The 72089-nt window shown below is 44.0% G+C and overlaps 1 protein-coding gene across 3 annotated transcripts; it reads left to right on the forward strand.

The window, feature by feature from the left end:
* Nucleotides 1-17007: 17007 nt before the first annotated feature.
* Nucleotides 17008-56245, forward strand: KCNK4 (potassium two pore domain channel subfamily K member 4). 3 transcript variants are annotated; one of them, XM_088480088.1, is made up of 7 exons: nucleotides 17008-17049; nucleotides 21489-21808; nucleotides 24361-24478; nucleotides 26479-26639; nucleotides 33600-33786; nucleotides 50028-50167; nucleotides 55073-56245. In XM_088480088.1, coding segments are annotated over exons 1-7 (1419 nt in total). In that variant the 5' UTR covers nucleotides 17008-17048; the 3' UTR covers nucleotides 55565-56245. The 3 variants fall into 3 exon arrangements, with proteins under 3 accessions (XP_088336214.1, XP_088336215.1, XP_088336216.1); XM_088480089.1 differs by lacking the exon at nucleotides 17008-17049 and adding an exon at nucleotides 19071-19246; XM_088480090.1 differs by lacking the exon at nucleotides 17008-17049 and adding an exon at nucleotides 19570-19653.
* The last annotated feature ends 15844 nt before the right edge of the window (nucleotides 56246-72089 follow it).

Consider the following 72089-nt stretch of genomic DNA (forward strand, 5'->3'; position numbering starts at 1 on the left):
CTGTCTTTGTGAATTGTGTGGGCTGTAGCCGCACTTGCATCCTCAAAGCAGCAGCGACAAGCGTGCGTTTGTCCGTTAAAGGGTGGTGTAACCCTCAAAGTGTGCTCCACAAACAATAAAAATATTCTTCTTTTTTTTTCTGTCTTTGTGAATTGTGTGGGCTGTAGCCGCACTTGCATCCTCAAAGCAGCAGCGACAAGCGTGCGTCTGTCTGTTAAAGGATTACATCGGTGACAGCATCCAAGTAGGCATGTCAGACAGTCTGTACCTGTACTGGCAGGAAAAAGAAGCAATTTGGAGGTCCCTGTACAAACTGGCTCTATTTTACCTGAGTTGCCCCCCCTCCAGTGTGTACTCCGAAAGAGTGTTTAGTGCAGCCGGGAACCTTGTCAGCGAAAGGCGTAGGAGGTTGCTTCCACAAAATGTGGAGAAGATGATGTTCATAAAATGAATTATCAACTCTTCCAGGGAGACCAGCCTCCAGAACGTACAGAGGGACCTGTGGTTGTGGATTCCAGCGGGGACGAATTAATACTCTGTGAGGATGAGGATGTACACAACACTGAAGAGGGTGAGGAATCGGTGGATGAGGAGGATGAGGACGACATCTTGCCTCCGTAGAGCCAGTTTGTGCAGGGACAGATTAATTGCCAGCTTGTTTTGTGGGGGCCCAAACGAACCAATCATTTCAGCCACAGTCGTGTGGCAGACCCTGGCGCTGAAATGTTTGGTTTGTTAAAGTGTGCATGTCCTGTTTATACAACATAAGGGTGGGTGGGAGGACCCAAGGATAATTCCATCTTGCACCTCTTTTTTTTCTTTGAATTATGTATAGTTTGGGGACTAGTTTTTCAAACTGCCATCCTGTCTGCCACTGCAGTGCCACTCCTAGATGGACCACGTGTTTGTGCCGCCCACTCGTATCTCTTAGCATAGTCATCCAGCTACCTCGGTGCAACCTTTTGGACATAAAAACACTATTGTGAGGTGTTCAGAATAGACTGGAAATTAGTGGAAATTAAGGTTATTGAGGTTAATAATAGCATAGGAGCAGAAAAACCAACAAATTCTGTGATTTTAGCTGTTTTTATGCTTTTTTTCAAAAAAATACAGATCCAAAACACAAAACCCAGAACCCAAAACACGGAAGGGTGGTTTTGGCAAAACCAATCCAGATCCAAAACACGAAGAAAGATCCAGATCCAAAACCAAAACACAAAACACGAAAAGTGGCCGGTGCACACCCCTAATATATATATATGTGTGTGTGTGTATCTGTATATGGATGAGTGTCTATGTATGTTACCTATGTGTATTTGTATATGTATATGAGTGTGTGTATGTAATGTATATGTGTATCTGTGTATTGGTGAGTGTCTGTATGTATGTTACCTATGTGTATATGTATATGAGTGTCTGTATGTAATGTAATGCATACTTGCCGACAATCTGGCTGCTCCTTCCGGGTGGGAGCAGCCAGATCGGCAGAACAGGGGGCGTGGCCGGCAAAAGGGGGCGGCCCAAACGAGCAGAGGTCGATTTGCGGGCGTGAAAGGGGCGGGGCCATGCGATCGCGTCATTTTAGCCCCGCCCCCGCTACACAATTGCGAAGCAGGGGCGGGGCCAAAATGACGCGAATCGCGTCAGCGCCCCTCCCCGCTGCGGGGGTTTATCAGGTAATGGGGAGGGGGGGTCGGGGGATCGGCGGCAGGCGGGAGGCTTGTCTGCCTTTCCGGGGGGGCGGGAGCTGCACCCGTTTATCGGGAGGGTAGGCAACCCTGATGTAATGTATATCTGTATATGGATGATTGTCTGTATGTATGTTACCTATGTGTATATGTATATGAGTGTCTGTATGTAATGTATATCTGTATATGGATGAGTGTCTGTATGTATGTTACCTATGTGTATATGTATATGAGTGTCTGTATGTAATGTATATGTGTATCTGTGTATTGGTGAGTGTCTGTATGTATGTTACCTATGTGTATATGTATATTCCTATAGATTGTAAGCTTGCAAGCAGGGCCCTCTTACCTCTATGTCTGTCTGTTATTACCCTGTTTTGTTCTATCAATGTTTCCAATTGTAAAGCGCAACGGAATATGCTGCGCTATATAAGAAACTGTTAATAAATAATAAATAATAAATGAGTGTCTGTATGTAATGTGTATCTGTATATTGGTGAGTGTCTGTACGTATGTTACCTATGTGTATATGTAAATGAGTGTCTGTATGTAATGTATATCTGTATATTGGTGAGTGAGTGTCTGTATGTGTGTTACCTATGTGTATATGTATATGAGTGTCTGTATGTAAGGTATATGTGTATCTGTATACTGGTGAGTGTCTGTATGTATGTTATCTATATGTATTTGTATATGAGTGTCTGTATGTAAAGTATATGTGTATCTGGTAACTGTATATGGGGGATGTAGTTATGATAGACTGTGAAATCCCGGCATAGGACTAATGATAGGTGTCTAAATACCAACACCTGTCATCAGCCCCATGCCAAAACCCATCGCCCGGCATACCGCATACCAATTGTAGGTAAGCCCAGCGTCGGGAGCGCTTAGCCGTGGGGGGGGGGAGAGTTAGGATTAGGCACTCCCGGGGGGACTTATGGTTAGGCACCCTCCCCGTGAGAGTTAGGGTTAGGCTAGGGGAAGAGCGGGTTATGATCAGGCACCCCCGGGGGAAGGTTAGGGTTAGGCAGCCCCCCTGGAAGCATTAGGTTTAGGCTAGCGAAAAGGGGGGATAAGGTCAGGTACCCCCAGGGGGAAGTTAGGGTCAGGCAGTAGGGGGTGAGGTTAGGGTTAGACAACCCTAATGGAGGGTTAGGGGGGGAGGAGGGGTAGCAATAGCCTACTTACCTTCCCTGTTGGGATCTTCAGCTGCCGGCCTTCGGCATCAGTATTTCATGCGTCTGGCTTAGGTCCGGCGGTAATTCATACCAATTCCGTATATGGATATGAGTGTCTATATGTGCATGTTTGTACCAATGTATATGTGTATATGGTATAGTGTCTACTGTATGTGCGCATGTATGTACCCGTAGTGCTAGAACTCCACTTCTTAAATGTTTTTATTAAAGCTACCCAGCACACACATATTTCTCCAGAGGGGCTATAAACATTAGCTGCATTACAATCCACTGCTCTCTGTAAAATCTTCCCCTCTTCCTTACACCTTCTTTAGTCTCTCCCCCCTTCTCCATTTATCCTCCCTCTCCTCCTGTCTGTCTGTTTCATTCCTCTAGCACAGTCCTACCACTCCTTCCCTTCCCTCTCGCCTTCACCTGCTGTATACCCCTACTATGGTTATATTGCAAAATGCGATCATACCGGCTGAATGTATGATCCGGCACATGCAGGGAGATGGGCTGCGATGTGGCCGGAGTGCATGCGATGTGGCCGGAGTGCATGCGGGACTGCTGCGCATGCGCAGTCCCGCGGACAGCACATGAGCGGCGCCCATTGCCAGCGGAGGGATCTGGGAGATCCCTCCGCCGGCTGAACTGCGGTAAGTCCCCATAGACTACAGCGGCTAACGCTATCTTCAGATAGCGTTAGCTGCTGGGGCCAATATCAGGAATGCTTAGCATTCCCGATATTGATACATTTAGCAGCATCGCATTCCCCATAGAAACCTATGGGGGAGGCGGCTGCGGGCGGCAATGGAGGGATCGCAGCAGGTATCGGAGATACTTGCTGCGGTCCCTAATTTATACAACCGGGGGATACTTAATATTTGAGGTAAACCCCCGAAAACAGGTGTTTTCGGGGAATTTACCTCAAATTAACTTTTGATAAATATCTCCTTATGTGTCTGATATCTCTATCTATTTATATTACATAGTGGGTGAGCATGAAAGGCTGACGCTGTAGTCTGTTGGGTCTAACATTATTCTGGCATGGGATGGATTTCACTCTGCATTAAGGGGCTGATTCAGAGATATAGCACAGCCGCTGCGTCTTTGTGAAATTATGTTAAACCCGCAGGAGGCATCTTTAACAAAAAGAGACACCCACTGGAGGCTTCTCTTATCCGCTGCTGCATAAGAAAAATAGCGTGATCATCGGACATCTGAGTAACCCTCAAGTTACGCACAATGTCCAGAAAAAAGTGAAGCAATCATTTGGCTTTGGCACGCCCAGAAACCGGTGCTGACACACCCCCAGTAGCATTTCAATCATGATATGGCTGTTGAGACACAGTGAGCAATCTTGCAGAAGGAGGACCTGCACATGCCTAGATCTCTAATCCCGCCTACTTTGCTATTGGCTCCACCTACAGTTGATTTGGTGCCGCCTAATTGAGGTCACTTCCAGAGATTTTTCCAGGGCCACTTTTAATCCCCAATCCGCCCCTGTTGCAGAGTGACGTTTTACTACTTCCGGCCTTCTATGTCGGTCGTAGCAGTAAATTTATGTACGCCCCTGAAACACCCTGAAAACGGTGAGGAACACCTGCGTTTTTAGACCACCACCTCCGTCAACACCCACAAACGGCCTTTCATGTCAATCAACTCTCGGAAGCCATTTCCTGATCAACAGCATTTTGGATCGCAAGGTCTCGTACGCACATGCGCACAACTAACCGTACGCATGCGTGGTTTGGAAACATCGGATGCGTACGACCGAGTGGCCGCTTACGACCGATTCTGAATGAGGTCCAATATTCTTAATATCTGCTGCTCACTCTACCTAAAGCCCACTATTGGGGATTCAGTTATTATCACCCATGATTTAGTTAGCAGAAGAACACATTAACTCTACCGTGGAGGGGAACATTAAACAATTTAGATAAGGCAAGCCTAATTAGGGAGTCTGGAGGTGAAGGCAAACCACTTCCTAAATGGTATCTTATTAATCAGCTGAAGAGGATAAGTAATGCTTATGAGAATACAAAATGATTCATCTTTTGCAGAAATTAAACTCTGCACTTATTGGAAAAGATGCAGGGCACAGACCCGGGAAAGTCTGATAGGGAGACATTTCTTAATCTTGTTAAGTGTAATCCTAACCTTAATGAGAGAGTGGATGAAAATAAAAATATCTGTAAGACCTAACATAAGTAACCTTCCTCTAAAACAACATAAACATAAAACAGTGAAGTCTTCTCTTCACAATGAAAGATTGAAAAAAAAAATGTAATAGCTTTTTCATAGAGTTTTTCGTTTTTCTGGTGGTACTTAGCAGCGTGCAGTGCCGACACTTTTTGGGGGAGATGTATTTAAGCTTGGAGAGAGATAAAGTGGAGAGAGATAAAGAACTAACCAATCAGCTTCTAACTTTCACTTACAGGCTGTGCTAGAGAAATGACAGAAGACAATTGCTTGGTACATTACCTCTCTCCTTCTTTATCTCTTTCGAAGATTTGATACATCTCCCCCAAGTATTTGGTGCCATTTTTACTTCTTAGAACCAGTGCCGGACACAGGAAGATGTCAGTGAAATACTTCTAAAAAATGAATAAAATAAGCGTCTGAATACTTATCCAGAGTGTGGCAGCTACTATAATTCTGTGTAGCGATAAGCTCCTAAGTCTACGGCGAAGTACAACTCCTGGCAGCATGCGGATAACCGTCCACCTCCTCTCCCAATGCTGGCTGGATAAATTGTCTCTACAGGAACGCACTTTTGGCTGCATGTGTTTTTAGAGCTGCGTGGTAGTGCTGTGTTAGTATTGTATCTGTGAGTGGGGAGACTGGAAGAGAACAGTGGTATACGCATACAGAGGCCAACTCAGCCAAAGCAAAGACCCTCAGGCTTACTGATCTCTGTCATCAAGTAGGTGGTGCGAGGGTTACTCCAGCTGCCCCGAGGGGTCATACATTCACCAATTTAGGGGTGCTTAAATTATACCTGTTCTCCCCAACCTTGGGGCCAAGTATGTAGACAGGTGATTGGAAGGTGGAAAATGCATTGAATTAAAATGATAATCTTCAAGTCAGAGCTGGAGCAAAACTGAAGTGTTTTGCAGCTTCTCCCCACAAGCACAAATGCCACCATCTTCTTGCTGTGATGGAAATCTAAGCTCGTGTGCCCACAGTGAGATGCATGGCAGGACCAAAACTGGTTTTGCACTGCACAGTTTGCGCTTTGAACCTTTTAAGTGAACTTTATTTTATAGAATCTTGTACAATATTCATCTGTCTGAAAATGTGTACAGTATATTACTAGACAGATGGAAAATATTTGCAAATTTGTAAGGAATTTGTATATTTCTTGATGTTAAACATTTTAAAATAGTTAAAATAAGTTTCTAAACAACTGCATAACCACTGTATGTTTTATTAACCTTTCTCATGCAGGGGATAAATGGGGCATGTCCTTATGTTAGAACTGTGTTCCATGCATGACAGATTGCAGGACAGGGGATTGTAGAAAAATAAACTGATTAATATTTTTATGTTGCAGCACCATCTTCTGGCAGCTTCTGCTCAGTAGTGTTTTATACAATTGTTATCTGCTATAAAAAGCAAACGTTTGCTAAATTTAAATATAAAGTGTATGGAGGCATTTACAAGGCAGACCTAATGCACACTGCACAAAGCTGTGGTTATGTACACTGTATAGTGCACCAAGCACATATACTGTATAACCATGGTGGTACCAAAGCTGCTTTGCACTGCACAACAGATGAGGATGCAGTAGAATATACTAATACCAAACTGCTTCAGTAACACTTGTTTCTATGGGGCATATTTATCACATTCCGCATTTTTTATATTTTTTTTGCCCAAATTTGCAAAGTGAAGAATATATTCACACAAATTTACTAAAATCCCCTCGGCAGGAGCTGAGGTTCAATAAGAGCCCGTCCTTGCTAAGAGCTGGAAGTAGCGTAACGCTATCACACTTCTTCCTGGTTTGTCTGGCACATGCATCATCAGGGGGCGATGGAAAAAAGGTCGAAGGCTGCCTCTCCAAAAATTGTGCCAGTTAGTAGCTCATAGGCTACTATAGGGTAAAGGGATCTGGAGATGGCGTTATCCTATCAGTGCCAAGCTTTCCTTCGTAATCTGACAGCTTTGCAGCCCATATAGAAACCTACGGGGGCTGCGCTACTATTAGAAATTGAGCGATATCTGCTGCGGTTCCTCCTTCATACATTCAGGAGATCCTTAATATTTGTGAGTATTCCCCTAAAATGACTGTTTTGGGAACATATCCTGCAATATTATTGGATAAATAGGGCCCTATGTCTCAATCATGTCATGAAAATTCAAAATACACAATGCTGTGAAACCATGGAGGAACTCATCACAGCGAGCCTACATGCACAATGTTAGTTTGTCTACCATTATAATGATCTTCCTCCACCCAGCTATTTTGTCTGTCTGCTGGCCATTGCCCAATAGCAAATTACATAATTAAATTAAGGGCCTTTGTGGCAGAAATTGGATAAGATCCTGTGTCCACTCTGCAGCCTTCTAGAGATCCTTCCAGATTTAGAAGAGTTAATCACTTTCTGCAGTTGTAGGATGACTTACTCCAGAGACAAGATGAGAAGCATTAAAAAAAATCTTTCCAGCGTTTACTATTTCTTCTTGTACAGTGAATAAAAATCCTTTTATCAATAATTCACATTTACCTTCAGGCTTCCATTCCCAGCTATATCCCATTCCTTTAGGTTCCCATTCCCAGCTATATCCCATTCCTTTAGGTTCCCATTTCCAGCTATATCCCATTCCTTTAGGTTCCCATTTCCAGCTATATCCCATTCCTTTAGGTTCCCATTCCCAGATACACCCAATTCTTTTAGGTTCCCATTCCCAGCTATACCCATTCCTTTAAGTTCCCATTCCCAGCTATATCCCATTCCTTTAGGTTCCCATTCCCATCTATATCCCATTCATTTAGGTTCCCATTCCCAGCTGTAGGCCATTCATTTAGGTTCTCATTCCCAGCTATATGCCATTCCTTTGGATGAAGAGGAATAATTTATTATCGTTCCTGCGCTCTGTCCATCTAACACCGTCTTTGTGGTCAGTCCCTGGGATTGGGTCTCTGCCGTGGTCTATCAGAAATCTTCACGGTGAACTATTTCTAATAAATATGTACACTTGGATTACAGTAAACCTTTACTTAATTAGCATCTTTGAAGTTTCCAGATTGCAGTTTTTGTCTCTGGGATATTATCTCTTCGTCCTCAAGACATCTTTCTGTCAGAATAGCATTCAAGAGGAGACTTCCACTGTCTGCTGGTCATGATCATGTGACAGAACATATACTGGGTATCTGATATCCAGTATATTTGTTCAGACATCTGATCTCTCCTCCAATCTGTGTTTAACAAGTTGAGATTCAGTGATGAATATATATACAGAAAACAAACTGCAAAAGGAACTGCAGCAGCAGATCAGACATTAGCTTTTGTTATCTAATTTGCACATCAAACAAAAGGTAATTACTGCTTGGTTGTTATGATTAAAAGAAAATAACAAGACAGAATACCTTCAAAAGAAACAACTTGTACCAAGAAATATGTAAAACTAATAAGCAAAACCTATTGAACATACTTAATGAGGATCTGTGTGTAAGTTCTGGGCTACCTAGGCACAGCACCCTCCGCTTATTACTTAGCAGCGTTCATACCCTCCAACATAACCTGACCTCTGCCAACAAGTACACATGCTGTACTCCTGAACGTCCCACTAACTTTATGATTGCAGTCACCTGTGCTGAACACAGATGACTGCAGTGCAATTGTAGTCTAATGCGGCATATACATTAGATGATGTGCTCCATGAGCGAAATCATAAAGCTGACCACACATCTAAAGATTATCTGTCCAACCTACCAACTAGTTGATTGGTTGGAATGAAAATCTGGTAAGGTATGAAAGCAAATGACAATCAGCAATTTGCTACCAAACGCCGGAAAATGGACAAAAACTGTTGTTTGAACAAATTGTTTAGATCAAACATTTAACAAACTTGTCTGACGACCATTTTCATCTGTTTTCTGGCATTTAGGAGCAAATTGCTGACCATTTACTCCCATACGTTACCAGATTTTCATTCCAACCAATCAACTAGTTGGCTGGTTGGATGTAAGTTGGTCTAGTGTGTGGCCAGCTTTAGTGTTTGGCCTTGATCTCCCGGGCTCTCCTGGGCAAACGACATTGAGCATACACACTGAACGATATTGTTAACGATTTCGTTCCGTGACGTCACCCTGCACTTTCCCGAACATGCAGCTCCTGACGATATTGTCAGATTGACCTGCTTGTTCGGACGACAACAGACATCGTGGACGACGCATCGTCCATTGTTTTGAGCATACACACTGGACGATATGAACATTATCGTCCATATAGTTCACTTTTATTGTTTAGTGTGTATGCCCTTTAAGTGAGAAGTCCAGTAGCAGAGCATTGTGTACATAGTGGAAGGCATCATGTTCTAGGATTTCATCTTCTAATTCTTGGAAATGTGGTGCTGAGTTCTGACCTCATAGCCCAGAGCCACATCCTAGCACATTCAAAACAAAGTGGAGATGACAGCTAAGAAACTGTCAGCTGCTGCTTCCCCTCCATGTAAGTGGCTGGGACTCTATGTTAGTGGCTTGCACTCCGTGTTAGTGGCTGGCCCTCCATGTTAGTGGCTAACACTCCATGTTAGTGTCTGACGCTCCATGTCAATGCTCAGAGGTGACATTCGACACTGGGTGAGTGATATTGTCACCACTAAGAGGGAGATGTATCATACTTTTTAATGAGGACAAATGGAAGTGTTTCCCAGAGCAACCAATCATACTCTATCATTTTATACAATGGACTAGATGAATGATAGCGAGAATCCATTGATTATGGATGCAGAGTGTGCGGTGCACATGGGCCAATGGGTCCAGGGGGGCCCACACGACACACCCTGCATCCATATAATTATACTTACCTCTCAGGAGTCCCACGTTGGCCAGCACTGCAGAGCATCAGAGATCACTGGGAAAATGGCATGGCAGACTGGCACAAAGCCGGAATCTGCTGCTCTGCCAGAGAGGAGGGGAACTGCACAGGGCCTACCAGAGCAGTAACTAGACTTTTTGGTGCCCTGTGCCAGAGAGAGCATGGGTGCCCCCCCTCCCCATTTTTAAATAGGGACATAAGTTAGTGCACCTGAGAAAGGGCCATAGCCTCATGGGGAAGGCCAGTGTAGAGATAGGGGGAGGCGAGAAGAAGCTGGGGATAAAAGAAGAGGAAGCTACAAGTGAGAATGATATTAAACAGGAAAAGTGACAGGCCCAAACAGCTCGCCCTGCCCTGCGCTGCCGTTTATACATCAAATATTGTTATTTACCATGCCTGGCCTTTCTGTCTTTTTCCCAATATAATTAAAATTGTTACTTATATACAAGTAATATCACAGGAGATTCTTTGGGCTCCATTTAATATTGATCCTACTTGCCGATATTTATTATCACTACTAACCTGTCTGGTGATGTCCTGCAGTGTTCCCCTCCTTGGTTGCTGACACTTGCGCTTTGTGCTTCAACGCGGTGGGGACTAAGCAAAGTCTCTAAAGCATTACAAAAGCTGGAAGGGAGTTTGCTGAGTCTGCAAAAATGAACCTTATTTGAGGCTCGGATACCCACTGTTCATATTCTTGGAAAGTTTGATTGACTTTATATATACATATGAATTAGCATCTGTAAAACGCACAGTTATAGATAGATGTTGAAGGTGGGTAATTGTATTATGACAGGCAGAGTTCTCAAGTCATTTATAGCCTGTTTTTGATTCAGATTAATTATCATATGCATATATACATGTGTATATTTCTGCATGCATTGTAGGGTTCCTAAAATTTTATAAGGTGAGTGTATAATTATAAGTACTTAATGTAATTTCTCTTTTTACTGATCCAGTTTCACTGGTTACTGAGGTTACAACATATCAGGATAGGCAAAAGCCACTGATGATAGTATAAGGTTGTGTCCAAACCAAAATGAATTCTGTTTTTGTTAGGACTTTTTTTATTTAGATACACGAGGACGAGATTGTTTCCTGATTTTTTTATTTATTTCTATACAGTTTCATGGCACAAGAATCTCTCAAATACATATTGTACAACCACCACAAGACCAATAACTACAACAGCCAGGCTATAATATCTGAAATATATATTTAGCAGGATTGTCCATTTGTTAGAGATTTCCCAGACCCACCAGAAGGGGTCCCTGTAGAGCAGGGTTGGGGAACCTTTTTCTGCCGAGGGACATTTTGATATATATAACATTATTCGGGCCTGGTGCAGGTGCATACTGAGGATGCTCCGGGGAGCTGTAAGGGCAGCGGTTTGACCATCTGAAGTGTCCTAAGAATGCTCCAGGCGGCACTGCTGCTTAGATTCTGGCTGAAGAGTACCATTCTAGGCACCCTGCTAGCCAGATGAGACTAGCAGAAAAAAGCTCAGAGGGCCAGACCAAATGATTCAGCGGGCCTTATACAGCCCCCGGGCCTGAGGTTCCCCATCCTTGCTGTAGAGTATGTTGGAGATGGAGGTAAAGTAGTAAGCTCTTTGTCAAAAGTTTATTCTAAAGCAGTTGGTTAGATGTCTGGCAGTATGTAATGCTGATGCTGCTTTTTGCCTTAAGCCAGTTTTCATAGGAAAATACAGGAACTGGTTCTGTGCCAGAAAATAGGCAGCATGCATATGGACATGGTTTGCACTAATGATGTGTGCCTGGCAGATATGATACTGGTGCAAACCTGCCAACAATTGACTTAGGAGTAAAGCTGAGAATGGAGTCGTAAAAATTATTTGCTCCTGGACAAACCATGGGGTCTTTATACTAGGCCTTAGATCGAGATAAAGTGAACGGAGATTAAGTACCAACCAACCAGCTCCTGTCATTTTTCAAACACAGCCTGCGAAATGGCAGTTAGGAGCTGATTGGCTGGTACTTTATCTCCATTCATTTTATCTCCATCCAAGGCTTAGTAAATAGACCCCTATGTCACAATGTAAGGGGTATAAAATATAAACTGCTTTTGCATGTAGCGCCTGAATCCTGGGGAGCTTTGGCCCTCATTCAGAGCCGTACGCTCTGAGCAGAGCGCACGCTCTGAATGAGGGCCGCCCTCCATAATTATGGAGTGTCCTCCTGGACGCTCGTATAGCTGTGGGTCACCACCCACAGCCTATACGAGCGTGCATTTTGATGGCCGCGATGGTCTTGACCATCGCGGCCATCGCCACTGCGAGCCGGAGCCTGCGGTTGAGTTTTTCAGTGGGCCGGCTTCTGACGGTAGGCATTCCCTTGGGAACGCCCCCGTCAGGGAGGCACGCCCCCGGCACGCCCACCAAAGGGGGCGTGCTGTCAATCAACATCGACAGCACGCCCCCTTTGATCAGACACAACGAGCGAAGGAAAGTCCTTCGCTCGTCGCGTCTGGCGCATGCGCACGACGGAGCTCCCTCCGTCGTGCGCATGCGCAGTGCACAACATCGACCCACTTGCGAGCGGACAGCCGCTTGCGAGTGGGTCTGAATCAGGCCCATTATTTTTACACTGAAATTTAGAATTGAGCTGCCACGCCCCTAATAACACAAAGCACACCACCCCTCCCCCATCAAGACCTTCGTCTGAAAGTAAGTGTGTGATATATGTATGTATAGATAGATCGATCGTTAGAGAGCACATGTATGGAAACCCCCCCTTGCAAATCCTTTGTTTGCCCGTGAAGACCACTGAACATCTGTAGAAGCAGTCCCAAAGGCACTATCCACCGTACATGACTTAATAATAAATACAGTAAAAATGAGTTTAGTAACATATTTTATTGTTGCTTTAGAATAAAAGTAAATAACTGATTGTGGTCTCTGCATTTGTTTACTGTTATCTTTACGGTTTCTCCACCTGACTTCCTTTCCGCTCTCTCTTTTCCTATATGCACAAGACGCTGACGTTGGTTTTATTTAATGACCCAGAGATGTATCCAGCAAGATGTATTCAGAGAGACAGATCACATGGGCACTACACCAGCAGACCAATAGCAACACTGTAAGTAGCTGTCTGGCAAAACAGAGAATTCATTCGAACACTATGGCACCATATCTAATTACATCTACAATTGTCTGTTAATTTTTCTTAATTACATTACCTGTAGAAAACAACCAGCAATCCTATATGATAGTAACATTATGTATGTATGCAGTATGAAAGGCTTCCCTGGAGAAATCTACATTATGACCATTGCATAAAGACTTCACGTGCAAATGCATTTACAGCAGCTTCAATCGTAATAGTAATGTAATATGTCAGTTCCCAAGTGAAGATATTCAACATTATGGGGCCCATTTATCAAAGTGTATTTGAGGTATAATCCCCAAAAACACCCGTTTTCGGGGGTTTACCTCAAATATTAAGTATCCCCCGGATGTAATAAGGAGGGACCGCAGCAGGTATCTGAGATTACCGCATGCAGCCGCATTCCCCATAGGTTTCTATGGGGAATGCGATGCTGCCAAATTTACCAATTTCCAGAATGCGTTGCATTCCAGATATTGGCCCACGCAGCTAACGCCATCTGAACCCTCCCCGGCTATGATGGCTGTGCAATGCGCAGCACCCCCTGCACTGGCCGGCAGCTCTTCAGAGAAATCGCAGGGACGGGCTCCTTTTGGAGCCTGTGTCCCTGCATGTCACGGATGATACATCCGGCCGGTATGATCGCATTTTGCAATGCGATCATGGGTGTTACTGGCATTGCGTTGCAAAAGCGATCATTGATAAATGGGGGCCTGTGTGTGATCTGTTAGCTGAGCGTCAGCTATTGTCCTCTATTAATAGAATAGTTATTTCTAAACATGCAAAATGAATCATCCAACCGAGCATATTTAATTTCCACCCATTTTGCATGACTGTAACCAATTGATCTTCTGATGAGAGCACCAGCGTTCCTATCTGAGTAACAGCTGGGCGTATAAACGTGCTTAGTTATGTACCCTTATACAAAGGATTAAACAATATGAATCGTACAGTCCAGAAAGCCTATTTAGGGAAAACTGTGGCATGGGCGTGTTATGGGAGTGTCCCGGGCGTGCCAGTGAAAGGGGCTGCGTTCTCAGACACCACAGAGGTCATGTTTAGAAGGAGTTCAGACTGAGACACTACATCTGCGATAGGGCAGGTGCAAGTGACGATGGTGCACGCCATGGTGCGCTGACGGTGGACTGGCTTGAATCACCGGCGGTGTTGCGCTGTGCAGCACTGCTGAAAGTGGGCATTTCAGTGCTTGCACATCCAGGTGCATGCTAGTACACAAGGGAAAGGCAGAAGCTAGCATTTGTGACCTTACAGCTGAAGGTACATTTAGACTCATTTTCTGTTAGAACCATGAATCAACAAATGGTTGAAAATACCACTTTTCTGCAGGTAGTTTAAAAAAAAATCCTCTTTTTAATTGGGCAGCATGGTTGGTGTAATGGTTTGCATTACTACCTCACAGCCCTGAGGTCTTGGGTTCGATTCTCTGCTGCTATTATGTCCAACTGTGCATTTTTATATGGTGCCGCCTGTTCTTTTGTACATTGTTATGCTTTATTCATATCTCTGTAATATGCTCTACTCCCTATTGTATAGGGCTGAATACTTTTTTAGCACCTTATAAATAAGCAATAATAATAATCATGTCCTTGGTTGTGTGATTCAAATTATTATTTGTGATCATTTTAAAAAAGGTGTTAAAAACATGCAAAAAGACACAATGTTGCCATAAAATAACCCCAGTAGGGCTCATTTTAGAACAGTACATTTAGGAACCTCAACCAACCAATCAGCAATTAGCTTGCAGTGCAAGTCATTGAAAACAAGTGTCTGATTGGTTGTTATTGTATAATGCAAATCTTGCACTAAAAGGCAGTTAATAAAAGACCTGCAATGTAGAGCAATGAAACGGGATTCATCAGCTTCATGAAGAAAATACAGGAGAAATGGTGTCTCTCTGCTGTCTGCTTTATACCAGTTGCCAACCAGCATGTTCTTCAATGTCCTTCTAGAATATACCACGTTATGTATAATAGCATTTTTTGTTATATGCATATCATCCCTTCTAAAAGGGATTCCAAATCCTTCTTTGACTGAGCAAATCAGAGACAGTTCTGACCACTCTCCATTTGTCTCCAAAGCTGAAAGTCTTCTACAGCACAGAGATTGGTGCATCTTGAATTACATCAGGGACTTTCAACTCCAATCCCCATGTACTCCCAATAGGTCATGTTCCTGGATTTCTTTAATCAAACACAGTTAATATATATTGTTGGGTCATAAATTATACCACCTGTTCCATCAGGCAGAATTGCTAAAAACATGACGTGTTTTGAGTACTTGATAATTGTATTGAAAACCACTGGATTAGAAGGATCTGTGATCCCTGAAGAGCTGCCCACCCACCCCTCTCCTATACCTTCAGCTGGTAACTTACCATTGCTTACCTGTTTGCACTGAGAGCATTGTCCTGGAAACTGTTACCTGGGGTGAGTGCCTGAGAGCGGCGGCCATGTGAGGTGGTGATGGTAAGACGTCCCACAGAGAAACTGTCTCTATATTTCACTCTGTTGGTTGGTAGAAATGGGAGGAAGTCACTGGAATCCCAACACCAGTCAGAATCCCGGAGCCGGCATCCCGACTGATGTCAAACTGATGATAAGTAGTGGGGTTAGGGGGGAGAGTTAGGGGCAGAGCCGTAACTAGACCTTTTGGTGCCCTATGCCAGAAAGAGCAATGGAGCCCCCCATTATTAAAATAGGGACATAAGGCACCCAAAATAGGAGAATGGACTCATGGGGAAGGGCCAGGGAAGAGATAGGGGAGGCCAGGAGATGCTGGGGATAAAATAAGAGGAAAAATTGACAGGCCTGAACAGCGCCCCCTGCCCTGCAGTGCCCTGTGCCAAGGCACAGGCCGCACTACCCTAGTTACGGCCCTGGTTAGGGGTTAGGGTTAGGCACTAAGGGGAGGGTTAGGGTTAGGTTCTAGGGGGAAGGGTTAGGCACTAGGGGGGAGGGTTAAGGTTAGGCACTAGGGGGGAGGGTTAGGTTTAGACACTGGGAGGGAGATTAGGTTTCGGGTGCGGGGAGGGAGAATTAATTTAGGGGCAGGGTTAGGATACTTACAGTAGCGACAGGTGTAGGTATCCTAACCCTGTCGGGATGCTGGCTTTGGGATTCTGACTGCCGGATACAGAGTGTTTACATCCCGTACCCAACCCAGTAGAAACAGTTACCAAATTCACATTTATCTAATCTATCTATCTATTTATCTATCTATCTATCTATCTATCTATCTATCTATCTATCTATCTATCTATCTATCTATCTATCTATCTGTCTGTCTGTCTGTCTGTCTGTCTGTCTGTCTGTCTATCGCATATCTACCTGTCTATATATCTTTCTGTTTATCTACAATTACATGTGTAAATATCTGTATATATGTAAGTACCACATTTCCTGCACCCAGACACAATCTGCTGATAATATGGCTATTGATCGCTATTGATGGTTATCATTTATCTGGAAATGCTGATGGAGCAGGGAAGTGGTTTAACTCTCTAATATCCAGGTAACAGCTGGGGAGGGCAGTAGGTGTAGCTGTCCTTGTCTGGGTAGCATGGCTATAAATTGGGCAAGGAGAGCTGACTTGAGGTTGTAGTATGAATAGTGTCAGGCAGTACACTTACTGTATATCATTGCATTGTAAATGGCACAGAGATAGAAGAGTCATGCTATTGGGAGGCTGGCAGAAGAGGCATGACAATCTGCAGGACATGCTTCAGCACAAGACAGGTTAATGTGCTCTGCAGAGCGCTGACCGCCCAGGGACTAAGTGGAAGTTTATAAGTACTCAGAAGACCTTTCAGAAGAAAAGTGAAGCAATGTTCTGCAGAGGAAGGATACGGGTTAAAGCTGGTCTCAGCACTCTGATATTATATAATTTGCTTTGGGTCAATCTATCTATGCAGAACCTGTGACAGAGAGACAGAGACCATCGCAGAGAGTGCTGAACCTGAGGGAGACAGCAGAGCATTACAGAACAAGTGAGAATGAGGCACAATGTGTGTCACTCCTCACACCCTCCGATTACTTTTACTACCTCTCTCTAATTGATTACCTTTCTCGCTGACTTCTTTTCCCAACATCTATTTCTTCTTACCAAAGCGCTTTACCCTGTTCTCCACTCTCTATCTATCTCTGCCAGTATGTGATTGCCCCTGTCTAATCAGTCTTTCTCTTTTCATTTTTTATCATCTATATGTCATGTTCATATGTGTCCTCTCATGTCATTTATTATAAATATGATCATATATATCTCTAATACTATAGTTCTGTTGTTGCATATGTAACCGGCTCATTTAGGGGCTGATTCTGATTTGGGAGCAAAACTAAAAAAAAAAAAAAAAAAAACAAGTAACTTTGTACCTGAACTAACCATGCAGCAATGTAAGGGGTGCTGCTAATACATTGTTTTGCATGCAGGGTAAATACTGGCTGATTTCGCAAGTAGCCCACTGATGCTGGACAGCTTTATGTTTACACTGCAATTTTTTTACCTTGGTATTATTTTCCTTGCAATTTAGATTTAAGTTTGGACACACCCCTACAAAACTTAAATCTTTTTGAACATTGTACATCTGCCCCACCTGCAGTGCAAAGTTACTTGCTCTTTTTTTGTGCTCTTCTCCCAACTCGGATTAGCCTTCATAGACTAATCATCTCCAGTTAGTAGGCAATGTATGGGGTACACTAATTGTCCATTCCGACCAAAAAGTGATCGTAATCGGTAAATCATGTTGTCCAACATGTTGGATTTCTTTGACCAGTCTGGGCTGTAGATTGCTAGTGTATGGAGACAATCAGACAATTTGCAGACCGTTACTAGTAAAATGATGAACCTTTCATATTGACAAATCTGACTTTACTGAAAATGATCTGCAAATCACTGAAAAATATCTGTAATGTATGGGTGCAGATTGGTGGATTGGGGAAATAAATAACATAATATGTGAATCGTTCTTTTGTGATTGCTGATGTATTGGTCCCTTAAGGAAGGGAGACAAATCCCTTTTACTCCTGATACCTACTCATGTAAATATATTTATCACTGTCACCCTCAAGATATTGATTGGAATAGGTCATATAACGCACAGTAACTTTCTTGTATATATTTGTGAGTGTGTATGTATATATGTATATGTGCGTGTGTGTATATATGTGCGTGTATGTATATATGTGCGTGTGTGTGTGCTGTACAGAATGTGTTTAACCCCAAATGCCTTTGGATAATGATCATTACGTGCAGCAGAAGCTATTGCAGCATAGACAAAAATGGAAACTATATTCTGCTAGATTGTCAGAAAATGCAGCTCATGATAACTGATAATGGTGTGGTGCAAATATAATACCACATGCTATTATAAATGCATAACAACAGTTTCTACTGACACTTGTAAAAAATTACCTACTGTCACACTGTTTTTGGATATCCCAGTCCTGAGAAGGGGTTAAGTATTGAGGTTAAGTGGCAGGTAATACTGTTAGTGATCTGTATTGATTGTCATCATCCTTTATACTATGTGCTGACAGAGAGCAGGGTGGAAAGTTAACCCTCTGACAGCCAGGGAAGAGCTGATAATATAGTGGGAGGGGTTAAGTGACACTGCAGGTCTCTAACAGCAGTCAGCTTTAGGGATGCTCCCCTGCATTTTGGCAAGAAGGTGGGTGGGGTTATTATGCATTGCTATATGGCTGTAGCAGGCAATGGGCAATGCTTGGCACTGGCAGTGGGTACCCATTGAATGAGTGATGCTATGTGACTCAGAAAGGAATGGGCTAGGTCCAGGGGTTCTTTAGAGGAACCAAGCTTTTTGTGCATGTTGTGTTGTTGGAGTGGCCCATTACTGCATGCCTGACAGGGAATGGGAGAAGCAGAAGCACGGGTTATCTCTGGCCACTGCACACAGCATATCTTGTGAGGTTTGGAGGCATGAGTTAAAAACTATTGCATTAGATATGCCCCACAAGGAAAGGGTTAGTCTCTGCATGCTCAATCAGTGGAAGAGTAAAAATGGATTTCTAGTATGCTGACAGCACAGGTATTAAGGTGACCTTACATCCGACAGTGAGTGAAATGATGTTTATACCTAGCAGTGGAAGGGTTAAACAAGTCTCTTCCGTGCTCTTACAAAATAAGCATTAAATGAAGATCTGCAGGATTGTGTGGAGGACCAGTTACTGGTAAGTTTACAGTGACTCAGTGCGCATCGGTAAAATAATGGTTAACAAATGGTCTTAGCATGAATCTTGTATTCCCCACAGCATTACACGCTCTCTCTCTCTCTCTCTCTCTCTCTCTCTCTCTCTCTCTCTCTCTCTCTCTCTCTCTCTCTCTTCTCTCTTCTCTCTCGCTGTCTCTCTCTCTCTCTCTCTCCATCTTCTCCCTAAATCAATGCTGTGCTCTCTATTTCTCAAACCCCCAGTATCATATGTTTCGATGTTGAGATCTGTCTTTCACTCCATCCTGCTCTTATTCACTCCCTCCATCCTGCTCTTATTCACTCCCTCTTTCCACGCCCATGCAGTGTGTGGCTAGGAGGGAGTATTCACTCTGGGTATCACTCTTCTTTGGGCATCAGGAGCACAGGGTGAGCAGCAGGCCCAGCTTGTGAGGGGTTATACTTGTCTGAATGTTTGAGTGTGTAGTATGTATGTCTATTACAGTATACTGTATATATTTTTATATACCTGTTTTAACAACACCACAAACCATCCTGGTAAGTGAGAAGACTCAAGTCCACTCACCGAAGAAGCTTACACTCTCTCTACTTATAGAACTGATATAGCAATATATGTACAGTATGTGTGGGTATAATTATCTATATATATTGTGATATATGTGTGTTTGTATATATATATATATATATATATATACATATATATATATATATATATATATACACACACATGTATTTATATATATATATTTTTGTGTGTGTATATATAAATATATATATATATATGTGTATATATATATATATATATATGTGTGCATATATTCCTTTATATATAATCTTTTAACATTATGTTACTTGATTTGCAAAGAAGAATTTTATCATTTTAACATTGATGCATCATTGGGACTGAATTTCTTGCAATAGACATCTGTTTAGAAAATGTTAATACTTAATAGAAAATAGGCAATGTTTGTTCAAATGAAGCTCTTGCATAAACATGCTTGCACACTTGTATGTTAGGTTGCATTTTAAGTTAATTAAGCAATACTTATAATTGCTTCCATTTTTTATTGTCCCTGTAAATATCCAAAAATCAATACTAGTAAAACTGGTGAAACTTGGAGCATTTATTTCCCAAGCTTTATTAAATAGCTGATTTATAACTAAACTAATAAACATGTCATGCTTCATTTAATCACGTCATTGCATTATGGACTGCTAGCGATATTTGTTTCTATTACCTATAGAGAAGAATAGGTTTATTTCTATTCATCAGTTGAAAGAAACAGTAATATTTTAGCATACAGTAGTTAATAAATTAATTTTATTAACTATTGTTACTGTTCGTGTGTAGGATATATAACCCGTAGAAGTTTTTACTCAAAATGGCAACACCAACCCTGCTTTATGTACATCATAACCGACTGTTTTTGGTTTGTTTTCTTCCTTCTGTAATAATAAACCTTTTGTGCTTTGTTTCTGATGTTGTAAAGCGACTTTGAGTCTTGATGGTGAAAAGTGCTATATAAATAAAATTATTATTATTTACTTGTATGTATAATTTACTAACAACACACAAAGTTTGGATACAAACATGTTATTTACTAATATAGGTTAAAAGTGCAGCAACTAAGCAGTACTTAGCTGTGATTAATATAGTCCTAATTATTAAGTCTTTGATTGGTAGCTAAAAGTTCTTGCAGTTATGCGTTTTTGCACTTACTTTAGTAAATAAGGCAGTAACTGTTTATCATAGTCGCAGACAAGCTTTATTTTGCACAATGAATTGATACACATTGCAGGGTAAATTTACTTAGGGGTGGATTGCGCAAGCAGCCGCTTCTCATGGGTTTGACCCTGAAATTTCGGGGTCAAATCCAAAGAGAAATAGAAGCTTGCAAAATCTACTGCCTAGTAAATGTATCCTCTTTCCTTCTGTCTCATATCCGCACCTTCTTGTCTTCCTTATTGTAACTGTTCAATGTCTTGTTTTGTTTTAGATTTAAGTTGAACTTGTATAATTTTAGTGTAATCTTTTATACTTGCTCTGTTTTATGATAATGTTTTATTATGTCTGCTTTTTAGTGTTGTCTGTCTGGGGCTGCAAAACTTGTGACGCCTTACAAATAAACAATAATGATGATTATGCTTAGATGCTGAGCATCAACATCCTGCTGTCTTACACTGACACTTTTATATTAATGTTTATAAAATACTAAGAACCTTATTGTTGTTTTCTTCTGCAGTGTCTTGTCATTCTCCAGTAGGACACCTTCCAGGAGGCTTCCTATATCCACTCTCCTATTCATCCCAAGATTCTGTATTATTGGGAGACCAAGTTGAGGCTGAGGAGCAAGTAGTCGCCATTAAAAACGTCATGAAGAAGAAGACTGTGCTGGCTTTGTTTGGCATAGTTCTTGGGTACCTGGTGACAGGCGCAGTGGTCTTTCAGATGCTCGAACAACCCTACGAGACTATACAGCAGGGTCTTCTCATGAAACATCGTGCTGAATTCCTTCAGGAGAACATCTGCGTGCAAGAGGATGTCCTGGACAAGTTTGTGTTTGTGAGAGAAAGTGCTTATGTGGCTTGAAAGTTGAGGAATTCAAACAATAATATGATTTGGCTTCATATGAATATGCATATAGAGGCTAGTGTGTATGCTGAGCAGGACGTACCTGAAAATGAGTCCGGCTCTGCAACATTCACATATGCACCACGTTTACATCAGCAAATAGCAGTAGCATAGGCACCAAGTTTATGCCAGGAGATAGCAGTAGCATATGCGTCAAGTTTTCACCAGTAGATAGCAGTAGCATATGCACCAAGTTTATGCCAGGAGATAGCAGTAGCATATGCGCCAAGTTTACACCAGTAGATAGCAGTAGCATATGCACCAAGTTTACACCAGCAGATAGCAGTAGCGTATGCGCTAAGTTTACATCAGCAGATAGCAGTAGCATATGTCCTAAGTTTACACCAGCAGATAGCAGTAGCATAGGCACCAAGTCTACACCAGCAGATAGCAGTAGCATAGGCACCAAGTCTACACCAGCAGATAGCAGTAGCATAGGCACCAAGGGCCTGATTCAGACCGCTCGCGAGCGTATAGCGCTTGCAAGCGGGTCAATGGTGGCCCAGTGCGCACGTGCGGCGCTTGCTATGCTCGTGCACAAGCCCCGTAGCGAGTGAGAACTTCACTCGCTCTGGGGCTCGCTACAAGACGGGGCGGCTGTCGATGTTGATCGACAGCTCGCCCCATTTTGTAGGCAGGTAGGGCGGTGGCTGGACAAATGGAGGCGTTCCCGAAGGAATGCCTGCCATTTGTGGGCGGACCTACTGACATCACTCGTGATGTCAGTAGTGGACTTCCTGCTCTATTAGAGCAGGAAGTCCACTTGGGCTTGCAAGACCTGAGACCCTACCACAGGGTCTCCTCGCAAGCCCGTTGGTCGCGATAATCGCGACCATTGCCAGGCCGCCTGCTAAAGCTGTGGGTGGTCACCCACAGCTTAGCGAGTGGCCTGGAGGCCGGGTTAAAAAAATAAAAAAGCCCTGATTCAGAGCATGCGCTCACAAATAGCGAGCACCTCTGAATCAGGGCCCAAGTCTACACCAGCAGATAGCAGTAGCATATGCGCTAAGTTTACACCAGCAGATAGCAGTAGCATATGCGCCAGGTTTACACCAGGAGGTAGCAGTAGCATATGCGCCAGGTTCACACCAGCAGATAGCAGTAGCATATGTTCCAGGTTTACATCAGCAGAGGATGCATATGCACCAGGTTCACACCAGGAGATAGCAGTAGCATATACGCCAGGTTTACACCAGGAGAGAGCAGTAGCATATGCGCTAAGTTTATGCCAGGAGAAAGCTGTAGCATATGCGCCAGGTTTACTCCAGGAGATAGCAGTAGCATATACACCAGGTTTACACCAGGAGAGAGCAGTAGCATATGCGCTAAGTTTATGCCAGGAGAAAGCTCTAGCATATGCGCCAAGTTTACACCAGCGGATAGCAGTAACATAGGCACCAAGTCTACACCAGCAGATAGCAGTAGCATATGCGCCAAGTTTATGCCAGGAGAAAGCAGAAGCATATGCACCAGGTTTACACCAGGAGATAGCGGTAGCATATGCGCCAGGTTTACACAAGGAGATAGCAGTAGCATTTGCACCAGGTTTATACCAGGAGATAGTAGTAGCATATGTGCCAGGTATATACCAGGAGATAGTAGTAGCATATTTGCCAGGTTTACGCCAGGAGATAGCAGTAGCATATGTGCCAGGTTTACGCCAGGAAAAAGCAGTATCTTACACACTTGGTTTATGCCAAAAATGTAGAGACTATTTATATCAGGATAAGTACAGCATGTTCTGGAACAAGCCAACTAGAGATTAGCCTCAACGCGTTTCATCCATTCACACAATAAAGGACTTCATCAGGATGATTGAAGTACAGTACAGGTTGAGTCTCCCATATCCAAAATGCTTGGGACCAGGGGTATTTTGGATAAAGGAATATTCCGTAGTTTGGAATATTTGCATATCATAATTAAATATCTTGTGAATGGGACCCCAATATACACACAGAATGCATTTATGTGTAATATACACCTTATACACACAGCCTGCAGGTAATTTTATACAATATTTGAATAATTTTGTGGCTCAAGCAAAGTTTGTGTACAGAAATGAAATTAATTTATGTTTCATATACACCTTATACACACAGCCTTAAGGTAATTTTATACAATATTTTTAGTAATTTGTGCCTTAAACAAAGTTTGTGTACATTGAACCATCAAAAATCAATTTCTTTAGATCACGCTAAAAGTTTAATTGATTTATTGCACTAGGAGGTGCTTGTTGTCTCTAATATATATATATATATATATATATATATATCATAGTTTTAAGCTACTTATTATTATGTGGGTCATGAATATATGCATGAAGGAAGTGAGAGGAATTGTCAGAGGTACTAAATGTTATATCCCTGTGCCCTTTCAATGGCAAAGCAGCACTTACAGTTGATTGTTATGCTGTAGCAGGACACCTGTAATGTCCATGTCACACACTGAGAATAGGTAAATGAGGTGACTGTTTGGCTCCACAGCAGGTGAAAGAGGCTTTGGGTTCTGGAGCTGATGTTGCAGCGAATGGCACCAATGTTACAACACACTGGGACATCGGAAGTTGCTTCTTCTTTGCAGGAACTGTCATCACCACAATCGGTAATGGTCATGTGGACAATACACCATACATTCAGTAGTAGAATCATATTTACAGATCTAACCACAAGCAATATCAGATTTATTTTTGTAATATATTAATATACAGGATGGCCATCAAATTTTTTTTTACAGCTTGAAGATGTCAGTCTGATTACACTGATTACTTATTGTGGGGTTTGCTGAAGGTGCAGATTTAGGGGTATATTTACTAAAGTGAGGGTTTTTAGAAGTGGAGATGTTGCCCATAGCAACCAATCAGATTCTACTTAACATTTATCTAGCCCCTTCTAGAAGATAATAGCTAGAATCTGATTGGTTGCTATGGGCAACATCTCCACTTCTAAAAACCTGCACTTCAGTAAATATACCCCTTACTCTGGAATATCAAAGACACAAAACATCTGAGGCCGCACATCACAGATGCATATCCAGGGATTGGTGGAAATGCTGCGTTACAGCACCACGTTTATTCAGCACATAGAACTGTACATTGCTAATGAATGGAAAACACATTGAACATATAATGTAATATCATGGAACATATCAGGTATTGTAATGTTAAATTAATAAACCTTTTCTAATGTACATTTGCCTATGTCTATGGCCGTCCTGTATATGGGATAAATTACTGAACTGATGTTTTCACAGTACTAGATGCTAGGAGTGAAAAAGGGTTGGGGGTCACTATAATAGCCCAGCAATAGTGAAATAACTTAGCTATAGCTTGTCATACTTGTCACAATACCATGATAGTAGTTGCACTAAAATTATTATATCCACTAAATATATACAGATATTGTAGAAATGACAATAATAAATGGTATATTTAGACTACTTTATTTTATATTATTAAAGTAATGATATCAATGTGAAGAGCACAGCTCACATGAGTAGCCCTCCTCATCGTACTTGTCTACGTAACACCCTCATGTCCTCCCATAAGCAGAAAGTAAGAGTTACCATGAGGCACCATGAGGTGTTTATGGGTCTCCAGTATTCTTTTGGAACTCTTTTTGCCCAAAAACAAATAATGTAATTGTATATCTTTGCCAGGTACTCAAACATTAAGTCATAGTACATGGCAAAGATAATTCCTTGTTGACCTCTAATATTTTTGATATATAACCTATAAGGGACATTTTTCTGTTTATAATCTATACACCTGTTTAACAAAGTATTAATATATTGTCTTATCCACATCTGTACCCAGTTTGCCCATATTGGTAGGTCTATTGGACAGATTCACAATTAGTGCTATTGGCCAGTGACCACACAAACACATGGATTGGATTTAATCAGGATTGCTGGTCAAATTGGGCCCATATGAAAAGCTTTAGAGTTACTTCAAATTTATCATAACATAGTTGCTCCATACTTTCCTAAAGAATGTTAATGATGGTCTTTGTTTTGCATTGTACAAATTAAGGGTGAGCGGGTTCGGTTCTACTCGGTTCCGTTCGGGTGTTTTTACCGAATCTTATTGGCTATCCAAAACTCGTGACACCTGAAACCCAATAAGATTCGGTAAAAACACCCGAACGGAACCGAGTAGAACCGAACCCGCTCACCCCTAGTACAAATTATGTACAGTAAGCTCTGTAAACAAACATCACAGTTTGCAGCTGTATCCACTAGACGAGAAAAATGAGCGATTGAACGATTCCGACATCATTATCGTTCAATCGCTCATTAATCGTGCACTAATCATGCAGGAAAATGTCGGCAACGATCAGCGATGCGCGTTCCTGCTGGTCGTTGTCGGCATCACTCATTGCCCGAACATGACGATTAACCTGACAATATCGTCAGGTTGAGCATGTTCGGGGATGAGGGAGGGTGCCTGCACTGAATGACATATCGTTCAGTGTGGGCACTGCACAGTATAATGAACGGTTGAGCAATAACGGAACGCACCTTTACACTGAAAGACAGTATAGAATATGTTTCATTATTTTCACTTTCTTCCAATGATGTTCTTTTCCCTTTGTGATATGTTCCAGGGTTTGGTAACAACGCCCCTAAGACAGAGGGTGGTCGGATGTTCTGTATTTTCTATGCACTATTTGGCATTCCACTTTTTGGCATCCTGTTGGCAGGAGTGGGCGACCATTTGGGATCAGCTCTCCGTAAAGGGATTGGAAAAGTAGAAATCATATTCTTGGTAAGGTGACATATTTCCTGTAGCAATTCACAATTAAACCCCAGCACCTTATAGCACTTCCAGTTTTCTGCCCCACAGCTCATCCTAGAGTAAGCCTGAAATAGAGTAACTTACTGACCAGTGATCCGTGCTACTTTTCCCTCTGTAAGGGAGAAATATTTCCACCTTTATACAGCAGTAGCACATTCTGAGTATTTTCACTATTATTTCAGCAAATATCATTCTTACTAGGTCTTACCTTTTTTAGTTGTGTTATATCCAGCAGGCAATTGTATTAATCATATAAATTGTTCCATGAGAGAATAAGTAGTAGTCAGTAAGGACAATACACACAGAGATATAAGGATTACCTCATACAAGAAACTTGTTATAATTGGCGTCTATCAGATTATAATAACAACAACCCAGAAAGCCTAATCCTGTAGTGCAAATGCCCTATTGTGATTTGTGACAAATGTATGTACTGTATTAATGAGCAAACATGAGATTTCATGCTAAGGGATTAGTGGAGTGGGTATTGAGGACACTTAGGCCAGGTACACACTAGGACGATATCGGGACAATTTGCCGTAACGGAACGTCAAATCGTGCATTTCGTCTAATATGTATGCACAGATTGCGAGCTCCCACGGATGACCTACGAGAACGTTTGATTGACCATGCAGCTGTGCATTTTAATGAAGGACGGAACAAGGAATTGTTCCATTGTTCATTAAATCGTGTAGTGTGTACGACCAATCCGTGATGGACGTCGTTCTAATGTTGTTCTAATGTGTACCCGGCTGTAGTACTTGAGTTCCTTTGCTTGCAGGATGGCACCAGTCATTTTCACTTAACAAAATCACTTTCTTTTTGCACTTTCTTTTTGCACCACCTATAAGGAGGCATAGAACACATAGAAACACATATGGCACGTGACACGTAATACAGATAGTCCTGACATCCACTCACTCTATTTATTTAACTAAATTTAGGGTGGCTCTAAAGTAGGGGTGGGCAATTAGCGGCCCCCCAGCTGTTGTAGAACTACACATCCCAGCATGCCCTGCCAGTTTTGCAATTTGGTCATCTAAAACCGTTGCAAGGCATGCTGGGATGTGTAGTTCAGCAACAGCTGGAGGGCCGCTTATTGCCCACCCCTGCTCTAAAGTGTTGTTAGGTTGGATTTTGAAGTGACGTTTCATGCTTTCCATGTACATTTTCAGATGTATCCATAAATTCACACAGCCATGTGCAGTTTGATTTTCCAGGAGTAGCATTAAAGACCAACAAGTGGGTGGGCACCATGAAATGCACTGGGTTGTCAAGTAAACATAGGGGTAGATTTACTAAGGATCAGATGGTCAAAGCCGATCGATAGTTTCGGCAATAGGAATAAATGCTAAACAAGTCTAGTTTAGCATTTATTGCTATTGCCGTTTTAAAACTATCAATTGAAGCCATCGATAATCAGCAGCTTTGACAACACGGTCCTTAGTAAATACGAGGGCTGATTGAAATGTAATGAGACTGATTTTTTTATTGGAATCAGATGACTCCACAGGATCTGAACATTTTTCTTTTTTAAAGTAGCGTCCTTCACATTCAATAAAATGTTTGCAGCGTTTCAACTACGTTCAAAGACGTGCAGTAGACTGTTTTGTGACATCACTTTTAGTGTTGCAGCTGTGGCATTTTTCACTTCATCATCTGTTGAGAACTTCTTTCTGCGCAGTTGTTTTTTTAGGGTTGGGAATGCCCAGAAATCACAGAGCGCTAAGTCCGGGCTATATGGAGGACGTTCCAGTGCTGTCCCATTAATTTGAGTCAGCAACATGTGGTTGAGCATTGTCTTGGAGCAAAAACCACTGTTTCTTCAGCAAATGTGGTCTTTTCTTCCTCATGGCTCCGCGCAAATTGGTTTTCAGGACATTTGCATAGTAGGCACCATTAATTGTCTGTCCACGGGGAACCCAGTGCTGTAGGATCATACCGTGCGCATCAAAGAACAGCAGAAGCATGAGTTTACACCCCGAAGGAATCGCACAGAATTTTTTTGGTGGAGGCAAATTTGCGTGTTTCCATACACTGGACCGTTGTTTGCATTTTGCATCATAATGATGAATCTACGATTCGTCATGCGTCACAATCGATGTCAGGAAATCGTGTATCCTCTCCGACATTCGAACGGTGTTCTTGCACAATTCAACTCGTCGTCACATCTGCTCTTCTGTGAGATTTCTGGGTACCCAGGGCACACGCGATGCATTTTCAGTTCCTTTCTCACAATATACTGAACACAGTCGAATGAGATGCCAAGTGAAGCCAAAAATTCCCGTCAAGTTAACTTTCTGTCATTTTGCAACATCTCTGCAGCTTTGGCAATGCTGACATCTGTAACTGCGGTGGATGGTCTCCCAGAACGCGATTCGTCAGTCACTCACGTATTACCCTCTTTGTAGTGCTTCCACCACCAAAAAACTGCGCACGGCTAATTGTTTCTCCACTGTATACTTGCCGTAACATTTCATGAGTTTCAATTCTGCTTTTCCAAGTTTAACACAAAATTCAATCACACATCCCTGACGTAATTCACATCTGCCATGACGAAACGTACGAAGAGCTTCCACTCGCTGTGACCAAACAAAGAAGACTACGGCAGTCCAACCGCAGATTCAGACACATCGATGTATGAGCTTCACAATATTATTATTATTATATATTACCAGTTATTTAGCGCACACATATTACGCAGCGCTTTACAGAGAATATTTGTCCATTCACATCAGTCCTTGCCCCAGTGGAGCTTAGAATCTATATTCCTTATCACATACACACTAGGGATCATTTTGCTTGGTACCCAATTAACCTACCAGTATATTTTTGGAGTGTGGGAGGAAACTGGAGCACCCGGAGGGGTATGCAGTCTGGAAGCCGGCGGACCTAATCCCAACAGCCGGCTTCCCGACTGTCATATCTCGGCAAGTATCTAATGACAGGCGTCAAAATCCCGACACCGGGAGCCTGACACCCGGCATCCTGATCGAAGGGATGCCGAGCGCGGATAGTCGCGGGGGCGGGAGGGTTAGGTTTAGGGATCCCGGGGGGAACTTAGGGTTAGGCCCCCCCCGGGAGGTTAGGTTTAGGCTAGGGGAAGGGGGGGTTAGGGTTAGCCATCCCCCAGGGGACTTAGGTTTAGGCGCGGGGAAGGGGGGGTTAGGTTTAGGCACTTAGAGGGGGGATTAGGGTTAGGCACTGGGGGGGAAGGTTAGGGTTAGGCACCCCTAAGGGAGGGTTAGGGGGTAGAATTAGGTTAGTATATACTTACCTAGGATGATCGGGATTTCCTCCTCTGCCGGGATGCCGCTGTCGGGATTCCAACCACCTGGCATGGGTCCGGCGGTAAATCATACCGATTCCCCCGGAGGAAACCCACGCAAGCACAGGGAGACTATACAGACTCCACACAGTTAGGGCCGTAATAACCAGCATAGCGTTGCCATGTCTATCTATGGACCGAAAAACAGTCTAATTACTTTTCAATCAGCCCTCATATGCTCCCTAGAGTGAAAATAAAGAAACAGTGTGTTTGCCAGAATATACTATTCCCAATAACTTTTTACCTCAACTTTCCCTATTTCTTTTAAACTTTTGCCTGAATTATAGTGCACTTTATTGCTCTGGTAATTTATTTTTCTAAATGTATTTTTCAATATCTGTCTGTGATTACATTGTGCTAGTAAATTTCAGACTTGACTATTTTTCCACACCTGAGTGAAGGTGTAGGTATGTGTTTCCTGTTGAGTTTTGCAGACGCATTGCTCCTTTCTTTGTCCCTGGGGGAGCTGTATGGAGATACATTAACTCAGCCTTGTCTCAGAGAGAGCTCGTCCATCGATTTGGCCTACTGAAATTAAATTTTTTGTACTTTTGAAATTAGATTTTGAGTTGAGCTTGGGACTCTGTGCAGACTGAAAATCACATGAGACAACGTATAAATAGTCCGTTAGCATATTAATTCTCGGAGAGCAGAGTATGATATAGAAGGGTATATAAAAGAGAGGCAGAGCTTATTTAGTCTAGAAAGTCTGATCACAGAAATTATCCAGTTGACCATTTTGTAACGCAACATTTTTTGTTTAAATCTAGTTAGGTTTTCTAGAAAGATAGAAGTAAAATGAATGGGCCTTCTCACATAATGTAGAGAATAACTGACACTCTGTGGTTTACTGACCATCAGAAATAATGGAAACAGGTTAAGGGGAATTTGAAAGCAACTAACTAGTTTATATGATGTACAGTGATTTACACATTAGGCTCAAACTATGGGAAGCTGTAAGGCCTGATAGGAAGTTGGTCATATTGCTGCAGAGCATTAGAGGAAATCCGTCGACCATGAATCTACAATGACTGTATCATAGCTAAAGCTGGCCACACACTAGACCAACTTTCATCCAACCAGCCAACTAGTTGATTGGTTGGAATGAAAATCTGGTAAGGAATGGGGGTAAATGATGATCAGCAATTTGCTCCTAAATGCCAGAAAACAGATGAAAATGGTCGCTCAGACAAGTTTGTTAAATGCTTGATCTAAGCAATTTGTTCAAACAACAGTTTTTGTCCATTTTCCGGCTTTTGGGAGCAAATTGCTGATTGTCATTTGCTTTCATACCTTACCAGATTTTCATTCCAACGAATCCACTAGTTGGCTGGTTGGATGTAAGTTGATCTAGTGTGTGGCCAGCTTAAGTCTCTCTCTGCAACTTCTTTTCTCTGCAATGTTTCCCAAACTTGGGGCAAAATTTACTAAGCGGCGGTTTGACGGCGGTTTTTATATTATATTCTAAACCCCGGGGGTTTGGTGGCAGTTTTGCAGCTGTTTCTAAATGACAGCCCTGTTCTATTCTAAAATGTGTTTTGATGGCAGTAAACACGTTTTAAAATAGAATAGAACAGGGCTGTCATTTAGAAACCACTGCAAAACCGCCACCAAACCCCCGGGGTTTAGAATATAATATAAAAACCGCCGTCAAACCGCCGCTTAGTAAATTTTGCCCAAGGTCCTTAAGAGACCCTAACAATCCCGGTTTTAAGAGCATCCATGCTTGAGCACAGATAATTAAGTCACAATAACTGAGGGGATACTTAAGTCACTTTTACTCAAGTATGGTTATCCTTAAATCCCTGAACTGTTATGGTGCCTTAATGACTGAGTTTGGGAAACCCTGTATTAGAGAGATATAGGGCTAGACTGGCCGCTGCTGGAACCTTGTGCATAACAAGTACTGGACATATAGCAGCGCAGTCTCTTATACACATGAATCCTGCAATCATACAATAGACATAGGACCAGTGATTCTGGAACATATGGCAAAGCTGCAATTACCCCATGATATAATCCCATGGAAAACTAATAGCCTGGTGTGGCCCTATGTTGCCATTCTTGCTAAACAAACCTGTCAGTGAATAGTAAATGTACAGTGCTTCCACCACATCAAAGGTAATTAACAGGAAACCTTTTAGATGCTTTTTATCTCATTGCAGCTGATCTTTTGTCTGCTCCATTTGTTGGAGTATATTGTTACTCTGGGAGCCTAATGGAGGCCACACTCTGCAGGTCCTTTCTGTCCATCAACGTACAAAAACCCAGCAGCCAATGACAAGCATTATAATTATAGAGGAGGCAACTTACAGGTATACATTTGCCTTTATATAAAAGAAAGGGCAAAAAAGGGAGGTTCATGTAATATTTTGTCAATTTGTGATGAAATGATTTCAAATAGTGTCCAGTTATATGCGGTTAGAGCTGCATGATCAACTCATGAATATTCATGTGCATTCTGCTGCAAATTTCTTTGAGACCAATCACATAATGCAGACTTCTGCAAATTCCAAATGTGATCCAATCATTATACTCATCTCTTATCATGACAAATCTGTTACAACTGAAATCCAGGAGGTTCTTCACAATTATCTTGTATTCATGTTAATCTGTTTTGTGTATCTAAAGCGCGTGCCTGTATGGTACGAACAACCAAATTGTCCTGATACACAATCACGGAAAACCATTGTGTAGTACTGAGAGCAGCCCATGTGGCAGAAGCATGCTCATTGTGCTCCTGTAGCTTCCTGGGACATCAACAAACTCCAGGAAGTTTCCAGCTTAAAAGCCAGGCCTCCTGATTGGCTGTGCAACTTCACCTGAGTCTGCTGTCACAAGGTCTTCAGCCTGTGCCAAGAGCTATATTGCTGGAAATTCCAGGCAAAGAGGGAAGAGCACAGTTCTAAGATTATAGTCCTGAGTCACACGCAACTTCGGATGGAGCCGCATCTAGGGTTTTTTTCGTAAACTGTGACTGCGTCCCAGGCTTTCCTTATGCACGCACGTTTCAGAGTGGAATGTGCCTCAGTCGCTTCTCTGCAGCTGCTAAATGGGCCTTTCTGAGTGTCAGCAACAATGCAAACGCACACAAGAGATCCGTTCTATGGGGTGTTCTGGGCATGTTGCCAGAGTTACTCACTATTCTGAGTTACGCTTATGCATTGTGGACGCCAAAAACAGTTGGATCTCCTGCATCTAGCATGGGGTAGGTGTGAGTGGCGATGATAGTGATGATATTAGTGATGATGGCTGCTCTTGCAGACAGTGCAGAGGGAGACGCGTACGCAATGATGCGTATGACTCGAAATATGGGCATATAGTTACATTACCATCAATATCCGTTTGCAGCGGGCATCCGTGGTTACATTTGCATGACGTGTTACTCAGTATCAGGTTCTATGTGTATTTATACCTTTACACGGCAAATGTGCTGTCATTTACTATGTTCTTCTGATGTAGAATTTGTCAAAGCTGCTTGACTGGTCCGCTTTAGCTCATACATGTATCTGTAAAGGGTGTCTTAGTTTTAGTACATGTTGCCAGTGAACACGTGCTCTTGGTAAATGTGTGTCATCCATCTCTTTTCTCCCTCACCACAGAAGTGGCGTGTCTCTCCAACCATTGTACGGGTTATATCCGCGGTGCTGTTCATCCTGATTGGCTGTCTCCTCTTCGTTCTTATCCCCACTTTAGTCTTCAAGGAGATTGAGCAGTGGACCCTTCTGGAGGCCATTTACTTTGTAGTCATCACGCTGACCACCATCGGCTTCGGGGACTATGTGGCGGGTACACAGTATCACTATATTATGTGGTGTATTCAGTTCTCGAAATTGAATTGTTGTTCTTGCATTTTGTTTTTAAAGTATTTTATTACCACAAAATCTCTATTCCAGTCTGACTTTCTAGGAAATAACATGGTTTTGGTTTCAGGTTTCTGTTTTATTTTTTTTCCAGTTTGTATTAATTGCTAGCTTTGCTGAGATGTCTATTGCATTGTGGGCCTGATTCAGACCCGCTCGCAAGCGCATATCGCTCGCAAGTGGGTTGAAGGTGGCCCATTGCGCACGCTCGAGCCCCGGAGCGAGCGCAAAAAACACTCGCTCCGTGGCTCACTACAAAAGGGGCGGCTGTCGATGTTGATCGACAGCTCGCCCTGTTTTGTAGGCGTGGCCGGGGGGGTGGCTTCACAAACGGAGGCGTTCCCACGCGAACGCCTGCCATTTGTGGGCGGCCCCAATGACATCACCAGTGATTAGAGCCAGAAGCTTTCTGGGGCTTGCAGCCACGAGACCGTACCACAAGGGTCTCGTCGCAAGCCCGATGGTCGCGATGGTCTTGACCATCACGACCATCATCCTGGCCGCTCGCAAAAGCTGTGGGTGGTCACCCACAGCTATGCGAGCAGCCAGGAGGCCGCAACTAAAAAAAATAGTGCCCGCTCTGATTCAGAGCGAGCGCTCGCTTTTTCCGAGCGCCTCTGAATCAGGACCTCTGTCCGATATGGTTTTATTATTCTGGTGACAGTTTGCACACTTGGTCCAGGATAGTAGTTTATACAAATATCCAGCAGCCAGAGAGAAAGGTGTAAGGGAGGAAAGAGCACTGCGAGTGGGTGGTACAGCTACAACAACATCTCAGCGACGTCACTCACAGACATATCGCATCGGCTGTGTCTATAGCTCAAAGATATATCGGTCATCTGCTGGTGTGTACGGGTGACCCGCCGATCGCCCATTCACATGCTGCGTGTACCCTGTGGTAATTGACAGCTCAACTGGGAGGGCATTTAAATTGTCAATCACCGCCGAGTCCCTGCAGCATGTGTATGGGCGATCGGCGGCCCCAGCACATCGGGTAGACGATTGGTAACGGTGTATATACTTATCAATTGTCAGATAGGTCGATGGGTCGGCTGAATGACCTAGTGTGTACCCAGCTTTAGAAATCTCAATGCGTAGAGAGTGTTCAGCTTTATCAAAACTGACTCCGACAGCAATAAGTAACTTTACATGGTCAATTCAAATGAGTTTTACTAAAAAAAAAAGCAACATATTGAAAGCTATCAGAAGGCCATGGCAGTTTACATAGTTAGTCTTGTTTATTTCAAGACTGGGCCTGATTCAGAAATGTTCACAATGCCGATGTTTATGCAGTTTGAGCGACTATAAGTAATCTGTGCATGTGTGAGAGTCACAACTGTGCATGCACCAAGTTTCATTACTGATGTCTTTCTCACAGGCTCATTTATTAACGATACTTAGATCAAATGAAATTTACCGATGGCTATCCCTATCGATTTATTCGGTATTCATAATATTTCTACATCTATTTACTAAACTAATAATTACCGGCAGTATTTTCAGTTATTTACTGCTCCGGACGAATCAGAGGCTTAGTGGGCGTGGTGTAGCAGGCGCACGTGCTCTTTGACATGCAGTACGCCAAAGCATAACAGCCCCGCAGACATCTTGGATCCTCCGAGGAGCTGTGTGACGACACGCCGATTTTCAGAGCCGGGTATTTATTTTGCAGATGCCGAGAGTCAGCTTAGTAGGCTGTCTCTCCCATCTTGTCCTCGGGGAGCTGGCTGTGCAGTTTATTTTGGGGCCCATGCAAGGTTACCCCACCGACATCCTAACCCTGCCGCGCAGTAACTAAAGTTACAACAGAAACCCTGCAAAGAGCTATTGGAGCTAATTAATTCACTTCACTGGGCGTCCGGGAGACCATCGCTCGACAGCGCTGCAATAACAGCTGCTTGACCAGGCGAGTTCTTATTAGCGCAACAAACGGTAATACTAAAATACGGTTCATTAGTAAATACTGTTCCATATATGTTTAACCTGCCAAACGTAATTTATTTCTAAAATAACAATAATATTTAATTGTAGTTATGATAAATAGCCACCAGGGCTTTTTCAATTTGCTAAAAGCTCTAATCTCCGTATCTCCACTTGATAAATGAGCCTGTCAGTTAGAATTTATTCTCAAAGTGATTGACAGGCAGGGAACGTTTGTGGGAAGTAATGGGGAGGTGGCAAATGAATGCAGAAGAGTCCCAGCCGTTTATGGGGCATGTCACTGCGTGCGACTGCGATCCCATATGCAGTCAAAATGGCTCCGGCATCTCAATTCTCACGCCCATTCTGCGTGACCATAGGGTTACCCAGAAGACCAATATTGATCATAGGATCTACGACCGTGCTGCGTCTTTATACGCAGTTGCTTGGATTTGTAAAGCAGCCGGTGGGTCTTACTACAAATCACAGTGGCTGCAACATTTGCATATTTTCGCACACCTACTGCTCATAAACTTGCAGTTGCGACAGCAATAGCGCACATCTCTGGATCAGGTCCTGTGTCACAAGTTTGGAAGTCTTAGAGCCTGATTCAGAGGTGGAGACAACTTATTATGCAGCGCTAGTGTGGCATTATACTAATGCATACCTGACAAGCGGGACAGTCCCGTTTTTCTGGGACTGTCCCGCCCGCGGGCTGCAGTGTCCCGCGGTGGGGGGGAAGTTGGGGAAAGTACAAACCACTGCTCTGCAGGAGGAGAACAGATGCCGTGCACATGCGCACAGCAGGGGCGTATTTACCCATTGGCCAGGATGGCACTCGCCAGGGGCGCCGGCCAAAGGGGGGGCACCATCTGGCAGTGCCATAAGCAGCCAATGGGTGGACTACCCCAGGTGCTTGAACTAGCGGCGGCTGTCTGTTTGTTATAGCAGCCAGCCAATGAGAGTCAGACAGACTCTCATTGGCTGCTGCATCGTCCATGGAGGGAGCCGGTTGGAGCTCACTCATGAGCTCCGTCTTCTGACTCCCTCCACAGCGGGTGATGGGAGAGATGTCATGACGTCTCTCCCATCCCATAGTGCAGACCGAGAGCGGGCCCAGAGGAGTGGACAGTGGTGGTAGTCGGCAGGAGCAGGGATCCAGGTAAGTTGCTTTTATTTTATTTTTTTTCTGTGTGTGATTTTTTTTTATCTGGCACAGCACAGGGGGTGGGGGAATGTGGCTACTAGGGGGCACTGTATAGGGAGTGGTCGCTACTGGGGGCACATTATGGGGGGGATGGACGCTACTGGGAGCACTGTATTGTGGGGGCCACTACTAGGGGCACGTTATGGGGGAGATGGCCTCTACTGGGAGCACTGTATAGGGGAACTACTACTGGGGGCACTGTATAGGGGGGACTACTACTGGGGGCAATGCATAAGGGGGACTACTACTGGGGGCACTGTATAGGGGGACTACTACTGGGGGCACTGTATAGGAGGACTACAACTGGGGCACTGCATAGAGGGGACTACTACTGGGGGCCACGAGGCTCCGCCCCATTTTCTGGAGGCACCCCCTTTTTACTCAAGCCACACCCCCTTTTTGGACGTGCGCACCTTCGGCACGCTACCGGTCCCTCCTTAAGAAGTTTAAATGTTGGGAGGTATGCTAATGTCACAGTCAATGGAATTTGGACCTCATTCAGAGCCGCTCGCAAAAAGCGAGCGCTCGCTTTGAATGAGGGCGGCAGCTTTTCTTTTGAAAGGCGGCCTCCTGGCCGCTCGCTAAGCTGTGGGTTACTACCCACAGCTTTAGCGAGTGACTAGGTGATGGTCGAGACCATCGCGACCATCAGGGCTTGCGACGAGACCCTTGCGGTAGGGTCTCGTCTACTGCAAGCCCCAGGTAGCTTCCTGCTCTAACAGAGCAGGAAGCTCCCTACTGACATCGCTGGTGATGTCAGTAGGGCCGCCTATAAACGGCGGGCGTTCCTTGTCCGGCCACCCCCCCCCCCCACCCTGCCTACAAAACGGGACCAGCCGCCTCTTTTGTAGCGAGCCCCGGAGTGAGTGCATGTGTCTCTCGCTCCGGGGCTTGCGCACACGCTGGCCCTCACCATCGACCCGCTTGCGAGCGCATAGCGCTTGCGAGCGGGTCTGAATGAGGTCCTTTGTACAGAGATACCCACTTTTTGCATAAAAAGTTGCAGCATCTGCACCATCAGACACATATCGATCACATTATCGGACATTGCACCAGCCTATGGAGGAGCAGAATGTCCTTCTGAACACGGGCAGCAAAATCAGTGCAACCATGGAAAAAGCCGCAGTTGCTGGCCTGGAAATGCCCACAACACATCTGCGTTGGTCTAGCCACCCCCTGTTAACTCTCAGGAACGGGCACTGAAATTTTCTCTCTGTGACTAAATTTCGTTCTATGGGCCTGATTCAGAGCCGGACGCTATTTGCGCTCGCTTGTTCAGGAAAAAGGGGCGGCTATTCAAATGAACCGTTCGCTCTTTGCGTTCAGTTCACGCCTCTAGGTCTGAACGAGTGAACAAAACATGCGGTCATTTTTTGGAAAACTACGCCCCCTGGCCGCTCGCATCCTACGTCATGTCCGCTATTTATTAGATTAATCGAGTACATCAACCAGCGTATGAACTGCTCGCTATTCTTGTGGTTGGTTTTTCCTACCGCAATCTTGCGAGCAGTTCTGACTATAAAATAACCCAGTGACGTGGTCAATGACGCTGCTGTATTAATTATGCACACCCTTAAAACGCCCGTTTTGACCTTTAAGCACGCCTGCGTTCGGATCTCCACTCCCCGTTTTCAAGCACCTTCCCCTGTTACCACCCACATACGCCTCCTCCTGTCACTCAAAATAACAGGCATTCGCTATTTAGCGAACAAACGATTTTCGGCCGCACTGACTGGTTCGCGCATGCGTATTACGATCCGTACGCATGCGCAGTTGGGCAAACATCGCTCGGAACGAACGAGCGGCCGCTTATGAGCGGTTCTGAATCAGGCCCTATGTCCTCCACTGCTGAATCAGGCTCACAGTTAGGAGCTGATTGGTTGGTACTTTCTCTCTCTCCACTTTATTCCTCTCCAAGGCTTCAGCTGGGTACTCACCTGAAAGATATATCTGCAGATGATGGTTGTTAATGCACACTGAATGACCATCACTGCCATCTGGCCCAGGGTCGCGTTGCGCCCCCCTCCCCATCGGCCTGTGCAGCAAGTGTACGAGTGTTCGTCTGACCGCCCATACACAGAGCACGATGTGCAGTATCTGCCATTGGCTATACTACACAGCCGACACGATATGTCTGTGAACGATGTGTATGGTCTATACACACTGGCTGGCTCATCCGGCATAGAGACGCCCACTACTACTTCCTCACATCCGTACTATCTCGCACTCCTGAATATACATCGTTACCATTGACGTACATCAGGCCGTCACACAAGATTTACACCAGGTCTGACCAGCTGCAGAAACTGCAAGTCTCGTCGCACAAAGTGAGTAATCGCAGTGTCTAATTTATGCACACCCAGGAAACGGCGTTCAAACAGACAGACACGCCTGCGTTTTTCCAGCCATTCCCCCGACACCACCTCCAAACGCTCACAGCCTGTCACTCACTCTGCAATGGCTTCCTCAGTGCGTTTGTAATTGCAGTCTGATCGCAGCGCACACGTAGTGCGGTGAATGCGCAGTGGTTAACAATCGGGTTAATCTGCATACGTAATTGCAATTGCGTACACTGCTGAAACAGGCCCTCTGTCCTTTATTAGTTTACTTTTCTTAACCCTTTGCACCTACATATGAGACCTTGATGATACTTATTTAAGAGAACAGACTATATTTTCGCAAAAACAACTGTATACTCCAATGTACTCGTATTACAGTGCACAAGATAAGAGGATGGATCCCCTGGTATCTCACATATTATGTGTGCTGTGAAAGAATTATCTTTTGCTTGTATGGCGCAAAACACATGCAACTTTAGGACGCATGCAGTGCTGTGTCCCTAATCTTATTACAGCATCATCACAGAGGGGACTCTTACAGAGTATGAATGGTGTGTGATGCACGCAAGGATCTTCAAGTTTAGCTCTTGGATTTTATTGTTGCTTGTGAGCGCTGTTTATATATACCTCATATATACTGTATAGTATTCTATGATATGGCCTCCAACTAAATAGGAGAGATTCTGATTTTCAATGTCCCTCATAATGCATGTGTTGCAGCTTGGCTTTCCCACTTCCTCTCCTCCAAGTTTCTCTTATCCTGTGTCTCATTGAATAACCCCATGGATGCCGCTACTTCCAGGGAGCTCTGCCTCAACTCCTCCTTTCACCTTTCCCAATGGATCTCCTCTCCCTCAGACTCTAGCGGTCCCTCACTTGACCTAGTCTTCTCCCACTGTTGTGATATATCTGATTCCACTTATTTCCCCTCCCTATCTATGACCACCATATTAGCTCCTTCTGCCCTTTCCTCACACCTTCACCACCCTCATCTCGCAAGATCATGATACAACTCTACACTCACCTCCGTTCTTGACTCTGCTTCCCCAGCCATCACTCTCAGGCTTGGTTGGTCTGTTACCCAACAATGGCACCCGTTACTTGTTACCTTCAGAAATGCTCACTCAGATTGTACTGGAATAAATCACATATTCACACTGACTAGCTCTATTTCAGATTCATTCTCACTTCCTACAACTCTGCTCTGTCTCACACCAAACTTTCTTCAAATCTCTAATTACCTCCAAATCCTACAACCCAACACCTATTTGCATATTGTATTCTCTCCTCTGCCCCCTATTCCTTTGTTACACTCCTGCCTCTCTGCCCTAGACTTTGCTACCCATGTCACTACTAAAATCGAATCCATCCTTTCCCCTGGCTAATCCCCCTCACCCTCCAACACCTGCCTTCTCACTCTCTCTAGTGAAATCAGAACTTATGGACAGTGCCAAAGGAATACCCGAACCTGCAGTCAAAGGAGAATAGGGGTCTCCCAACTTGATCCCTTAGGGGGGATATTATAAGAACAAGGTTTTCTTCTGTAATGAAGAAAACCCTGTTCTTATAGTTTACCACTCTCTGCTTTCTCCACTACCACTGGGGATGAAGTCCAGCCTTCCTCTCTTCATCTCTCTCCACCACCTGCCCCATTGACCCCTCTCACACCTTTGCTCTCTCTCTACTGGTGCCTGCTCCCACCTCGCCCATCTCTTCAACCTGTCCACTCTACGCCACTGAAACTGCTCTCTCCGAGGTCAATATGACATTCTCACAGTGAAATCAGAGGGTCACTTCTCTCTCCTCATCCTCTTTGATCTGTCTGCCGCCTTTGACACTCAGAGCCACACACTCATCCCACTTCACCCTCCAACTGTTCTCCCTTCTCCTTAGCATGAAAGCTTTTACAGGCAGGGTGCTTCTCCCTCTTGTCTCTGCTCCCCCAGTTATTGGTTACATGATTACTGAGTACTGAATTGGTTCCCATCTGTGACTCGTGATAACTTCGGAGAGTTGCCCAACCCATTCCCCCCATTATCTGCCCTGCCTGTGGTGTGATATTAATGTTTGATATTTATGCTATGGCATTCTGCGGTGTATTATATATGATATTAATGTGAAAAGTTTTATATGCTTAATCGGTATGGCGTTGCGTACATTTCGTGGGGCCATATAAATAAATGTTAATAATAAATTGCTTTGTTGTAGCCAGACCAGAGCAGAAGGGGTTAACAGTAAACAAATATATGGGATATAAATGGAATATCTTGAAGTGATCTAAAATCTGCATTTATAAATGGAAACAATATAAGCAGCCTTGTGTTTCCCACTTTGTAAATGGAACCTTGGCAAGCAAGGGCGGAGGGGCACCTCAACGTCTACTAGGCTGTCCATTTCTGTGTCTGGTTCCTGGGCGTTGATCCAACTGGAAAGGTTGGCTGGGAAGAACTCTCAGGTGAAGTGCTGGACAGTGGCAGTAACTTTTTTATTTCAGTTGATGACCTTACTGTCCGGATGTTTTACAAATAAGTACTTGGTTAGTCTGAGGTGAGTCTTCCTTTATGCATGGGGACCTGAAGCTTTTCTCTGTTTCCTCAATGCAATGGGAAGTGGCTTATAGTCCACATATCCATTAATATAGTAGGAGCAGGAGCTTCTGACTGCTGCGTCCTTGTGACTCCAAGGTTGGTCACGCCCCCTCATGCTTTAATTTGAAAGAGAAATATTTTGCCCCTTACATTTGTATTTCTGTGGGAAAAACCTTTGAACGATGTAATAAAATTGTCAAAAAGGACCCATGGAATAAGAATAGTACTGATATCCACTGACTCTCACGTTTACATTATGTCATAAATGAAGCTAAACTGAACAGTATTTTTAGAGAAAAGCTACAGTTAGGGGTCTATTCATCATCCCTTCATTTCTACAATAAAGGCAGATACATGGAACAGGCACACAGGTAGGTGCACATAAAGACAGATACATGATATAGGCAGTCAGGTAGGTGCACATAAAGGCAGATACATGATATAGGCACACAGGTAGGTGCACATAAAGGCAGATACATGCAATAGGCAGACAGGTAGGTGCACATACATACAGATACATGCAACAGGCACACAGGTAGGTGCACATAAAGACAGATACATGATATAGGCAGTCAGGTAGGTGCACATAAAGGCAGATACATGCAATAGGCAGACAGGTAGGTGCACATAAAGGCAGATACATGCAATAGGCAGACAGGTAGGTGCACATAAAGACAGATACATGCAATAGGCAGTCAGGTAGGTGCACATAAAGACAGATGCATGCAATAGACAGACAGGTAGGTGCACATAAAAACAGATACATACAATAGACAGATAGGTAGGTGCACATAAAGACAGATACATGCAATAGGCACACAGGTAGGTGCACATAAAGACAGATACATGCAATAGGCAGGCAGGTAGGTGCATGTAAAGGAAGATACATGCAATAGGCACACAGGTAGGTGCACATAAAGACAGTTACATGCAATAGGCAGTCAGGTAGGTGCACATAAAGACAGATGCATGCAATAGACAGACAGGTAGGTGCACATAAAGACAGATACATACAATAGACAGACAGGTAGGTGCACATAAAGACAGATACATGCAATAGGCAGGCAGGTAGGTGCACATAAAGGAAGATACATGCAATAGGCACAGAGGTAGGTGCACACAAAGACAGATACATGCAATAGGCACACAGGTAGGTGCACATAAAGACAGATACATGCAATAGACAGACAGGTAGGTGCACATAAAGACAGATACATGCAATAGGCAGGCAGATAGGTGCACATAAACGGATACATACAATAGACAGACAGGTAAGTGCACATAAAGACAGATACATGCAATAGGCACACAGGTAGGTGCACATAAAGACAGTTACATGCAATAGGCAGGCAGGTAGGTGCACATAAAGGAAGATACATGCAATAGGCAGTCAGGTAGGTGCACATAAAGACAGATACATACAATAGACAGACAGGTAGGTGCACACAAAGACAGATACATGCAATAGGCACACAGGTAGGTGCACATAAAGACAGATACATGCAATAGGCAGGCAGGTAGGTGCACATAAAGGAAGATACATGCAATAGGCACACAGGTAGGTGCACATAAAGACAGATACATGCAATAGGCAGACATGTAGGTGCACATAAAGACAGATACATGCAATAGGCAGGCAGGTAGGTGCACATAAAGGAAGATACATGCAATAGGCACATAGGTAGGTGCACACAAAGACAGATACATGCAATAGGCACACAGGTAGGTGCACATAAAGACAGTTACATGCAATAGGCAGACATGTAGGTGCACATAAAGACAGATACATCCAATAGGCAGACAGGTAGGTGCACATAAAGACAGATACATGCAATAGGCAGACAGGTAGGTGCACATAAAGACAGTTACATGCAATAGGCAGACAGGTAGGTGCACATAAAGACAGATACATGCAATAGGCACACAGGTAGGTGCACATAAAGACAGTTACATGCAATAGGCAGACATGTAGGTGCACATAAAGACAGATACATGCAATAGGCAGGCAGGTAGGTGCACATAAAGGAAGATACAAGCAATAGGCACATAGGTAGGTACACACAAAGACAGATACATGCAATAGGCACACAGGTAGGTGCACATAAAGACAGTTACATGCAATAGGCAGACAGGTAGGTGCACATAAAGACAGATACATGCAAGAGGCAGGCAGGTAGGTGCACATAAACGGATACATACAATAGACAGACAGGTAAGTGCACATAAAGACAGATACATGCAATAGGCACACAGGTAAGTGCACATAAAGACAGTTACATGCAATAGGCAGACATGTAGGTGCACATAAAGACAGATACATGCAATAGGCAGACAGGTAGGTGCACATAAAGACAGATGCATGCAATAGGCAGGCAGGTAGGTGCACATAATCATAAAGACAGATACATGCAATAGGCAGACAGGTAGGTGCACATAAGGACAGACATGCAATAGGCAGACAGGTAGGTGCACATAAAGACAGATACATGCAATAGGCAGACAGGTAGGTGCACATAATCTTAAAGACAGATACATGCAATAGGCAGACAGGTAGGTGCACATAAAGACAGATACATGCAATAGGCAGACAGGTAGGTGCACATAATCATAAAGACAGATACATGCAATAGGCAGACAGGTAGGTGCACATAAAGACAGATACATGCAATAGGCAGACAGGTAGGTGCACATAATCATAAAGACAGATACATGCAATAGGCAGACAGGTAGGTGCACATAAGGACAGAGACATGCAATAGGCAGACAGGTAGGTGCACATAAAGACAGAGACATGCAATAGGCAGACAGGTAAGTGCACATAAAGACAGAGACATGCAATAGGCAGACAGGTAGGTGCACATAAAGACAGATACATGCAATAGGCAGACAGGTAGGTGCACATAAAGACAGATACATGCAATAGTCAGACAGGTAGGTACACATAAAGTCAGAGACATGCAATAGGCAGACAGGTAGGTGCACATAAAGACAGAGACATACAATAGGCTTTTGCTTCGTGTGTACATAAATTAACGATATAGAATAAAAGCATAGATAAAGTCATACATTTTATTTTTAAATTAAAAAAATATGACAATTATAAATAGCATTTTACTTTATATAATTGTAAATAAATCTGTGCCTGACCCCCATTCTTGGAAACACAAAACAATATATCCATTCTTAACCTTAGGCTTGCCTACCCTCCCGATTTGGTCAGGAGCCTCCCGAATATTGGGTGCCGCTCCGGACCCCCCGGAAAGGAAGGCAAGCCTCCCGGCTCCCGCCTAACCCCCCGACTACAACTAGAAACTCCGTCGCAGCGGGGGGCGGGGCCAGATGACGCGATCCGCTCTAAATCGTGTCATCGTGACTCCGCCACCTGTTTCACAATGCCTTTATTTTCGGCATTGTGAAGAGGGGGCGGGCCCACGATGATGCGGTCGCACGGACACGCCCTGGCCCCACCGCCATGCAGAGTCAGTGCCCGGCCACGTCCCCCGCTGTGTGCAGGCATTCAGCTCCCTCCCGGAAGGAGGGAGCTGATGCTAAGTTGTATGGAAATCGGATGCATGTGTTTCCACATTGATTGCAGTGACAAAAATGTGTTTATTTGCTCCTGTGTGTAAATGAGATTGAAATTTCTATGCACCACCCATATGTGCGTACACTTGGTTCTGGAGAAGGGGTAGACAAAGCGTAGCACTCCGGCTGCTATGGAACTGCACATCATCGCATACCCTGCCACAGTTTTGCTGTTAGGGCATGCTAAAACTGTGGCATAGAATGCTGGGATGTGTAGTTCCACAGCAGCCTGAGTGCCACTACGTTGCCTCCCGTTGTTTTGAAGCATGCACAGTTTTTAAACCTGCAAACAATGCTCCGCAAACAGGTGTATATTCAACTCAAACTCAAGCCCCGTGTTGGCAGTGTCACCATTCCAAAACCCTACGGGAAAAATAGTATCCACTGGAGTTTAAAATGAATTAAAAATTCATGGGAGTTTAAAACAAAATCCACAATAGGAGAACAAAAAGTGATACCAGTGCTATCAGGCACTAATGATACACACATTTAGAGGAGAATCTTTTATATAGACTGCTCTTTAAGGGCCTGATTCAGACCCGCTTGCGTGCGCGAGCCCCGGAGCGAGTGAGAACTTCACTCGCTCGGGGCTCGCAGCAAAACTGGGCGGCTGTCGATGTTGGTCAACAGCTCGCCCCGTTTTGTAGGTGGGTCAGGGGGGTGGCTGCACAAATGGAGGCGTTTCTGAAGGGACGACTGCCGTTTGTGGGCGGCCCTACTGACATCACACGTCACTGGGGCTTGCGGTGGACGAGACCCCACCATAAGGGTCTAGTCACAAGCCCGATGGTCGCGATAATCGCGACCATCGCCAGGCTGCCCGCACAAGCTGTGGGTGGTCACCCACAGCTATGTGAGCGGCCTGGAGGCGGATTTTTTTTTTTTTTAAATCCGCCCTGATTCAGAGCCCTAACTTCTAATTGGTTGAACACTTGCAGTGAACTGGGTCATAGTAAAATATGGCATTGCATCAGAAGTAAGGGAATAGTAACAAGGTTATCATTTCTTTGCTTCTGATTAAGTGCCAGGGTATACTTGAACCAATCAGAAGCATTGGAACAGTTTACATATACAGTATAGTCATGTTTCTGTTTTTTTCTGCTCATTTAGTGCCCATAACTGCTTTGCTTAATGCCGGATATCTTCTCCTGTGGGTTTATTACTCCTGTGGATTTTTTCAATTATTTTTAAACCCTTGTGGATTACTATTATGTTTTTTTAACCTTTTGTTGCTATTTTTCCCGTCTGTTTTATTTTTTTTGTAAAGGTGACCTCTTTAACTTGGGCTTGAAGTTGAGGAACAAAGGCATTGTTTGAAAGCACTTGGTATTGGGTTCAGGTGAGAGATTATTTTAATTTACATTATGTACAAAGCATAATTATAGGTATAAAGGGCCTGATTCAGAGGTGTATGCTAACCTGATAGATGCTAACCTGATAGCTAGTGTACATCTCCGATGGTGAGTGGTCTACACATGTGCAGGACCTGTTCTGCGAATGTACAGAAAGGGTCCTGCGATCTCGCCACAGACCCTCCCAAGTTGCAGCATGATTGACATGCTGCGATGCTTGGGGTGGCAGAGTGGGGGGGCATGGCTGGTCACCGTTCCCAGAAATGGGGGCGTCGGTGGATGCAGATTTCCTGGCCTCGCAAGTGACCACTGTCCAGGCTGCAGTAAGCTTTAGCCTCCGCAGCCTGGTCAATGGCACAACCAGTTGTGTGCGTCTCTATGAGGGACGGATTTGCACAGCCGCTTGTGTGCGTCTCTTTGATTCCATCCATCTCTGAATCAGGCTCAAAGTTGTAATTTATCTAGTTGACATAGTCTAAATAACGGAAAACTATGAGAATGCACATACATCAAATATTACACCTGAAGTTAGACTTACACATAGATTGCATTTGTGACCCCATATGGCTGGAGAGGCGCGCACACGTAAGTATAGCATGTCCACTAGAGATGCGTCTTATTTAGAATTGGATGTACTGTATAGTTAGATACACCATATTAGAGACTTATTACTGAACTAAAAAACATATTTAGTGAGCTGAAGTGCCAGTTTCTATGGAAGCCCTCAACAAAATTACTGCAGTTTATTGGCGGGGAAAGTAGCCGCTCAGCCAATCATAAAAGTCTAGTGTAGTATATTGCTTCTGATTGGCTGAGTGGCCATTTAGTATATCAGACTGCGGGGCCTATACAAAGCTGAATGCCAGTCGGTTTTGCAGATGTTAACTTGTGTGTTTTTGCACTGAACAATGCCTGGAGCTGAGAATACACAACTACAGTTTATGCTGAGTTATATATCTCCACTAGAAGCTGAAGTGGTGTAACTGGGAGGTAACAGGGCATTGGCATTTAGGCTAGGTACAGTGAAGGCGTATCCATGAATTGCGGGCTACACAGAGTTGTGCAAATTTGTATTTACCCGTCTTCAAACTTCTCTCTTACACCAAGGTCCTGATTTAGAGTTGTTCGTTAATGCAGCAGATACTGCATATGTGTACACAGCTGCAATGCGAAAATATGCAAATATGCTCCGCAGCCCCCCCAGGTAAAAATCCGCCACCACCAGTGAGCCCCCAGTGATTGGACTGGTAGACAGTGCTTCCGACGGGAAACCACTCCCCTGCCTTTCTGCTGGATGTCCAATATGCAGCTCTTCTAGGGGTTGCTGCCAATGCAATCCCTAGAAGCAGTGGGTGGGAAATGGGGAAGGAGGGGGGGAAGGGGGGTTTGCACATATGCAAGTTTCGCTGCCAGCAGTAATGTGTATCTAGGAGACAGGAGCGTGTGTGCGCATGAGCAAGACCCATGTTTTTCCTCCCCTTACAGTGCTGCTGCTTAGGCGGGCTGCAGGCAGTGCAGCCCCCTTATGACAGGAGGTAGGAGCCGCCACTGGCTTTAAGCACTGAACAACTTAGAGGGTAATTTACTAAAGTGAGATTTTGTCATACTGACTGCATGGTTTTTGGTGGTTTTATGTGTGGTATGTAAACCATTATTTCAAAGTCCCAGTTCTGAAACACAGCTGTGGCACTACAAATGATAGCATGCATTGTATGCGGTTTGAGTCTTCAGACTCTGGGCCTTTTTCAATATGGGGTGAAAAGTCAGTTATTGGCGATAATAATGATAACGTCATTTTCGGCAGTTTAATTTATCCCCATATTCAATATGAAAGACTTTTCGCCGGTGCGAAAAGTCTTTGTTAAAAAACGGGAATAAGTTTTCACCATGTAATACATGGCGAAAAAAATTGGGGTGTTGGGGTACAAAGTAATAAAAAGTAACCTGCATCCCTTGTAATGTCCCATTAAGGTATTGTGTGTCAAATTTTTTTTTTTTTCTAAAACCTCTGGTCACCCCAAAAAAAGTACTTTCATTTGGGGGTGGAAAAAAATAGTGGGGGACAATGTTCTAAACTAGCTCAATTGACTCATGTGGGGTTCCCAAGTATGCGTCAGGTGTTTTCTAGAATGCGAGTGGTAGCGGCAGGTGGATTTTTGAAGAATTTTTAAAAATCACTTTAGGGACTTAAAAATATGCTTGCACCCATTTTCATGTACCCCAAATTTGATGGGACTAGTTATTTTTTCAAAAAAATACCCTAAGTGCTATTCTTCACCACTTCTTCTAAAGCCGCATTTATGCACCTGCCGGAGCTATTAAAAACCCAGACTACCTTCAGCAGGCCATATCGGGGGTACCCATAGTGATCCCCCATGTCAGAACATCTTTTGGGGGGTGACAGCATGATTTCCCCAAAAACTGACAGGACTTTTCGTTACTTACCTTTCCGTCAGGTTACGTTTTCGGCGGATCCTAATTGAATATGGGGATAAGCAGGCACACACCCGATACTTTATCCCTGGAAAAAACAGCGATGATGGCGAAAAGTCCGACCTCTGACTTTTCACCTCAAATTGAATATGGCCCTCTGTGTGCAAACCAAACAATTAAATCTCCCCCTTAGGGGCATATTCAATTACCCGCGGGACCTCTCCCGCGAGTAATTGATGGGTGAAAGTCCCGCGGCGCGGGGTAAAGCTATTCAATAGAATAGCTTTTTCCCCGCGTCCAAAAAACAGGACTTCCACGCGAGAACACACTGATTCCGCGAGAACTGCGGAATCAGTGTGTTAATATTGCTCGCGCGAGGCCGAATAGGGCGGCCTCACGCTGATTTTACCTCGCACCTACATGAGGTGCGAGGTAAAATCAAACAGCGGGGACTCGCGCTCGGGGTCTCAGGGACACCCGCGCGTGGAATCCCCGCTAATTGAATCCCGTCAAGCGCGTCAATTAGCCACGGGGTAAACCCCGCGGCTAATTAAATATGCCCCTTAGTGTTCAAAAATGTTTTTTTTATAAAATAAATATATAATATTTACTTTAAAAGTGATTCTTCATATTCATTATATTGGTTATTGTAATCACTACTATTTTATTGGCAGTTGTATTTATAAGAAATGTAATATCAAAATGTGGATGCGGATAGTGATATTTCCCATGTTGTTTTGCAGGTGATGGTGCTGGCAATGAGCACACGTGGTACAAACCGCTTGTCTGGTTCTGGATATTGCTTGGACTTGCCTACTTTGCTTCCATTCTGACAATGATTGGGAATTGGCTGAGAGTTCTGTCCAGAAAAACGCGAGCAGAGGTAATAACAGCCCACAGGATGACAGCAGTAGTGCACCTTTGTACTATCACAAATCTCCCATGCATCCCTTTGGAGGCGGGAATCCTACTGGTATTGTATAAAGGAGTCTGGGGATAGTAGTTTACTCTCCTGCATCCCACTGACATGGGCGGGCATGACGATGAGATTCTCAGATAATTGCATCATCTCTGCCAAGCACCTCTTTTTTATCCAGTGATTTGCGTCATTATGCTGTGGGGGGTGGGGTCTGTTGATGCGTATTGCCTTTTAAGGCCCCCACAGTGATCACAATCCCCCTTAGGGAAGTCTCCTGGAGGAGAGAATTAAAATAGTCCATATAAAGTATGATACATAACTGTTGTGTCACTTTCACCATAACCGGCTGGGTATACTGATAGATCAATGAGGTTGTTAATCAGAAACCCTGCTGTTTTTCCTATGGCTCTCAGTCACACTTTCCTTCAGCCTCTAGTTGTATTGAGATACAATCAGCAAAATGAATTTTGCCGTAATGCTGTTTTAATGTAACCAGTCCCTTATGCCATGTAAAAGAAATGTCTGTCTTAGCAAGTTGACCCCGCTACTCTAGTTGAAACAAAAATGTTTAGTAATACAAATACAGACCTACAGATTCTTCAGAGGCTATTTTAATGCTGGATCACCAAATGGTTGGACGTGTTTGCTTTTAACATAGAACTTTCTCCCCTGTGTGCTCTATTTCACTCTGATGTCACTTTATTCATTCTTTTACGTGTTTACATTTCTTGCTGAGCAACCACACATTTTTAGCTCAAAATGTCGTCAAATGGAAGCTGCTCATATCAATCTGGCAATACTCTTCAGGTGCATGAAAAGGAGGGGTCATACTAAACAGAAAAACAGAAATGGGAGTATCCCCATAGATATCCCCCAGCACACTAAATTGTACCTGCAACAATACATGAAAATTATATGCTAATAGAAATTCAGAGATATTTGTTGCATGCATTTATAAGTACACGGTAAGCTGCCAGGCTACCACGTCTTCTCTGATACTGGCAGTTCTTACACTACATGATAATAGTGCCCACTCTGGGCCATGTAATTATCTGTTGTAAGGCCTCATGATAAAGGCACATACAGTGAGGCCTTACAACAGATAATTACATGGCCCAGAGTGGGCACTATTATCATGTAGTGTAAGAACTGCCAGTATCAGAGAAGACGTGGTAGCCTGGCAGCTTACCGTGTACTTATAAATGCATGCAACAAATATCTCTGAATTTCTATTAGCATATAATTTTCTTGTATTGTTGCAGGTACAATTTAGTGTGCTGGAGGATATTTATGGGATACTCCCCTTTCTGTTTTTCATTATTTTATTTACTCTGCAATAGACTTCCTTTACGTGTCTTACCTGTACACTATTTTCATTCCAGAGACTCTTTTTAAATCTGGTTTTCAAATTCTCCTTCTCTTTTTCTGTTTTCCATCTGAATATTGTAAGAAAGACATTTCAGTCTGTAACATTTAAACAGTTTGCATACCTCCCTGAGCCAAGGTGTGGGTGTGCCAAAGGTGCACGGTGATGAAAAGGGGTATCCTGATATGGAGGCATGGCCACGTGTCATACCCTAATTTTTCTTCACGCTGGGGTCAAGTCCACCACTTCCTGGACTACTGGGTTACCCTCTGCCCCTCTCAGTGGCACAGAGAGGGGGGGAGCGGGTACTGATTACCCAAGCTTGCTGGATGGGCTGGGTGGGGGCTCAAGTCCAGTCAGTGGCTGTCTCCTTTGTCTGGAAAGAGGAGGAGGAGGACCACCACCCAGGGTCCCCACCCCCTGGCGTTTTGGGGGAATATCTTGCAAATATTATTTGATAAATAGGTCCCCAATTTCCCAACTCTTGATTATACAAATTCATAACTTTTCAGACTCAGCAAAAAATAATTGGGTTCTTATCTCTTAATCCCAACTTTGTGTCTGAACATATTTGTATCACAGTATTAATACAGCCTAATCCACAAAATATTTCCCAGCTTTTCATTTTCAATACATTTAAAACACTTGCTTTCTTTGAAAAACAGCTACTACTGAACAGCTGACATATATTCTGATTCTCTTTTGTTTTTTAAAAAAGAATCCTGTCATGTCCATGTGACACTGGCAATATTAACATTTGGGGTTAAACTCTGCATCACCTTGTAAATCTTCACATATACAGCGAACAGTTCAACAACTCTGGCCACCTTCCCTGGGTTTGTTGCAGGTGCACCTGTAATATACTGTACTAGTAACTTGAACCTGTCATTTGCCGTGTCCCTAGCTATTGTGTCTGAAGTCTTAGGTTTCGTTTTAGGTTTGGGGCTTTTCAACTCTTTTTTTCCTCCACCTCTCCATCTCTGTCCTCCGCTTACCCCTGATTCTCCCTCCCTCTTTTTTGTCTCTCTCCCCCATTTCTTTCCCCTGTGTCTCTGTCTGCCTCTCTGTCTGTGTCTCCCCCTTTCTCAGTGTTCTTCTGTCTCCCCTTTCCTCTATCTTAAAGGAGTCTGTACCGCGTTTTGATGTCCTACCACAACAGTTGTAGTACCCTGGTTGATGTATCAAACAGTGAAAAGAGTGAAGTTGCCCATAGCAACCAATCAGCTTTAATGTAGCATTTATCATGAATATTCTATAAAACGATAGGTAGAAGCTGATTGGTTGCAATGGGCAACTTATCCACTGGTCCATTCCTCCACTCTTTTCACTGCTTGGTGCATTAACCCAGTGCCCTGGACCACTTTGTACCCAGTCCTGTGACTGTGCCTCATGGGGTATAGTGTACGCTGTTGCTGACAGCCTGACTCCCAGAACTACTTAGCTGCCTGCAGCTTTCTCTTAACTGCAGACTTGCCCAAGTAACCTCTCTACCCGGTTCCCCAGTGTTGTGATTGCCTGGTCCTTCTGTGGCTGCAGCTCTGTTGGACCTTCCCTGGCTGGTGAACCACACGTAACCCTTTGTCAGTTTCAGTGCTTGAGTCAATGACCATGGATAGTGCCCCTGCAGCTGCTGGCGGCACTCCTGACTCCCAGCCGAGGGGGATGGCTTCTTGACATGTTGAGATTCTCCTCCATTTAGGGTGGTGATCAGATGTGATCTGGCCTATGTCTCTAATCCTTCTCCTCTTCCTACCATCTCTCTCTTCCCTCTTCCTCCCATCTCAATCTTCTTCCCATTTGTCTCCCTTCCTCTCTTCCTGCCATCTCTCCCCCACGAGGTGTCCGCAAAGAAAAAGAAAACATTGTGTCCCCATGGTTTTGCCATCATGGCAGATATCCAATGGTTCTGCGCCATTTATGGCAAACCCATCAGCCATTAGTAGTTTACCATCAATGGTTGTTAACTATCAATGGTTGATGGCCATCCATACTCTCTCACTCTTCCACCATCTCTCTCCCCCTGTTTTCACTTGAAGCTGTAGAGAGGGGTGCCTGCTCTGTAGACTTCTCCTCCAGCAGGGTGGGGATGCTATGGTACGGGACCTTCTCTGGCGCAGGGCCTGGTTTTTCTGGGGAGAAAAAGAGAGGCTAAGTTCAGGAAATGCATCCCATTAGAAGTGCCGGACATGATCTGGTATAAAAATCAAGTGCTGTAGCAAGGAGACAATTGCTATGTACCCTTTAACAAAAGAAGCAATAGCATTAAAATAAGCCCTATCCACCAATGCATCTGATTTAATTTTATCCACTGCTCCACAAAAGGAGGTGAATTGATAGTACTCCTTATACCGGCAGGTACAACTACTCCACTTGTGGACATATTGGAACTCGGCACCAAAGAGGATTTTACAACGCTCCTCAGCTGTTTTGCACTCTGTGAATAAGACCCAATGTCTTGACCTAGAAATTTTGCTTACTATCCAGTGAAAGAAAGGAATTGGACACTGAGTACACCGTACAATCTATTCACCACAGTTAATCAAGCACCATGTATGCAGCCACATTTCAACCTAAAGCAGTGGTTTCCAGACGTGGCACCATGGGTGCTACGGGATGGTAGTCCATGACCAATTCAAATATTTTATGGTCAATGTGATAGGCAAAACCAGTACTGATGACTGCTATGTGAACAAAGCAAACACACCTAACACCTATGGATGACAGATAAGCACAATTTACATGATTTAATATTTTTTAATGAATTTCTCGATAGGATACTTTCAGCCTAGGGGTGCCATGAAACAAATGCTGATTCTCTAGGGCTCCATGATTCAAGAAAGTTTGGGGACCACTGGCTAAAGGTGCGTACACACGGGTCGATTTTTTTTGACGACTGAACGATAACGACGTCGTTATCGTTCAGTCGTTCAAAAAATTGTTCAGTTTCAGGGCCAAGACGATGAACAGCAACTACCAATGCGCGTTCCCGTTTGTAGTTGGTAGTTGCCGTTTATCGCTCGAACCTCCTGTCCAACCTGACGATAATGTCCGGTTGTTGCATGCTCGGGGATGAGGGAGGGAATCCGGCACTTAACGTCATCGTTCTTGATTTCGTTCAGTGTTTGTGCTCAGTGTTGTTAACGACACTGAGCACACCCCTGCCGGGGACACACAGGACGATTTTCGTTCGTGGAGAAAATCGTCCCATGTGTACGCACCTTTAGAGTAACATAGAGTCCCTACAAAAAAAAGATCAGTATTATTTGTTGTACAATCAGTAGATTATATAATAATATAAAACAAACGTTGATAACCTGTAATAGGTAATTTTAACAAAGAGATATATATTGTGAAATACAGAACACTAACAGTGAAATGTCAAGTGCACAAATTGCACCGTAGATATTTGCTTATGTATTCCACAAGACTGATATGTACGTAATGCAGATGAGGCAAATGAATAGTAGACTTATGAAACCCCTTTTGATTCCCTTCTTTTGCAGATGGGTGGTTTTACAGCTCATGCAGCAAATTGGACAGCAAATATGACTGCTGAAATGAAGCTTCCCCACCGTGGGATAAGCCTTAACTTTCAGGAACGAATGCAGCGGCAGAAAGGGGTAAACGAGCCAGGAGCACTAGAAAGAGATGATGAGGAAGAAGAGGGGGATGTGAGAGACGATCACTGCGCAAGAGAAAGTGAAGACTTCCACAAGCCTCCAATTTCTACCCCTATCACTACACAGACACCGCCACACACTCCCGTGCCAAAAGCAGAGGATGATGGGAAACGAGTCATGGAGTGGGGCGAAAACATGGCTTTTATTGATGAATCATCAGATACTCAGAGTGAGAGGGGGAGGGGAGGGGAAGAGACAGGAGATGAAAAAGGGAAAGTGCTGAAAACCAAGAGGAGAAGGAGGACAGGAGGAAAGGGAGTCAGGGGAGATAATAATCCAGCTCCTCGGAATCGAGATAAAGGGGAAAGTGGTTAGAAATGGAATTTGCCTTAATATTAAAATCCTGCTTTAATAAATGTCAACCCTACCAAAGTGCCACTGCCCTCCCTGCACTGTATCACCATACTGTCCATCACTTACTACTGCAGGATATAGTTACCTGCTGGCTAATGTTTCTGATAATTCTTGCATTAGTCACTTGACTAGTGTTGATTTATAAAGTGATTTCTAACTGTAGCCAGATTATTTTGATATTCAGCTGGCTATTTTCAATAATAAACTGGTTTTCTACTTTCCCTCATTGCATATCATTGGGGTAATGTTGGCTGTATCAATGGCATGCAATCAGAGTTACTGCTGCACTGTCACCTCTACACTGGCCAAGTCCATCCACATAAACACGCAGCATACCAATGGTAAAAGCAGGGAGTGGAGTTCATCCCTACTGCAGCATGTTATAGTAACACAGACCTTGCAATGCTGGGCCCCCATCATAATCGTGCACTGCTGCCGCATCGTGACTGCACAGGAGTACGATCTCATATAAAATATAATGACAAATGATCACTACATTGGGAGATGATAAATGACAGACATACTACTCAACATATTTAAATGGCCACTTTGTTCTTGGTCATATGATTGGAAGCTGATACTTGAGGGTGGGAGAGGTGACTGTGATTGATAAATGATCTGTAATAAAGAGGTTTAATGAGATGTCTGTGCGGCTGCAGATTAAATGCTGTTTGTCTCATGTGCTGCCAAGGACTGCAATTTGTATTCTGGAAACACTCTTTGCTGCAGCCACTGCTCTGCCTTTCATTATGTCTCTTCCAGAACTATAATAATAACATTTGGCATCTTTCCATGTATTCTATCCCCATCCCCTTCTCACATCTTGTCTCATCACTGGATCAATTTGTGAACTTCTGCTCAATCTCTTGTTCCATACTGTTCTCTGGCCTGTCCTCAACATGATAGCTCCTGAAGTGGCCTCATCACAGCTGAACAGCACTGAGGACACTGTCACCTGTAATAACTACTTCTAAACTGATTCAGTAGTTTGTCTTGTTTGCTATGTTTTACGTAAGTTGTTATCAGTGCTATTTTTCTAAAAAAAAAAATAGGTTCAGGAACTCTTGTCGGGGGGCATATGTGGGCGTAGCTGTGGCTAAAGTGGGTGGGGCTACAGTGGGGGTGGGGCATCAATTGGTGCATAATCCATTTTTTATTTTAGTTTTCTCATTGTCAAAGTCTGGGCTGTGGGGGTGGGTGTTATTATAATGTGTCAATCACATAATATATAAAACTATACAAATACAGAAATAGAGAAGAAAAAAACTGCTGTAAATACACACACACACCAACAGAAAACCAAAATCCATACTAAATATATTGGGAGACACATCTATTCTACATATATAAGAAAAAGCCAGCTTAATATAAAAAAATATATATTTAATGCCAGATCCACATGCAATACTTTGAAAAAAACAGATCTACATAAAAAACATTGAAAAAGCCAGATCCACATAATAAATATTGAAAAAGCCAGATCCAAATAAAAAAGGGACTCCCAATGCTTTTAGAATGATGAAAAGTTGTGCTTACCTGCCACCTTTATGTTTAGTTATGCGTCATCAAACACGGTCTAGTCACCCACGCTACTACTGATCATCAGCCACCATCCTTGGGTACGATGGAGGCAAAGGCACAGTTGGGGATGGCGGTGGGATCACAGTGAGGGATGAGGAGGAAGTCAGATGAACACATGGGTATGGGAGGTTCAGAGGAGCCACACATGGGTAGTGGGAAGCAGAGGCACACATTGGAAGGTAAGATCAGAGAGACACATTGGAAGGTAAGATCAGAGTGACACATTGGAAGGTAAGATCAGAGACACACATTGGAAGGTAAGCAGAGGTGTCACTAGGGTTGGTGTCACCTGGTGCTGTAATGCATGGTGACACCCCCCCCCTCCACCCAAAAAAAAAAAATTGAGACCAAGATGCGCAGCGCCGCAAACTTTTCCCCCTTACCTGTCCAGCATTCACACTGTGCTCCTCCCAGGATGCCGGGCGCACCCAGCGGGCGTAATGATGCCACGCCCGGTATTCTGGGTAGCAGTGCTTAAAGTGGTCCTAGAGACGTGGTGGAATGACCGCCCCATCCTCAGCAATTTATCAATAAAAGGACAGCATGCGCCTAAGGCATATGGTGCAAAAAAGGGGCGTGATCTCGAAAGAAAATGGCATGTTCATACAATACTATCCCCAATTCAAATTACAACGCACAGTAGCACAATCTTATTCACATTACACCGCACATAGTACCACTTATTCACATTGCACCATAAATTAGTGTCCCTTATTTATGTTACGACACACAGTAGTGCCCCTTTTACACAATGCCCACAGTAGTGCCCTTTTTATATAATGCCCACATTAGTGACCCTTATACACAATGCCCATAGTAGTGCCCCTTAAACAATGCCCCCAGTAGTAGTGCCCCTTATGCAATGCCCCCTGTAGCTCTGCCCATTTAAGCAGTTCCCCCTTAAGTAGTGCCGCTTTATGCAATGTACCCTGCAGCTGTGCCCAATATGCAATGCCCCCTATATTATAGCCCATCATGCAATGCCTCCTGTATTAGACCCCCATATACTGTGCCCCCAGTAGTGCCCTTACACAGTGGCCTCAGTAGCGTCCCTTATGCAGTGCCCCTTATACAGTACCCCAGTAGCGCCCCTTATGCAATGCCCCTTATATAGTACCCTCAGTAGCACCCCTTATACAATACCCCAGGAGCTCCCCTTATGCAGTGTCCCCAGACAGTAATGCCCCTTATGCTGTGCCCCCAGTAGTACCCTTATACTGTGCCCCTTATACACTATCCCCAGTAGTGCCAATATGCAGTGGCCCCAGTAACGCTGCTTATGCTGTGCCCCCACCCCTGTGCAGTACTACTTACCTTCCTTTATGAAGTCCAGGCTGGCTTGTCCGGGTAGCGGGCACACACCTCCTTCTTCTCCTTCCCAGAATGGAAAGGTATATTTCCCCTTCAGCCGGCGTGCCGCGTGCCTGATGACGTCACCGCGGCCAGCGTCCAGAGCCACACACAGGCAAAGAGAGATGCTCTGTGCCTGTGTGTGGCTCTGAACGCCGGCCGCGCCGCAGTGAGAGACTTAACTCACCCGCAGCGGCGGCTGCAGGGCCAGTCCATTTGGGGTCGGCAGGGGGTGTGCGGGCAGCGTACGGGTCTGTGGATGGGGTGCGGCCCGCATGTGTGTGTGTTGCTCTTTTTGGTGTCACCCTCTTGAAGGGTGACACCCGATGCGGGCCGCACCCCCCGCACCCCCCTAGTGACGCCACTGAAGGTAAGATCAGAGACACACATTGGAAGGTAAGATCAGAGACACACATTGGAAGGTAAGATCAGAGACACACATTGGAAGATAATATCAGAGGCACACATGGGAAGGGGGGTGCAGAGGCACACTTGGGGATAGGGGGAGGTCAAAGGCACACATGGGAAGGGGAGGGGGACAGAGGCACAGCAGTTTTAGCTCCTGAGGGTAATAATACTATTTGGCCGCCGTCCCTGATTGCTGTGCTGTTGCAAGATTTATTTTTTAACATAATCTATGCTGCATGTGGCATAGTACAGTGCAGGTTGCACTAGGGGAATTAATACTATTTTGCAGCTGCCTATATGTCCTGATATTGACTCGGGCAGCAGCCATCTTGCAGGCATCTGGCTGGCTGCTCAGGGTCCTGACAGGCTCATGTTAGGACCCTGAGCAGCCAGCCAGATGCCTGCAAGATGGCCAAATAGTATTAGTTCCCCCACGCAAGCTGCGCTGTACTATGCTGTATGCAGCATAGATTATATTAAAAATAAAATGTTTTATGTGGTTTCGAAACGCCGTTCCGGATTATGTCATTTTTCACATGAACTTTCGGAACGGCATTCCAGAGCGTTCCTGCAAAAATATAGCCCTGGGTGTTATGTTGTACACTCTGGGCCTGATTCAGAGATTTGCGGTACTGCAAACACATCTGCAATCTCTCACGGATCACAATTGCTAAAATATGCTAATGATTTCCAAAACTTTCCCCGAGCATAGGGATGCCCACTGCTGCTTTCTCATATCCATCCCATGACATGCAATGGCGTAAACATTGCTTACATCGACACAGATTGGGCAGCCACGCAGCTTCTGAGTGAAGTCTGACCTGTCTCAAACACTGTGTCTCCTGACACACTGAGAGGTATCACGCTGCGAAGGAGAACGCAGTGGCTAATTTATGTGCCTGGTCCCGACATGCCTGTGTTTGCTTCCCCCAAACGCTGACTACCTGTTACTTACTTTGCAAATTAATCCCATGTGCGAGCGTAATCACATACGAATCACTGCGCGTACGCTGTACGGCTTTAACGCATGCGCAGTGGCTAACAATCGCTCTGTGAACGATGCAATCCGTCACTTGCTTTGCCAGGTTCAGTACCTGTTATTCGATGTGGCGCTTGCAGATAGGGTTCTGGTCCTGGGGCTTTGATGGCGAAATTAGATGTTATATCCATTTTTTGCCTGCTGCCTTTGCACTCTTGGTCCATACGTTTCTGGATTTTAAGTTGGAGGGTCTATTCTCGTTGACAGGTGCCTTCCCATGGGCTGCGCTATCTCGTGTGCATATTTTTGAAAAGTTCGGTATGGGCCATGCAGGAGCGGCATATTATTTGGACGATTTTTGTTTACCGGCCCATCGCAATTTGTACGGAGGTTTCGTTTTTCTGTGCAGCCCCTTTTACGGGTGATTGACATTGCAGTTGTATGGACAAGGCAGAAGGACAGATTTCCGGCTTGTCTTACCTTGATATTGAAGTGGATATAGTAGCTGGGTACTGCCGGTTGCCGGCTGATAAGGTGCAGCAGTTGCTCGTGTAGAGTCAGTGTTGTTTGACTCCTCCGGCGGGTTTAATTGCCTCAGGTGCAGCGTCCCTAGTTCATTTATTTTGCTTACTGGATTATGCCAATGGGGCGGGTGGTTGCAGTAAGCTAGAGCGTGCTATTGCGGGGGTTTCCAACCCGCATTTCTGTTCCGCATTTCCAGGAAATCTTAGATGACCTCTAGGTGTGGGCTTTGTTTTAGTGGATTTCAATTTTGGAATTGATTTGGCCCTTGCAGCCAGATGACAATGCTGAGTTACAGTTGTTCACTGATGCTGCTGGTTCAACTGAATGTTCTTTGAAGGGAACTGGTGCACTGCTCCATGGCCTGCGTCATGGATATCACGGGCCTTTCGGTCCAACCTCCTGTTATTGGAACTTTTTCCAGTTATAGTGGCAGTGGATTTGTGGGATGTTAAGTTGTCTATATGAATGTAATTTTTGGTGTGGCAAGCTGTTGGTGCACGCTATTAATAATTAACATTCTTATTATTCTTTGGCGCTGCGTCAGTTGATGTTCTTAGTTTTGAAGGGTTTGCAGAAGATCATTGTCTTTTAGGGCGCGACATGTGCCAGTCATTGGGAATGGGATAGCGGATTCCCTATTCCATTTTCAAATTGATAGGTTTCGGATGCTAGCCCCTGAGGCTAATCCGATTGGGAAGACTTGTCTGTCTTCTGTCTGACAGATTGTCGAGTCGGGCTAGCTGGCCTGGCTTGGAGGTCCCTGGCTCCATCTGCTTTGCGGGTTTGAGGGCAACATGGCGTGACCGGGAGACTTATCAGGTAGGTATCCTTCTGCTGGTAAGTCTTTAGATCGACACTTCATTGGGTTTGTGTGGGGTAGTTATCAGAGGGGCTACTCTCGCTTTCATGGTGGTCACGACCCCAAAAAGTTGTTTGTGCTGTCTAAGGCCCTTAAGAAAGCCCCATGGTGGGTGATTCTCGCCGCCCAATTGATGTGGCACTGCTGCTACGTCTGGTAGGGGTGATGTCGTTAATTGCTTCTGACTTTGAATCTGTTTTGTTCCAATTAGCATTTGCGCGGGCATACTTTAGCGCATTTCGATCTATTACTTAAGCATGTGGTACTTTAGGCCGGGGCTGTCCTGTGCAAAATCCCCCATTTTAATACTGATTAGTTAGTGCGCGGGTGTTGGGTTACCATAGAGCCTTAGCCTATTACTGAGTTTTGCCCTTTGTGCCTGGTTATTGAGGGTCTGCACCCATCAGCCGGCCCGTAAAGAATATTGCATGTGGACTCCTCCCCCTGGGTTAAGTTTCAGTTTGCTGCTGTCTTTAAGCAATGTTTGGGTCAGTTGGGTTTTGATGTTGCACAGTATGGTACTCTCTCTTTCTGTATTGGCGCATTTGCTTAAGCAGCGGTTTACCTCCATATGCCATTCAAGCTATTGGTAGATGGAAGTCATCCATCTTTCAGTCAAATGTTATATGTGATAAGCTTTAAGTTGTGTTTTCCTACCCAGAAACGTCGTTTACCCGCCAGTTTTTGAATGGCTAGCATTCAAAAATTGAGGGTGTGAAGGGATTTTAAAATTTTTCCTCCAACAAGGGCCGCAATTCAATTGACTTATTATTTATGGCTCCCGGGAGGTTTTTTAGATTTTCTCCTTCGCTTGGGTATTGCTACTAACATTCTCCTTCTAGGTTACCACTCTATTCTTTTTCTTCTATATGTTCTATTACTGCAGCGTTTTAGTTCTGTTTGTTCTTTTACAGTTTGACCGTGTCTTCTGAGCATGTGTGGCTTGTGGGCCATTCATTTATTTATTGGGCTGAGGAGCAAGGGATGGTAAGAAGGGCGGCCCTATTAGGTTTTCATCAGGTTCGGTGGTCTTGGGGTCTGAGTTATGCATTGGTCAGCTCTTTTGTACCTGCAGTTTTATCACGAGAAGCGCTGTGGGCGCCCATCATGGTTGGCGACTCACCATGGGGGCAATGTTATTAGACAGTCGAGGGTATTGAGCTGAGCTTGTGGATGAAGGCTGACTTGGCCCTCCTACGTTCATGGTGGCCTGAGGTGTGCTTGGTGTGGTTGGATAATGTCCCTCACCATATATGAATGGTTTCTAGAGACCTTTTGGCCTTGGATACGGCTCACCGGAAGATTACTAGGGCTGTTTTCTCATTTTGCCTCCAGGGCTGGTGGTTTGTTGGTGTGGCACCCAAGTTTGCGGCTGGAACAGGCTCAAGGTTTCCGCTCTGATGGTGTGCATTTGTTAGAATTATGGTAGGTATACTTTTGGGTGCTGTTTTTCTTTTTGGATAAGGGCTAGTGTTTTGGTTTGGGTGGCAGGCTGCGGTTCTTTGAACCTGGCGTTGGCAGGAGGGTGCTACAAACCAGCGGCCACATAAGGTGTTTGAAAACGCTGTGGAGCACATTTCCTTTGAAGGGTCATAGTATGGCCTACCTCTGCGGGAGGACTTTGGGCATCCGTCTCTGCGGACACGCTCATACTATGCAGTATTGTAGGGGGTTGTGAGTCTTCACAGCTCAGCTTACAATGACCACAGGGGGGGCGTTTCAGTCGCTCCCTAATATTGGTTAGGTAACGCTCAGCTTACAATGACCACGGGGGGGCATTTCAGTCACTCCCTAATATTGGTTAAGTAATATATGGCTGGAGCTGAGTGTTTGTAGCATCCTTCTTTGCCTCCCAAAATTAATTTAAAAGCTCAGGGTCATACCTTCAATTAAAGCAAGTTATGACCATTTAACCAAAGCAGTCTATGTCTGTGTCTTTATTTTAGTATAAGTTAGTTGTAAGTTGTTATATTGTTTTTAATTGCAATAAAGTTATGGACGCCTTACTACATTTTGTTTTGGGACCTGGCGATATACTGTTCGGTCCCACTCCTTGTACATCTACTATACAATGACATGTTTACATGCAACTTATCAATATTATGAAAATACTTGTTGAGAAGTGTTAAGAGCACTACAACCATTAATGGAGTTCTTCGCCTATAGCAGACACCTTCCCTTAAAGCTAAACATGCTGACCAGTAATCAGATGCTCGTAGGACTTCAAATAGTAGAGGCTTATAACTAATAGTATATTATTAATATCTATGGGTAGACAGGACACTAACATGGCTTTGAATGATGTTAGATATACCAGCTGAATATCTGCATAGTCAGATAAAATTAAATAACACAACCTAATACAGAGCCGGATTAAAGTCTGTGGGGGCCCCTGGGCAACAAACGTGTGGGGGTCTCTATCAATATTGTCAAAGTTGATTTTATATATCTATACACACATAAATATATACTTATATGTGATTGTATGTGTATATGTATACACGAATATTATACATATATATATATATATATCGTGATAGAAGCACTGGGATGGCATATACATGTGTCCCAGATTCCTTTCATATGTGTTTTAAAATACCCCAGGAAAAGTCTGTTATGCCAAACAGACCAGAAGAGACGGCTTTTGGTAAAAGTCGGATAATGGGTCCTGGGGGTGTGGATGTGAGAAGAGAGGGAGGGCTCCATCCACAGGCCATTCCAGGTGTTGGGCCTTTCAGTCTGAGAGCAGGCTGATTAGTAGTTGCACCTGGAAGTAGCTGATATAAGCTGTTTTAGTTTTTGGTTCAGTGTCTCACATACCCTGGGGAGAACAGACACAGATTTGTTCAGAGACACTGTGATATTTGAAAGTGCTGTGTTTGTGGTAAGGCAGTAGCCCCTGCCACTTGTAGAGAGGGAATAACCTGTCTAGTTAGTGCCCAAACTGGCTAGAATTTATTTTTATGTTAGGTTTATTTTGTTTATATTGCACTATAAAACTGTTTCCGACCAGCTTGCATGAAAACCCTGGACTGGTGTGCTGTTTCCTGGCTGCTGTGTGTAGTGAGGTGTCCATCTACCCTGGCAGAGGGACCCCCTACCCCGACTATATTACAATATATATATATATATATATATATAAGTCCATACTTCAGCACTCACATCAGTTGTCAGTACACATCAGTGGGGTGCACACCAGCTGTATCTCCTTAATCCAAGGTTCATCAGCAGAAATATATGTAGAAAAGATGGCACTCACCAGTAGAATTGCAGCTTGTTGAATAAGTCAAAAATTAGACAATAGTCCTCAAACTTCTGTTCACGGGGAACTGTGCGTTATGTTCTATATGAAACCCAAGGCTTGAGTGCTTGAGAAAGGTCCATTCTGGGGACTGAAATGTCGCCTGCCTGTATGTAAGCCTATTGTCTAATTTTTAACTTATTAAACAAGCTGCAATTCTACTGGTGAGTGCCATCTTTTCTACATATATATATATATATTACTCCAGTTACGGTGGCACTCAGGTCTCAACAGAATCACACAGCGGCAGGTGTAAACTTCAACATTTCGATGCCAAGTTTAATGCATCATCATCAGGACATAAACAAACAATAAAAACTGTACATACCTTTATACCATCACCAACACCTCGTACATGCCTCCGGCTTCCGTAACCCGGCCTGTCACGCCCACTGATGATGTCAACACCCAGCGTCCATTGCCGTGGCTACAATATCAACAACAACAACATATGGTGTAATAAATCAATGTACACGTTTGTAAACACCTCAGCACATAATATCTAAATCTAACCTCATCGCTAACCCCATAATGCATAAACATCAAGAATATCAAAAATACTACAGTCACACATAGTATAAATAGTATAAATACTTCAATATTATGATACTTCAATTGCTCCTAATAATTTTATTAATATTACAAAATGGGCACCTACGTAAAAAGAACCCATAATTAAGAGAGATTATATCACAGTACATCCCCAGATTATTCTATAACATCAAATAAAGCAGTGCAAGCCCAGTCCATCATTAAGCCCCCTGGGAACAAGGGTCCCCAATCTATGGATCCATCTCGACTCACACTGTAACAGTTTTCTAGAGTGGTCCCCTCCCCTAATTGAAGGTGGTATATGCTCAATGATCATATATCTCAGTACCGCCAGACTGGCCAGCCTGTGCAAAATGGAGTGCCACAGGCTGGTCACTCTGGCCCGATAATATGGCTGACCTAATCGCAGAGCGATGGAGTGCCATCCACTCCCGAAGTTCTCTAGTATTCAGACAAATTCAGTTGTGTAGATCAATGTCTGGGTTATATTACAATTGCCACAACTATACTTGTCTATATACAGGGATTCCCAATTTGTATGTAAAACACTCACAGTATTCTGGTGTATTGTCTATTCTATTTACTTTTCTCAGGAGGCTGTTTTTCTAGTTGTTTTTGGTAGATTATCAAAAACATTGCCATCTGTACTTAGCTCGTGAGTTGTAACTTAAAATGGCGCTGGTCGCAAAATGGCGTCTTGCAGATTCTTATTTTTAAGATGGAGTCTAGCTGCCATTCACAAGATGGCATCATTACGATCTAATTTTAAGCTGATCTTGTCTCAGCCAATTATCCAGCTTTGATAGTCCACCCTTTGATAGCGAACAACATGCTATCACAATGTGATTTTAAAAATTAATTTAGGCTTACATTTATATATTATTTAATGTTATTTTGGGATGACACAAGGTGGTTCTTAATCCATCAACAATGTGTCTCTGATTGGGGACATAAAACTACTATTATACACACACCGCGGATCTTGGAAGATCATGGGGGTGATGTGGGGATGCATCAATCCTCTTAAGGCAGTCTTGAAGGGAAATTGAGACTTTACATTATCTGAGGTGATTCAAAAGTAACATTTCAATAATACATTCTATGCACATCTAAATATAATACATTAGATGATGGTATTTCCTAGTTCAGGGTTGTAATGCAGTCCTATATTTACCTCAGTATTCATATTGCCATTACTGACCACCATCATAATTTCGTTCTTTCGTCTTACTCTATTTTTACATTTTCCACACTTCAACACAATAGGAACATACCGGACACATAGGCCAATTACTATGATGACAATCAGTATAAGGATTAAGAATTTGCCCATGCTGGCGATCACTTCCTGGACCCATTCCCCTAGGCCTGAGAACCATTTCACTGGGTTCAACCATGAGACCCATCCTTCTATTTTCTCCCCTACTTCAGCCACTGAAGCATTATGGTTCTTACGAAACTCCCATTTTAGCTGCAGAATTTCGTCCATCTTCCGGTCTATCACCTCTTTGGGGTCGCTGCAATCATTGGTGACATAGGTGCAACACTTTACTCCAAATTGGGTGGCCAAAGTTACGCAATACCCTCCAGTAACAGCAGTTAAATAATTTAACACTAGTCTGTGTTGCACCATTTCTTTCTTGTATGCTTGCAATTCTCTCCCTGTATACCTGAATGTGTCATCATACATCTCGGTGATATTATCTATTAATTTAGCAAGTTCCTGAATATATCTAAAATTTAATGTACCCCGAGCGATTCAGGTGGGATCCAGTGCGACTAAAACTTGGAAGCCAGTTGTCTCACTAATTAACTGAGTGGCTTTATGCACGTCACCAGGTATAATGTTTCATTTGCCTCTGTGTTCATACTGCGTGTGAAGATATGGTGATGGTGTGTTTTTATGGATACCGAGCATTTCAACATGTGTGAGGGTCATAACTTCTGGGACTACTCTTCGCAGGTACCACAAACCTTCGAAACTCTTCCACATATAAAATACACATTATCGGGGAGAACATAAGGAATAGTATGTATCATTATCATTAAACACATTTCCCTTGCAAACAATCCTATCTCAGGGTCTTCCATCTGGTACAGGCAAGTCTCTGGTAGTATTATTTTAGCACAATAACCATCTGGTACCTTACCAATAATTTCTTTGGTGGAACTCAGGACCTCATTCAGAGTCGGTCGTTGCGGCCGCACGGTCGTAAGGGAAAAGGGGCCGGATATGCAAATGATGCACTCGCAAGTTGCGTCCTTAAGATCGGATCGTTAGCTGGCCGACCAAGGGGAGGATGCAGCCGTAAGACAAAAAATACGCCCCCTTCTCGTACGCATTACACGTCATCTCCGGCCATATAAGGATTAATCAAGACCATCGGAACTGGTCGTAGAGCTTCAGGTTGACCATACCCTCTCTTAAGCACTACGATCAGGTCAGTGTACAAACCACCCATGTCACATGTACCATGACACTACTTTGTTAATTATGCACTCCCATAAAACGCTGTTCGCATAATTAGGCACGCCTGCATTCGGATCTCCACTCCCCCGTTTTCAAGCACCTTCCCCTGTTACCACCCACAAACGCCTCATTCTGTCACTCAAACTACCGACCTGGCTGTGTTCAAGGAGAGAGAAATTTCTGATCATAGCAGCTAGTTTGCGCACGCGCATTGCAAACTTTATGCATGCGCAGTTTAGCGAACATCGGTGACGTACGACCGTGCGGCCGCAACGACCAACTCTGAATGAGGTCCTCAATGTGGACCGGTACCTAGAATGTTTCCCACTAGATTTAATTTGAGCGTAACAGATCATGGTTTATGGACTCATTATCAGCTCTCTGTGAGAAGATCATCGTCTGATTATTCCCCGTCACTTCCCAACTCCAGGGTTTATTGGGGTTGGTTATGTTTAAGCACAAAAGTGATCTATCTACTTGGAATTGATAGAGTTTGAAATGAGGTGGTTTGGATGAGAGGAATTTTCCATCCAATGTTTTCCCTTTTTGTAATTCTAAAATTTCCGTGATATTCAGCGGAAATGGCACCAACCCTACGTTATGCTGTCCCTGTGGCACATGTGAACACACCCAGCAATCAGTTTCATTTAACACTTTGCCTACCATGCTATGATGATTCTCTAAAGGATACCCACCCCAGTACGGATTATATTTAGGCTGGCACCGTTGAATACAGTTCTCATCAACTAGGGACCCACAAAGCTCACAAATACAGGAATCTTCAGATGATAAACCTCCACACCGTCCCCGAGTATCCAGAATTCTAGCTCTCTTAACAATAACAGTACTAAGATTGGTCAGACACTCCCCTGATTGGCATTGCACTCCTCCTGACTCCACTCCATCAGCACTGCCATCAGCTCCCATCTCCTCAATTGGTCCCCCATCACAGAAACCGGATATCCCCAAACCAACCAGAATGGTGAAAACTCTGGAAAAGAATATGAAAATGAAGACAGCAGGCCAGTCCATTGTCACAACAAAGACCTGCAAATTTCTTTTAGTTCAGGTATCTCACAATGACCTTTTCAATCCTCCCGGAACAAGCTCGCGATAGACAGGTCCACGTTATCAGCCTTGTCTCCGACTTGTTTCTCCACCGGTTGATTGACCTTTTTGCAGTGAGTGGAATGGACCCAGGTATCTCTCTCAGCCACCTTCAAAGATGTAGTACTTGTCAGCAGCACCTGGTACGGACCTTCCCACCGGTCAGTCAAACAACCTGAACGCAAGAAATTTCTGATCATAGCATATTCTCCTGGTTCAACATCATGACAGTTAGTTTCAGGCATATCATTGGACAACAATTTCAGTTTCTGCTGCTGTTGTTTTAACTGCTTACTCATTGATATAGATACCTTACAGTTACCTCGTTGTTACACTTCAAGTCTTCCTGTGGACTTATAATCAAATGAGGTTGTCTACCGAACAGTATTTCAAAGGGGGACAGATTTAAAGGGGGTCTAGGAGTGGTCCTTATACTATGTAGAACCAATCATAACGCTTCTGGCCATCCTAGTCCAGTCTCTGTCATGATTTTACTTAACTTATTTTTAATAGTCCCGTTCATCCTCTCTACCTTGCCACTGGATTGCGGTCGGTAGGGGGTGTGAAGTCAGCTATTAATACCCATCAGCTTACACATATTTTGAAAAATATCACCTGTGAAATGAGTACCCCTGTCACTCTCGATGATTTTAGGGATACCGTACCTGCATACAAATTCCTGAGTTATTTTCTTATTTTATATTTTATATTTTTATATTTTCTTGGCAGTAAACGCAGCAGTATTAGTGGACGCTGGGTAGGCCTCAACCCAGTTGGAAAATACGTCAGTGCACACTAACACATACTTAAGATTCCTGCAGGGTGGTAATTGGATGAAATCAATTTGTATTACCTGGAAAGGTTCATCAGTCGGTGGAATGTGGGATGGTTCGATACGGATCGCTTTCCCTATGTTCTTCCTCAAGTAGGTCAGACAGGAAATTGCTCTCTTTTCTACTTGGGAAGCAAAAACCAGGTGCACACCAGTATGCCCTCACCAATTTACACATACCTTGCTTTCCCAGATGAGTCGGACCGTGGGCTGCCTCAGCCAGGCTAGGGTAATATGCTTTGGGGGCTACTGGCTTACCTTGTCCATCCCTCCAGAGCCCGGAGGACTCTTGCCCACATCCCTTGGACTTCCAGATGGACTTTTCCTGGATTGAACACAAATTTTGCATCTCAATTAATTTCAGCATGTCAATTGTTTGAAAAGACATAATTTGTTCAGTTGGAGAAAACATTTTTAACCCTGCTGCCCATTTTGCAGCTTCATTGGCTCTGTTGTTGCCCAGTGACACTGGTTCACTCTCACATGTATGGGCTTTACATTTAATTACTGCCACTGTTTTGGGCAGTTGAATTGCTTTTAATAATTGTTTTATGTGTCTGAAGTGTGCAACTGGTGTGCCTGCTGCTGTCATAAAATTTCTCAGACGCCATAGAGCCCCGAAATCGTGCACCACCCCGAACGCATACCTAGAGTCAGTGTAAATGTTAGCAAACTTGCCTGCTGCCAGTTCATCCGCTCTTGTTAGTGCTACTAACTCTGCCACCTGGGCTGAGTGAGGAGGATCAAGAGGTTCAGCTTCTATAATTTCTGTGTCATTTACAACAGCATAACCTGTACATAACTCACCTGTGTCTGTTTGTCTATGACAACTCCCATCCATGTAAAAAGTCACATCTACATTCTCTAAAGGTGTGTCACGTATGTCAGGTCTAGCAGTAAAGGTCTGATTTAGATATTCCATACAATCGTGTGCATCATTATGTCTGCTGAACTCACCTCCTGCCAGCAACTCGTCTCCTTCCACCCTTTGTACATCATGTTGTACATATGGTAAATACGTTGCTGGATTCAGTGTGCTGCAACGTTTAACAGTGATGTTTGCAGGTGCAATTAGAGCTAGTTCCCATTTGGTAAACCTAGCTGAAGAAACATGTCTGGTTTGGGCAGAGTTAAGCAGAGCAGATACAGCATGAGAAGTGTAGACAATCATATCATGGCCCAATACTACGTCCTCACTTTTACTCACCAATAGAGCAGTAGCTGCTACACTTCTCAAACAGGTGGGGAGTGATCTTGCCACAATGTCCAATTGGGCACTGTGGTATGCTACTGGCCTACTGGCATCACCATGTTTTTGTGTGAGGACACCTGCAGCACAACCATCGGCTTCCGTACAATAAAATCAAACGGTTTTTCATAATCAGGTATTTCCAATGCAGGTGCTTTTGTCAGATTATCCTTAAGACTAAGGAAAGCCTGCTCTGATTCCTCTGTGTGTGTATGACATGATCGGGCTTTGAGGAAGAGACTAAGGACCTTATTCAGAGGCAGCCGTACGGTCTACGACCGCACGGCCACCTCGATGTTTAGCCAGTGTGCATGCGCACGAGGGAGCCGGCTCCCTCGTACGCATGCATGAGACCCGCTACGACCGACAGCGCTGGTCGTAGCGGGTCTCTTGCCAAAGGGGGTGAGCTGTCGATGTTGATTGACAGCTCGCCACGTTTGGAAGGCGGGCCGGGGGGGTGGCAGCCCAAATGAAGGCGTTCCCATGGGAATGCCTACCATTTGGGGGAGGCCCCACTGACATCACTAGTGATGTCAGTGGAGAGCTTCCGGCTCTGACAGAGCCAGAAGCTCTCCGGGGCTTACGACAAGTGAGACCCTACCCTAGGGTCTCGTCGTAAGCCCCGATGGTCGCGATGGTCTCTGACCATCGCGACCATCACCCGAGCAGTCGTTAGAGCTGTGGGTGTTAACCCACAGCCTAATGACCGCAACAGAGGTGGGCGGTCAGGATGCAAGTGGCCGCCCAGTTTCTGAGCGACCGTTTGCATCCTCCGACCACCTCTGAGGCCCTAATTCCTGTAAAGGCAAGGCCAAAATAGAAAAACCTGGGATCCACATTCTACAGTATCCACACATTCCCAAGAAGGTACGAATTTGCTGCTGGTTCTGCTGCAGTGTCATGTTCTGTATGGCCTGGATTCTGTCATTTGTGAGATGTCGTAATCCCTGAGATAGGCAGTGTCCCAAATATTTTACTCTGGATTGGCACGGCTGTAGTTTGTCCTTAGCAACCTTGTGTCCTGTATGCGAGAGATGAAGCAACAAAAGTTTAGTATCATTCAAACATGACATAAACGAATCAGAACATAGCAATAAATCGTCCACATATTGAATTAGAATAGATCCATTGGCAGGTTGAAAAGATTGTAAACAGTCGCGCAAGGCCTGGGAGAAGATACTTGTGCTGTCTATGAAACCTTGGGGCAACCGTGTCCATGTATATTGTACACCTTTGTATGTGAAAGCGAATAAATACTGACAGTCAGGGTGGA

The sequence above is a fragment of the Taudactylus pleione genome, unplaced genomic scaffold, assembly GCF_031769625.1.
Source record: "Taudactylus pleione unplaced genomic scaffold, aTauple2 ptg000250l, whole genome shotgun sequence".
Taxonomy (NCBI): domain Eukaryota; kingdom Metazoa; phylum Chordata; class Amphibia; order Anura; family Myobatrachidae; genus Taudactylus; species Taudactylus pleione.

Excerpts from the sequence above, each read along its gene's own strand:
- KCNK4 (XM_088480088.1), top strand. Across the intron at positions 21,809-24,360 it reads TCCTGGACAAGTTTGTGTTT|CAGGTGAAAGAGGCTTTGGG; the intron begins GTGAGAGAAAGT and ends TTGGCTCCACAG. Across the intron at positions 33,787-50,027 it reads CTTCGGGGACTATGTGGCGG|GTGATGGTGCTGGCAATGAG; the intron begins GTACACAGTATC and ends GTTGTTTTGCAG.